General features: G+C 33.7%; 4 protein-coding genes across 4 annotated transcripts; 1 reads left to right on the forward strand and 3 right to left on the reverse strand.

The window, feature by feature from the left end:
• Window positions 1–21,049: 21,049 nt before the first annotated feature.
• LOC108327280 (uncharacterized) lies at window positions 21,050–22,385 on the reverse strand. The gene is made up of 3 exons (XM_017561001.1): window positions 21,945–22,385; window positions 21,458–21,622; window positions 21,050–21,139 (listed from the first exon to the last, which is right to left on the reverse strand). The coding sequence occupies exons 1-3, from the start codon at window positions 22,383–22,385 to the stop codon at window positions 21,050–21,052; spliced, it is 696 nt and encodes a 231-aa protein (XP_017416490.1).
• Window positions 22,386–25,462: 3,077 nt separating this feature from the next.
• LOC128195280 (uncharacterized) lies at window positions 25,463–25,953 on the forward strand. The gene is made up of 2 exons (XM_052872520.1): window positions 25,463–25,651; window positions 25,738–25,953. Exons 1-2 carry the CDS (start codon window positions 25,463–25,465, stop codon window positions 25,951–25,953), a joined length of 405 nt encoding a protein of 134 aa, XP_052728480.1.
• A 417-nt stretch (window positions 25,954–26,370) lies between these two features.
• Window positions 26,371–29,535, reverse strand: LOC128195281 (uncharacterized). Its single transcript, XM_052872521.1, has 4 exons — window positions 27,712–29,535; window positions 27,408–27,631; window positions 27,071–27,328; window positions 26,371–27,001 (listed from the first exon to the last, which is right to left on the reverse strand). The coding sequence occupies exons 1-4, from the start codon at window positions 29,533–29,535 to the stop codon at window positions 26,371–26,373; spliced, it is 2,937 nt and encodes a 978-aa protein (XP_052728481.1).
• A 4,459-nt stretch (window positions 29,536–33,994) lies between these two features.
• On the reverse strand, window positions 33,995–35,445 carry LOC108328497 (short-chain dehydrogenase reductase 2a). The gene is made up of 2 exons (XM_017562371.2): window positions 35,308–35,445; window positions 33,995–34,920 (listed from the first exon to the last, which is right to left on the reverse strand). Exons 1-2 carry the CDS (start codon window positions 35,385–35,387, stop codon window positions 34,101–34,103), a joined length of 900 nt encoding a protein of 299 aa, XP_017417860.1. The 5' UTR covers window positions 35,388–35,445; the 3' UTR covers window positions 33,995–34,100.
• Window positions 35,446–56,049: the final 20,604 nt, after the last annotated feature.

A 56,049-nucleotide genomic window follows, 5' to 3' on the forward strand; every position in this document is an offset into this window, starting at 1 on the left:
AAGTCTGTCTACGACCTCAGTTCAACCACAACCTGTGCCATAGGATGCACATGATTTTTTAAAAAAAAAACAAAAGGCTTTGACATCGGTTCTAGCTTGAATCGTTGCTATAGGCCCACGTTATTACCTCGGTTTAACCAAGGTAATAACCCCTCCCCCCTCCCTCTTTTTTTCTTTCTTACTACTTCGGGTGCAAGAGAACCGAAGCATAAACCTTGGACATATTACCTTGGTTGGACCCGAGACCAAAAGTCCCCCACCTTTTTACCTCGCCAGTATATGTCTCGATTCGAAAGCCGAAGCATATTGTCAAAAACAATCGTTGTCGTTTCCCTTCGCTACACTAGTGTATGGTAGTTTATGCACTTTTAGTGGTAATACTATTGGTCCATCCCAAGATACCACACAAGGTTAGTCCTTTAATAATGTTTTTGGCCAAGGTAAAGGCCCTAGACGAGCACCTCATGTTACTCTCACCACATGTCTCATCCCTTTCTACTTAAGAATGGATAATCATTAGAGTGTGAGGATAAACTCTAGTGCTTAGCTCTATACATTCATACACACAATACTTGGTAACCATCAATAAGAAGTTCCTCCTTGGAACTCATTTCTACAACTTTTCATTCATAGAGATAACATCATATAAACATCAAATACAAACACATGAAACTACTAAATCTCCATCAAAGGATCACAAACAACCCATCAAGAGATCAGAGACATACTCATCATCATCATATTCATTAACCATAATCATCCATATAAACATCTCAATTAATCACTTCATATCAATCATTATTATCATCACATACTCAAAGTATTTCAAGTATAAAATCATTTATAATATTCTAGAAATCACAACCACACAATAACATAATTTTCTTCATATTAGCTTGACACTCACACTAGGCAAGGAAAACATATTAGAAACCCTCACCAACAGCTCTGGAAGGATCCAAACCCACCAAAATAACCTAAAGAACGTCCTAAACTGATGTTCGGAACCTCAAATTTGAGGTTCACAACAACTTAGTTCCTATTAGACAACTCGTACCACCAAACGCTTACCACCAAACAACTCTTTACCAAACGACTCCTTCCCAAATGAATTCTTCCCAAACGACCTACCAGATAACTCCTTTCCAAACGACACATTTCCAGACGATTCCTTCCCAGATGACTTTTTCCCAAAAAAGTCATTCTCAGACAACTCTTTACCAGACAATCTACTAGGATTTAGTACAATAAGAGACCAACTAAACTCAAAATGGTCCCAAGATAGTTCATAAAACTACAGACTTTCCTTAAAACCCTTATCTTAGAATTTTACCTGTTATGATCCCATTTTATGCCAAAAATTCACTCTTCTTCTAATTCATTCCAAACTCAAGTTTTGTGAAAATACATCGGCTCATATTCACTAAATTTACATTCACAAATTCATCAATAAACAACTTTTCACATCAGCAAACCAATTACCCACCACCCTTTTCAAGCACACAACATACCAAATTTCACGATTTAATGAAAGTTCACAAATCAATCATCACATCAACATACACACATCAAATATTACATGCATACCAAATCCAAACCAAATAAAGTAGTTTCCCTTGCCTATTAGAAACTGAACCAACTCTAGAGAACCCTATTGTGCTCTCTTAGCTCAAAGGGACCAAAGAACACCTACAGACAACGAAAACATGATCAGGGTATACTAATAGAACCATTGATTAGTAAAGAACCTGAGAGAAGGCTTAGATGAGACATGCAAAGGAAATAAAGTCTATATATGCATTGAAAAATGTGAAACTAGAGAAAAAGAGTAGAAACTAATTTATTTTTTTTTAGAAACTGGTCGAGTAGACTTGAAGATCTCACGCGAGAATCACATTAATGATCTTTATCTTCAAACAGATGAACATGGTGCAACAACTCTTATATTCTGTTAGCTTTCGAAGATTTTATTATTCATAGTTATTTGTGAAGACGGATTCGTGGTTTTGTTTGTGTTAAGGTATTTAAAAAGAAAGAAACGAATACGTAGGATTGATAGTTAATTTCATCTTTGCTATCTAACATAGAGAATATATATTCATTCTAAAAAATCAATTTTATCCGATAAAACTATATCTCTTGATATTTATATTGAAAAATACATATGACATAATATGATGGATTCGATTCCAAATAAAGAAGGAATCCGTTCTAACTAAACTTAAAAATTCATTTATTAATTTTATTAATAATAATATAATAAAATAGTAATATTAATAATAATATATAATAATAATAATAATAACAAATAATAAAAAAAAAGTTATCCTTCTCTATTTTGTAAATTTTTTATTCAGATTATAGGTATAACTTAATTTTATTAAGAACATTTACTTCTTTATAAAAAATTGAATTGAAATTAGAATTACAAAAAAAAATTGAAATTTTTATTTAAATATATTATATTAATTATTTATTAAATATAATTTATTGAACTTGGTTTTTTTTTTAAATATGTTGTATTAATTATTTATTAATTTTTTTAATACAACTATTTCAAATAATTTTTGTCAAAATATATATTACTTTTAAATACCATTTTATATTATTTTTACTAGTAAGATATTTTGGTAATTTTTATTTTTTATTAATTAAAATAATTTTTTTATCTGTCAAATTCTACACTAACTTTCACCAATTTTATTTTCAAGTTCACTCTCGTTCATTTTCAAATCCTTTAAAAAAATAACACTTCAAAAAGAAAATAGAAAATTTATAAAAGTAGTTTCAAAATAGATTGTTTGTTTTATTGCAAAACTATTTATATTAAAAATATTTAATATTAAAATAGTTGAATCTCACTAATTTTAAATTATTACACTTTTAAAATATTATTTTCTAAATTTTCACACTTCACACTTATTTAAAGCTTTTTTTTTCTAATAGAAAAAATATTAAATGAGTGTAGATTGTGTCAACTTATTATTTTCAATAAATATTTCCCACTTAAAATAAAAATTTACTTTCATAATATTTCACACTTAAAATAGAGATATAACAATTTACTTTTATTACATGAAAGAAAAGTATAACTTTTCTTTATAAGTATAAGAAATGAAGAAATTTCCGCAGGAGTTTTTTTCTCTCCTGTGATCGCTGGATGTATTCATTAGATAACTCATAATAATATTTGTAAATTTAGGGCGAGAACAGATATTCTTAACCTCTCAATATCACGTTAAATATATAACTTTCATTTTCAAGGATAATTATGAAATGAAAAGTGATGTTATTACTTTTATTTTCTACTTTTTATTAGGCCTTAAAGTGTATCTTTATTTTATTTTATAATGTCTTATCTAAAGCCTTCTATTTAGCACGATGCCTTCGGTTACCTTTCTTTAGAATATCGACTAGAGTTGTTTCGTGCATGTTCCACCAATTTATTTGAATTTGTATTTTAAAGAATTATTTTTAAATGATTTTAGTTGAAATTAAAAAATAAAAATATTTACAAGTATCTATACATATTCGTAAATATGAAAATATACATACAAATATTCTTTTTATAAGTAACAAAATGAATTTTCTTAAAAGAAATAAGTAGTTAATAGATACTATCTATAGTTATTTTCATCCATCGTCATCTCTATCATATGGCTTATCATGAATATAAGCATCATGATATTATCAAATTTAGAAAAATTGAAAATTCATAAAAAAAGAAAAAAACTTTAAATGAGACAATATCACTAGTACTAGGTTTTTAAGTCTCTAATCTAAGTTTGTTAAAAAAAATCTTATTTGAAAAAAATAGGGTTAAATATGTTTTTAGTCCCTAAATTATTGACCGTTTCTGGTTTTCGTCCCTCTTTCAAAATAAGGTACAATTTGATCCTCATTCTTTTCAAAACTTTGGTTTTAGTCTTAAAAAACTAACACCGTTAAAAATGTGCTGACGTGGCTAATGGTAGACTGACACACTATTTTTTTTTCAAGTGTTTCTCACCATTTCTCTCCTTCTCTCTCTTCCTTCCATCTTCAGTCTAATCAATAAAGAGAGATCTATCGTACCTCAATGGCATCAACAGTGAGGAGCAAGACAATGATTTTCTCAGAAAATCGCTGGCGCTCCTCTGCATCACGAGCTACATGAGGTTGGTAAGAAAAGTTATTGAACTGGGCTCTGATTTCCTTCAATTTAGATTTTGCAACAGCCAGTTCTCTAAGGACCCGAAGAGCTTTTGACCTACGGATCAAGTAAGCTCTAAAGTTGATCTGGATCAACAAAGCAGCATCTTGAGGAGAGAAATCCTTCCTTTTGCCCCTATCATTTTGCACAGCTCCAAACCTCTTCGCAAATGCCTTCCTCAACAAGAAGTTGGATACAAAAAGAATAACTCAGTATACTGATAATCTTCCAAATTCTAAATATAATAGCATTTATGAGTATGAATGCACAATTCATAAAAAAGAAATCAAATATAAAGGTGAAAAGCAGCTAATATTCAGTCTGCTAGCTGATAAAAAAATTAACAAAGCATCTCCTATGCCAAAGCACAATTAGGATTATTGGGCACCCGCTAATAAGAAAAAAGCTCATTGTCAACAAGATATGAAGTTAATGTTTATGAACAAGAATTTAGCCATGACTCGGGCATTTTGGGTTTTACTTTCACCTGCATATCTTCAATCCCCCCTCCCCCTTTTTTTTTTTACCATTTTGGATAATAAAACAACAAAAGTAAAAACATTGAATAAAAATACAATTACATAAAAGAGAGAGGGAAATGGTGAGAAACACTTGAAAAAAAATAGTGTGTCAGTCTACCGTTAGCCACGTCAGCACATTTTTAACGGTGTTAGTTTTCGAGGACTAAAATCAATGTTTCCAAAAGAATGAAAACCAAATTGTACCTTATTTTGAAAGAGAAATGAAAACCAGAAACGGTTAAAATAGTTTAGGGACTAAAAACATATTTAACCAAAAAAAATATGCACAATTTTATAAATAAGAGACATTTTTTTTAAGTATGATAATATGATAACATTTTTTTAAGTTTGGTAATATAATAACAGATTTAAATTTATGTTTTAAGTCTGTTAATATCTGTTAAAATTTCTAACAGACTTAAATTTATAATAATTCTAAATAAAAACTTAAATTTACATCTTTTAAATTCTAAAATAATTCTAAAATAACATTTTTTTATTTTTCCAACCATTTACTAAGTTTTCATTAATTATAATATTATATAATTATACTAAGTTTACTAAGTTTTCATTAATTATAAAATACATCCTACAGCAAATCATATAAAAGTTTTGTTTTGAATAATTGAATGGATTAGATTAGAATAATAGAATATTGCTTTGTCTCCAATTATAACTTATGCTAACGCTGTAGCAACCTTTCAATTATATGATAGCGTGGTGAGGAAGCAGAGCACCAAATTCACCAGCTTGAATCTATAAATTCGTGTGTGATTATAAGATCAGTAAATCATGGATTTGAGTGATATATTTAGAGACATGCTTGACTTTTTAACTTATGTAAATTCTTAACTTTTTCATGAATGTATTTTATTTCATGCTTTTAACTAGTTATAACTTGAACACTTGTTCTTTGGAAATTTTATTGTCTTGTCAATTTTGTGGATCATTATTATTTTTTTCTTATAATAGACACTGAGATTTTATTTCATTTTCCTTTATTTTTTTTAATAGATGAAACATAACATATTGTTTATTTTAAGTGTTTAATGAATCATCACCAATATCAAAAAAGGTCATAACTGGAATAACATATCAAATGGACAAGTTATCTACTAATACCAAAGAAGGTCATCACCCGAATATCATATCAAATGGACAAGTTATCTACTAATACCAAATAAGGTCACAACATATTTAAATTTATTACCATTTTTTTTGTAAATGTACAAATATCTAAGTCTGTTGGTGAGCAACAGACTTAAATTTTAAGTCTGTTGGTGAGCAACAGACTTAAATTTTAAGTCTGTTGGTCAAAACAGACTTAAAATTTAAGTCTGTTAGTCAACAACAAACTTAAAATTTATCCGAATCTATGTTTGTCGTAAAACAAACTTAAAAAACCCGAAATAACAGACTTAAAAAGTCTCTTTTGTACTAGTGTATTGAAGGTAGATTAAGTATACTTTTTGTTGTTGATGGAGAAGGGGATTTTTAGAAATTGTAATAATTATCCATTTCTCAACACCAAATAAATATTGTGTCTTGATCTTAAACTTATTTGGCCTTTTCTGGTATAGGGAAAACTAATAAGTAAGATTCAAATAAATAATAAAGTCTTCTCGAGATCCTTGAATGAGTACATAAGTTTAAATAATTTATTTATTTTTAATTGTTTTAAAGAATAAATATAAATTGCGAAGAGTACTATATTGGTCATTATTTAGTAATATCCAATTAGTTTTAGAGTTGTGTTTTAATTGGTAAATATAAACTTGTTTGTTGTAAAGTGTAGATTATTAGTCACGATTTAGCGACACTCAATTAACTTTACAATTCTATTTTAATTAGTTGCTAAAAGAAAAAAAAAATATTTATTGTAGGATACTTTGAATATATTTATTAAATATTTTGAAAAACTTTTAGAAAGTGTAATTGTTGGGAGTGAAGTTGTTTAGGAGTCACCCATCCCATTAGGTTAACATCTAACACTCTAGGTAGGATGGAGGAGAAAAAAAAATCAAATTCTTTTACAAGAATACCAAATCTTATAAGTAATAATTTGAAAATTTTAAATATTGTTTTTTAAGATATTTGTGTGTATTTATTTAAATGGTATTTTTATTTATTCAAACTAAGAATATAAACGTTGCTTGATTCAATTTTTTCAATGATGATGATTATAAATTTAAAAGTGGATAAAACTATTAAACTAAACTTATATTAATTGATTGAGGTAAAGGTTCACCGAAGTTGGATTTCATGAACTTAGTGAATGCAATGACTCAAAGCAATATATGTTTCTAACATAATCAAAACACTCATACCATAAGGTCACTAGTTTTTATTTTTTAGAGGCAAGTTTTAAACTTCAATGTGAAAATATTAATCTCTTAGTTATTTTTATACAAGATTTTCATTAGGAATATATTTATAAAATGATCAAGAGATTACAATCTATGCCTCTAGGATCAAACCTTTAAGTTGTCCAATCTTTATTATAAGTTCAAAAGCATTTTCAATGGTTGAAGACCACAAAATAGTATAAATAACTAATGTGTAAATGAAACACAAAGAAAGAACCCAATAATCAAAAAATAAATTTATATTACAAAGAGAAAACTACATCAAATTGAGATACATTACATCTAATCTAATGAATAAGGGAGTTAGCTACTTCTACACATTAAGAGCACAAAAAATGGGAAAAGAGAGTGGTGAGAATAAAGATGAAGTAATTTTGGAGCTTTCCTTGCCCCTGTATTCATCATTGGGCTTTGGTTAAATTTCCTCTCTAAAGCTTTCCATTTTTCATTCAAAACTCAATTTTTAAATATCCAGCAAAAAGTAGTTTTTCTTTGATGAGCCTGACTTCTCACTAGGTAAGATGTTGTTTTTCATTTCAAAATCAACTTTCTTAACTCATTAAGAAGCACAATTTGTTCATTGGGCGAATCCCAGATTTTTTTCATTGGACGAAAATAAGACTCGTTAAACGAGCTTGGATTGAGTCATGTTGGTTGAGAGAGTTGTTGGATGAGTGAAAGAGTCTTCGAAAGGCCTCTTTAAACTTTCTTCAAACTTTCACTTATCAACAAAAAGGTAATTACTTTTAGCTATACCAATATGAAAACAACATTCTCGATATACCCACGAGAACAACCATAAACATAAGTTTTAACTAAATCACAACATATTCTCAATATATTCCAAAATCAATTTATGAGCAAACACAACTTGCTCTCAAAATCATGAAATCAATGTATCATATTTGTCAAACCAGTCAAACCACACTTATTATCATCAAAACAGGAATTAAAAATAGAAAAAAAAAAAGAAATGCAAACTCTTTTTTTTGGGTAAGCAAGCCCGCTTCTCAAATTTCTCTGCTCCTTGTGTCTTTTTCCTTATCATCATCACCAATACCTAACACACAAAAGATACTCCAGCAAACAAGTTAGCCCAATTTTTTTATATAAACAAGGAACATAAACATCAAAATTGAAAAGCAAAAACATAAAAATAACACAAAGAAAGAAAAAATGCATAACATAAACACAAGTGTCACCATCCAATTTCGTCTGGGTAAGCCAATAATAAAAAAACTAATATAAAAAATAAGGAATAATAATAAAATAAATGGTGGGTAAAAAAAAGAAAAGAAAAAAATATAAATTAAATATAATAAATTTCCTTAAAAATATATAATAAACAAAACAAATTTTTGAATTTTCAAACTTTAATTTAGACAAAAGAGAAAATACGATAACAAATAATAAAAAAAAATGAGCCCAGTTTCTTTTTAATCATTTTCTTAGTCCAAGAGTTTTATACATATCTTCATTCCCTCTTTGCTCTTCATACCCCTCATAGGACACGTCACTAAAAAATATTTTTGAGATCTTGGTTTCTAGATAAATGTATGTTTTTAATATGATAATAATTTGAATCAATATTATGCCAATAATTAGAAACAATATTCCTAGTGATAATTAGAATTAATATCTTTATATTATACTATAATTTGCTATGTCAACTTCTTTAAAAAAAAGAAAGATATGATCCTAAAAATAGGCAAAATTTCTGACAATAATCAATGTCTCAAATGTTATTTTATTTGATTGATTTTGAAATATCTTGCCATCAAGACCAATTCTTTTCCTATATTGTTCATTGTCAATTAATTCACAATTAAAACAAGATTACCATAATATTACAATATGTGTTCATAAAAAAAAAGAAACGATAGAAAAATAGAGAGAGGCACACAAAAATAATAAGGACATAGAGAAACATAGAAAAAGGGAAAGAAAGTATAAAGGGCAATAAATTCTTACATAAAAGGGGTTCTACCAACAACAATTACTAAGGAAGATATTGTTGGAGTACCGAAAATTTAGGGAGCTGTAAAGCTTGGAAGGTATGTTAGTTCCATTTTTTTTTCTTTTGATGTGGGCATTATATGTTATGTCTTAATATTTGTATGTGTTTCTCTTTTATACTTAACTTTGACATTTTCTTCTAGGGACATTACTTTTACTATTCACAAAGTTTTAAATCATAGAAAGAAAATATTCCCTCATTTCTTTAGTATTGGTTTGATCCCTAACATCGCATGATATCTATTTTCAAATTTCTTTTAAGAAAACTTAAATAAATAATTCTAAAAGAAATTATTTTCTCATTACATATATTTATGTTCTGAATTTTTTCTGGGTCTGAACCCCCTCCTGTACCCTTTTTTTAATATTTGCACCATTTCTTGTTTTAAGAGTTTATGCCGGCTTTCTACACTTCTGTTTTTGCACTCTTTATTATCTCATGTGTTTATCCTTTTTATAAAATTAATAAATTATAAAATAAAAGATAAAGATGTTTTCATATTCATAAAGATATGAGCATTTGTGTGGTCTTTCGCATCGTTCTAGTACTTAATAACTTTTTATTCTCTAAATAATTAAATATGACTTTGAAGGTATAACCACTTGTGTGATCATCCGCATCGTCCTAGTGCTTAATCATTTTTTTTCTAAATAATTAAATATGACTTTGAAGGTATAAGCACTCATGTGATTATCTACATCATCCTAATGCTTAATAAATTTTTTTTAAATAATTAAATATTATTTTAAAAGTTTAAGTACTCATGTGATCGTTCGCATCAGCCTAGTACTTGTTACTTTCCTTTTTCTCCACCATTCCTAAAATACCAAAAAAGTACAAAATCTTCAAAACCAAAAATGTCAACATTGTCAAACAAATGTTCTTCACGAGAACCACGTTATCCCTATTTTTCATCATTAATGGAGATACATAGGAGCAAGGTCAACCCTTGTCGGGTTCACTTTCCAAAAATCCAAAACAATTCATAATAATCTTTGAACAAATTTTCAAACAGTTTTTCCAAATAAAGAACTATGTAACCCTGATTTCTCATTCTAAATGAGATTACGTAGGAACAAAGTCAATCCTTATTGGACTCATAAAATAACAAAACATTTTATTTGTTTATAACATGTCTTATTTTATGATTTTGTACAATTTTTTTGGAATACTCTATGGTGGCGACTTCAAAACCTCTTCTTCAACTCGTTCTTTAAGAATTCGTCATCCCATCGCGATTTTGATTATGACAACAACCAAACTTAAGCACACCAACCAAAATATAATTTCAATATGCAGAATGATTATGAATACTATTTTTCCTATTCTCTAAGGTACAAACACTCAGATTCCTCTTGTTATGCCTATCTAAGCTTGACACACCTTACCTAATCCATTAGCCTAAGCATGCATTAAAACTTGCATTAAGAACCAAAATAGTGAGAGCCAAATGCACAATCCCATTCTTGGTGACTGGTGCTATTTGGTTTGATTTTGTTAGGTAGGTTGTTGAAATCTCATTCCTAGGACATCAAACAACTAGATCGTATTCTAAGGCGTACCCCGAGACAAGTATTAAGCACAAACTAAATCAATAAAAAACATAAACAATTATAAACATATTGCATACAAGAAAGCAAAAGAAAAGAAAACACATAACATAGTCTAAAAGGTCACAAATGTTCAAATTTCCTTGTGTTTGAACACAAGTTCCCCGACAACGGCGCAAAAACTTATTGACTGCAAAACCAATAACAAGTGTATTGGTCCCAGCGTAGCAAGTGATAAATATCATTTTCTCCCAACAAATTTGTGCAACACTCGATAACTCTTGCACTTTAATTCAATTAGACCACAAAGTTCATAAAAATACAAGAAACTCTTTTTGGTATTTTCATCAAACAGTTGGTGTGCAAGAAAATGTAACATAGATTATTTAGAATTTGTTGAGAGTAGAGTTAAACCACTTCATTGTCATGCATTAATAATCATCTCAATTCCATATTCATGTCAAAATCAACTCACAAAGGATACTCAAATTATATCCCTAGTGACTTTAAACCCATGATAACTTAACAAGTTCCAATCCTTTGAATCCTTAACAAGCAATCATGCATTAAGTTCAAGAGTCTTAAGATTAATAATAAATCATGTTCTATCTATAAATACAAGCTCCATTAGGTATTTAATTTCAGTTCTAGGTTCAAGTCATATTTTCCAATATATCAAGAACCACAAATCAAGTAGGGAACCAATCCACATCAAGCATTAAGCATGTAAATTGAATACTAACATGAATTGGAAAATCATATATTATTAATAACACAAAATTACACAAAAAGTTACATGTTTTACAACTAATCTCAACAAATAGGAACGACCCTCCATGGTGAAGAACGTAGGGCTCTACAAATTAAAGAGATAAGAAAGAAATGGAAACCAAAGAGGAGATGCAAGCCCGCTCCCAAGGTTCTTGGCAGCTACTCCATGCCCCAGTTGTGTCTCCCCTTCACATCAACACCTTCAATTTGTGGTTCATCTTCCTCTTCAACCCCAAAAATGGGGAAACTGCCATGGATGAAAGAGGAAACCCATGGAGGAGAGGGAGAGCTTTCCAACTCTCCAAATAGCCTCTAAGTGTCTCTCCCAAGTATACTCGATGATTCTATTGATGTAAGAATGAGGACTAATGAAAACCCTCACGAAAACATGATTAAATATCTCCTTTCACGTATCAAGACTGACAAACTTGCCCAACAGTTTCATTCTCACCTAGTGAGGCCAACAAATTAAAGCTCTCTAACTTGTAACTCGTTGGGCGAGCCATTGTTTTGCCTAACAACTTCAATACTACAGGTTTGAGCTATCATTGTCACCCAACGAGAAGCAAACTCACCCAGCCACTCAGCTTGACACTCAGTGGTGACTTTTTAGTCGTTTGGGGGCAGTCCATGGTAGTATAACCCTACATGTGAGTTTTTTCTTCATGTTTGGAGCCTTGGGTGCGATTCTAGAGCCCTAAAGTGATTATTTATCTAAAAATAATTCTTTCTTGTTCAATTATGCTTTATTCTGTTTGAGTTTGTTTTCCTCCACCAAAGTTGTTTTCTATTTCCTTATTTCACACACTCAAAGAGATATTAGAGGTAAAACAAGCATGTAATAACTAAAATACAAGAAAACATAAAAACACACTAAACTTTGAAACAAAACAAGGTAAAAGTTATTAAGGAATTGATTTATTCATGAAAGTATACACACAAAAAAACCCGTAAAGTCAATGGTTATTAGCATGTCGAAATGGGCATAAAATTGTAAGTCAACCTAACATTTTGAATTTGAATTGCGTTAGATTGAAAATGTTATAATTTTTTCTAATTTTAAATAAGATTTTAAGATATCCGAGTTAGGTTGGAGATAGGTAGAATATTAACTCACTACTAACAATCCTTTATAATTGTTTAAATAATTTTTATTATTATATTTATTTATTAATTTTAATTATGTAGACTTTGATAATTTTTTGAGGTATAATATTATTTAATGGAATTTGTATGTTTTGGATGCTGAATTGTTTATTTATCTAATTATGTAAGTCAATACTTTGAAATTTACTTATTATATTTGTCATAATTATGGTTAATATTAAGTAAAATAGATAAATATTTTTGTTATACAAGTCAAGTCAATATACTTAAATTATATTGCAATAACTATATGAAACAAGTGGAAAGAGCAAAATTTGTTTAAATGAGTCAACCCACATAATCTAAGATTCATAGTGGGTTTGAGTTACAAATTTTTCATCTCACCAAAAGTTCAGTAAAGTTGAATTGATTTATGTTTTAGCTTAACCTATGGTGAGTCAATTTGTAGTGAGTCGTGTTAGCTTACTTTAACATTTTATTCTCTAAACATTAACAACAATTATGAATAGTAAGTAAAAATCAAAGTATCAATCAATACAATTGAGCAAACAAATAAATTAAACACAAGACCATTTAAATGCTATTAAAAAAACTTTCTAGAATTTAAAATATCAAATGATAAACAATTCTTAGTAGTAAGTTATAGGTCATTACACGTTAAACGTTTAACATAAAGAGAGTTATAGGTCAACATTAAAAAAAACTATATTTTTTTTTAATCTAACCTTATTTGAATCCATGATAAGTTGAGTTTATATATGAGTTTGAACAATTTTAATACTCTTATATTTATGATAACCGCACTCACTTATATAAGTTGAATCATTTATAAAACAGTTGTAAAAAATTAATCCATGTAAAACTCATTTATCCACCTATTTCAAATTACCATTATAAACCAATCAATTTAGTGAATAACAATAAAAACAATCGAGTAACTAAACTTTTCTTTTTTGGTAACTTGACTTTGTTTATAAAGATTAAAATGTCATTATAAATACATACAAAAGTACGAGAAACTCCTTATTCTCATATCTTACCAGCTTAAGTTGAAAAATCTTTCATCAATGAATCTTCGTTTGAAACCTAAAATTACTACCAAAATTCCCAGAGTCCAAGTCTAACAAAAAGCTATTTCTGCCACATATTTTCTTTTTAATCTCCCATAGAAAAATAATAGTCTAAATAATTTTGCAATTGTTAAAATTTAGAAAACAAATATTTTTCTCTCAAAATTAAAAAATATATATAATTTTAGTTTCGAAATACTACATTTTAAAAATGAAAGAAAATCTTAAATCTTAAATCGTAAACATTAATTCTTAAAAAACTATTTTAGTTTCTCAAATTTAATGTTTATAAACTTTTTTTTTAATTTTAAAGAACTAAAATACTTTTGAAAATTGGAATGACTAAAACAAAGATTAAAACAATTTTTTGGAATTAAAATTGTAACTAAAATTTTGTTTATTTAGTTTTTGGTGTAGAACCGCTAGATTTTTATTTTATGTTTTAATGAGTTTTATTATCCTTTGGTTCTGAAGCTTTTACTTTGTCTTTTATTTACTTTTTAAGTTTGACTCTGTCAAAGCTTGCAGAAATATTGTAAGAAAATTAGTTTGGTTCAAACATTTGATCACATGTTTCCATAATATTGGGCTTTATCACAGTCTTGCCCACATAATACTTTTTATGGTCTTTTTTTGCAAGTACTATATTTTTACAGCTATCAAATTTCTCCTGACATCCCATCATTTCAGATTTCACTTTCCGGAACATATTAAAATAAATTCGATTTTTATTTTTTTCAGAAGATAATCACTTGTCTCTTGTTCCGGAATAAAATATTAAGAAACTTTTGAACGGTGAAATTGTGAAGACGGATTAGAGAGAATACTATTATTTGTTTGAACGAATTTGTGGAAAGGGAAGAGAAAAGATTTAGGAGATGCATGGAATATGGTATCCATTTATGGAAGATTTATTTGAAAGAGAGGATGTAAAGGAAAGGAAATTAATGGATTTAAGATAATTTATGAATAATATGTGTGTTGTTTTTTTTAAAGAGAGAGATTTAGAAATGGTTAAGAATAAATTTGAAAGTAAAATTTATAAAAGATTGTGAGGAATTTGATTGATGTAACACATTAAAAAGATGTTTTAATGGGTAAAAAATAAAGATTATCAAATTACTTTAATGGTAAAAGTAATATAAAATTATATTTATTAGTAATATATTTTTTGGTAAACATTATTTGAAAAAATAAAGTAGATTATTATTATAATAAATAAAATTTCTTAATGTATTTATTATAAAAAAAATGTTCAATACTTTTGTGCAACAAAGAAAACTAAATTGTAATATATGAATATCTCATAGCAATAATTGGTTGAAGCAAAAACAAAGGCATGAAATGAAAAACGTAGTTTTGCATGTGATAGGTAAACTAAAGGTAGTTTTCTCAAATGACTAAAGTCACTCACAAATCTCTTCATAAAATATGAGATGGGATGAATGACGTATTTCACATTTATGCGCTCTCCATCGCCTTCAATTTAGTGTAAATGAACACAAAATATCATAACAAATTCATGTTCTCAATCTTGTGTAAACAATGAATCATTTAAAACAAACACAGCATGAGAGAAAGATTTGCATTGATATTTTGTGAAAACCAATATTATCTCTTAGCTATCATTCAAAACGAGACAAAAAAAGAGCATGCAACGTGGTTGAAATGGTGTCGAGGTTGATTGGTGTGTTAAACTCAGAAGATTGAGCCAAAAAACTGTCTCTGCTCTTGCTAGAGAATTTTCATATAAATACAAATGATTACATTCTGTCAAGCTGATTTTCAGCCCACTAAATAAGCTAAACTTCCATATATACATTTACTACAGCTAATTATCCTAATTAAGAGAATAACCGTTACAAACAAATATATAATTGCATATCTTTTGTCATTTATTCTGTTGACATCCCCCCTCAAACTAATGTTGGTGAATCTACAAGCATCAATTTGCTAAGTAGAAAATTGTGACGCTGGCGTGGTAACGATTTAGTGAAAATGTCAGCTATTTGAACATATGTTGAGACATGTGGTAGATTGATGACTCTACAATCATACGCTTCTTGGATAGAGTGACAATCGACCTCGATGTGTTTCGTCCGTTCATGGTAAACTGGATTTGCTGCAATCTGTATGACATTGGTGTTATCAGCATGCAGTGGAGTGGGTTGTGCTTGAGACAAACCAAGCTTTGTAAGAAGACCACGTAGCCATATTATTTCAGAACAAGTAGCAGACATTGCGCGATATTCTGCTTTAGTGGATGACTTTGAGACTGAATCTTGTTTCTTACATTTCCATGAAATAGGAGCATTCCCTAGGAACATACACCAGCCAGTAGTTGATCTCCTAGTGTCTGGACAACCAGCCTAATCAGCATCACTATAAGCTTGGAGTTGAAGAGATGAATTACCAGGAAAGAATAAACCACAACTTGAGGTGCCAAGGAGATATTTAATGATACGCTGCACTACTGAAAAAGGGAAGTGTTGTGGAGATTGCATGAACTTACTAATAGTGTGTACAGTAAAAGAAATATCAGGGCTACCAACTAGTTTTCGATATTAAGTGGGATCGTCAAGAAGCTCTCCTTCATGTCGTCTATATTTAACATTAACTTCCATTGGAGTGTCAACAGGGGTAGCATTGGTGAGTCCCGCTAGTTGGACCAAATCTTGAATATATTTATGCTGATTTACGAAAATGCCTTCAGGATGGTAATGCACCTCTAAACCCAAGAAATAATTGAGATAGCCTAGCTCTTTCATGTGAAAATTTGAATGCAGCATTTGTTTGATTCTAGAAATAACATCTTGATCAGAACTAGTGACCACAATGTCATCCACATAAACAAGAAGTACGACGATGCCTTTAGGAGTTCGTTGAAGGAAAAGTGATGGATCATACTAACTTTGATTGAAAGAAAAACCAAGAAGAGTGGAGCGAAACTTTTCAAACCATACTCTTGGGGCCTGCTTCAATCCATATAAAGAGCGTTTCAATTTGCAAACAGTATTCGGGGAGAGGGTCGACATACCACCAAGAAGTGTGATGTAAACTTCCTCCTTAAGGTCACCGTGGAGGAATGCATTTTTGACATTCATTTGATGTAATGGCCAAGATTTGGATGCAGCAAGAGTAAGGATAGTGCACACAGTGGTCATCTTGGCAATTGAAGCAAAAGTCTCGTCACAGTCTAGGCCATATTCTTGCTTATTTACAAGCACAACTAGTCGTGCCTTATAACGGTCTATGGAGCCATCCGAACGCAGCTTTATAGAGAACACAAACTTGCTACCTAAAGGTTTAACTGATGGGGGACATGGCACTATATCCCATGTCTGATTTTCTTCCTAGGCGAGAAGTTCACTTTTAATAGCTTTTTGCCAACATTCATTCTTCATTGCCTGTTTATAAGAAGAAGGAATAGGAATAAATGATAATGTTGCTGTCATGGAACATATATACCTTTCTGGAGGCTTACCAATGCGTGAACTGCGTTGTAAAGGAGCTGGTTCTAGTTCTAGAGCTTGTACTGGATCAGCATCCAAGGAATTATCTTGAAGGAGCCCATGGGATTGTGCTAGGTGATGTTGAGTGGTAGTATTTCGCCTTTGATAGGTTAATAAAGGTCTAGATGATGATTGACCTATAAAAGAGTTAGAAAACAATGGCAAAACAGAAATTGGAGAAGAGAACGAGTCATGATGGTTTGCAAAAAAATATACACTTTCTAGAAAAATGACATTTCGAGAGACCCAAATCCGATGAAGGTTAGGATCATAACATAGAAATTGTCAACACTCAATTTTGTCCGGGTTTGTAAAAAAAAATTTTGTGTTTTTATTGTTTCTTTTATTATTTTTCTTTTATTTTACCTTTTTTGTTTTATTCTATTTTGTTATATTTAGATCTTTGCTTTTAATTCAATTTCTATTTTATTTCTTATTTTTAATTTGTTTTAATAGAGTTAATTAATCAAAATAATTAAAAAATTGAAAAATAAAATTAAAACTGAAAATAATAAAAAAAAATAAAAAAAAATTGAAAAAAAAATAGAAAACGTGGAAAAGGGCACGTATGGAAGGTGTGTATGAGGGGAGGGGACAAGGTGGTTAAGGAGAATTTTTCCAAGATTTTTGGAAAAAGGGGGACCAGGTAGTTAGAAGGGGATTTTGCCAAGATTTTGGGGAGGAGAATTTTGTTGGATCAGAGAGAGAAAAAAAGGAAAAAGGGTGCACACGAGAAACCATCATCTGGGATCATCACCCAGAATCATCATCGGCACTGGCACCGGCAAGAGGAGGTCACCGGATACACAGCTAGCAGTAACAGCAGCCATCGCAGCAGGTAGGTCTTTTGTTCACCTGTATGTTCAAATTCATCATGTATGCTTACTGCATAAGCTCCATGCACCCCTGTCTCGCCAGCCCATGCACCATTGTCACAGAATCATCTATCCCACTCATGCTCATATGCACACTACACACTCCTCGTTTCCAATACCAAATGGACAAGATTCAACCAACATTAAACCCATCAGTAAACATTAAAAAATTAGGGGAGGCAGAGAGGGAAAAATGGTGTTGTAGGGGGGCATTAGGCCTTCGAGAAAATCCTCGAATGGGGAGGAAGAGGGTGGCTGATTGTTTCGTGGTTGGCGGTTTGGAAGTAGTAGTCTGCTGTGTGGTGGTGGCAGTGGCGTCGCTAAGGTCGCCTTGGTAGGTGATGGTGACCGTGTGGGTGGTCGAGGAGGTGGACGAGTATAGGCACGGGGGGGGGGAACATTATCGTGACAGTGGTCGTGTTCGTCGTGGAGGTTTTAGCAATGGTGAAGTTGATGTTGATGGATGATGATAGCACGAGCGGATCGGAGATGAAGACGGAGGAAAACCATCCCTGGGAATCTCTGGTTTTCGAAGAGAGAGAAGTGGAGACGGTGGTGTCTTGGCTGACGGTGGTTCTGGTGGTGCGAGGGGTAGCCGGAGAGGCCAAGGCGCGTTTTGTTTGAGGTGACGGTGGCCGGCTATGGCAGAGGTGGTGATCAGTTGTGGTGCTGAACAAGAGACCTTGAATCTCTAGAGAAGGTGCGAACTGGCGTGAAGGAGTGGGAATGAGGATGAATCTCTGAACCCCTAGGAAATTCTAGGTTAGAAAGCATTGGACTGGGCCAGGCCCAGAAATGAGCGTACGTCCGGGAGCCTTGGGCCTTTTTTTGGAACGCTCGTTATATAGCGTCCGTTCGCCATCTCCCCAACACGATCGCTCGTTATCAAAATGAACGAGCGCTCGTTAAACTTAAGCCTTTTAGACCGTTCGCTCATCCTTCTCACTAACGAACGTTCGTTATCCAAACGAATGAGCGCTCGTTAGCTAAAGGAATGAGCGTTCGTTAACCTTAAGCCTTTACGTCCGTTCGCCATTCAATAACGAACGTTCGTCCTTAAGCTTCCATTGTTGAACGTTCGTTCGTCATTTCAATAACGAGCGTTCGTCACTCAGCCTCAATTTCTCAACGTCCGTTCGTCATCTCTTCAACGAGCGTTCGTTATTCAGCCTTCGTTCCCAACGTCCGTCCGTTATATCTCTCGACGAACGCTCGTCATTCAGCTCACATTTCTAAACGTCCGTCCGTTATATCCCCCAACGGACGTTCGTCCTCTCCCCAACGAACGCTCGCTATCCTTAATATTGTCCCCAACGGACGTTCGTCCTCTCCCCAACGAACGCTCGCTATCCTTAATATTGTCCCCAACGTCCGTTCAGTCTCTCCAATTTCTTTTGTTTATTTATTTTTCTTTATTGTCTTATTTTATTTTGTTCTATTTATTTATTTTTTTGTCCTAAAATATATATTTAATAATACAATATTGATAGTTTAAATAAAAAGAATTTACAAGAAAAGTTTAAAGGTTTAAGCGCACGTGTGACCGCTCGCGTAGGCCTTGTGCTGAAAATCTTTTCCTTTTCTTTTACAAAAAGTTAAAAATCAAATAAAAATATTTTGAAAAGGTTTAAGCACACGTGCGATCGCTCGCGTAGGCCTTGTGTTGAAAATCTTTTCCTTTTCTTTTACAAAAAGTTAAAAATCAAATAAAAATATTTTGAAAAGGTTTAAGCACACGTGCGATCGCTCGCGTAGGCCTTGTGCTGAAAATCTTTTCCTTTTCTTTTACAAAAAGTTAAAAATCAAATAAAAATATTTTGAAAAGGTTTAAGCACACGTGCGATCGCTCGCGTAGGCCTTGTGCTGAAAATCTTTTCCTTTTCTTTTACAAAAAGTTAAAAATCAAATAAAAATATTTTGAAAAGGTTTAAGCACACGTGCGACCGCTCGCGTAGGCCTTGTGCTGAAAATCTTTTCCTTTTCTTTTACAAAAAGTTAAAAATCAAATAAAAATATTTTGAAAAGGTTTAAGCACACGTGCGACCGCTCGCGTAGGCCTTGTGCTGAAAATCTTTTCCTTTTCTTTTACAAAAAGTTAAAAATCAAATAAAAATATTTTGGAAAGGTTTAAGCACACGTGCGACCGCTCGCGTAGGCCTTGTGCTGAAAATCTTTTCCTTTTCTTTTACAAAAGTTAAAAATCAAATAAAAATATTTTGAAAAGGTTTAAGCACACGTGCGACCGCTCGCGTAGGCCTTGTGCTAAAAAACCTTTTCCTTCTTTATTAAAAATACTAAAATATTCCCAAACTACAAGTAATCTCTCAGAAAGAACTACGTAACCCTGATTTCTCATTTTGAATGAGAATACGTAGGAGCAAGGTCAATCCTTGTCGGGCCCAAAAAAACTAAAAAAATATATTTTGTTTATTTAGAATTTTATTTTAGGGAATAGTTAAACATTTTGAAAACCACATCATATTCGTGCATTTGGTTAAAGATACTGCCTTCGGGCAGGCGTTGTAGGGTGCTAATACCTTCCCTACACGTAACCGACTCCCGAACCCAGAATCTGGTTTTCGTGGACCGTGTCTTATTATTTTATGGTTTTTCCGTAGTTTTCCAGAATAAACTATGGTGGCGACTCCAAAATCTCTTTTCGAAACCCGCTTCTTTTTTGGATTGTCGTCCCGTCGCGATTTCGGTTGCGACAGAAATCCCTTTTGATGAGGAGAATAGCCAAGAAAAGCACATTCAACAGATTGTGCAGTGAACTTGGTGCATTCTTGTGGAGGAAAATGGACATAACATGCACAACCGAAGATACGAAGAGTTGAGTAATCGGGTGGGTGCCAAATAATCGAGTGAAAGGGCATTCATTACTTATGGAAGGAGATGACAATCTATTTATAAGATGAATTGTAGTGGAAAGGGCTTCACACCAAAATCGTGATGGCACATGCGACTCCAGCAAAAGAGTTCGGACAACATCTAGCAAATGACGATTTTTCCGTTCAGCTACCCCGTTTTGTTGGGGGGTTGATGGGCATGATCTTTGAGATAAAATGTCATTGGATTGCAAGAATTCCTGAAATAAGTGTGATGTATATTCCCCCATTATCAGAGCGAAGAATCTTGATTTTGGATGAGAATTGGGCCTGAACATAAGCATAAAAGAATTTGAAAGTGGAAAAGACTTCATGTTTTGAGCACAGAAAATAGACCCAAGTGAAACGACTATAATCATCAATAAAAGTTACAAAATATTTGTAATGAGCATGAGACGTAACTGGTGCCACCCCCAAAACATCTCTGTGGATGATATCAAATGGTTGTGTTTCATGCGACTGATGTGTTGGAAAAGGTAGAATTTTACTTTTGCCAAGCTTACAAGGAATGCAATCAAAATTAAGATTATTAAGAGATGGGGTGTGTTTATTTCCAAGAAAACTATATTTGAGCATGTCATGGAGTACATTTGAGTTGGGATGCCCAAGGCGCTTATGCCACACTTGGTAATCAACAATAGCAGAATTACAAGAGACTAAAGGCAAAGAAAGACTTGGAGACAGCGAGAAATTTATGGGAAAAAGATGTCCAACTTTAGGCCCCTTCACAATTATCTTCCCCGAGTGTTGATCCTGCACAAGACAACCAGACTGTGAGAATTGAACTCGACAATCATTGTCGACTAATTGACCAACAAAAATGAGATTACTATTGAGACCAGGAACAACAAAGACATTTGTTAGAAATGAAGAAATATCACCAGTTTCTGTTATAGGCAATTGATTTCCACCAGCAGTATGTATCTTGAGATTCCCCAAATATTTTTTTTATATTAGTAAGGAATCGAGTATTGTTGGTCATGTGGTTGAAAGCCCTAGAATCAAAGTACCATGGTGAAGAGGAGTTACCTCAGAATCCCAAAGCAGAAAAAGCTTAAATGATCATTTGTTGAACCATTTCAGGGGTCAAAGTTGAAACATCAGTAGTAGCATTTTGATGGACAGGTGTTGAATTGGCATAACTGTTCGGAATAGAAGAATCAGTTGTGGTTGTAAAAGTTGTTGCAGGTCGTCGTGGTGGCCTTATTGGGCATTCCTTAATAATATGACCATCCTTTTTGCAGTACTTGTAGAATTTTTTTGGATAAGTTGAAGCATAGTGGCCAAATCGCTTGCAACTAAAACATTGAATAGTACTCATGTCATGGCGGCGTGACTTCCCTTGTGCCACGTATGCTACTAGAACAGTAGATAATCTTTGTTCTTCAATGATGGACTGTGTAAGAAGACGTTGTACTTCACGTAACAAATCATTGAGACATGCATCTAACGATGGGACAGGATCTCTATGCATGAAATTGGGCCGGATACCTTCAAAGTCAGATCGCAATTTCATAAGAAATTGGTCACGTTTAGTAATATCATGGATTGTTTGTACGGAACTTAGACCTTTAGAAGGCAAGTTTGCATAAACTATATCAGTTTATTCAGCCCAAAGATTCATGAATTGAGAGTAAAAATCAGAGATGGAGAGACTATCCTGTTTAAATATAGCGATGTTGTGCTCAAGCTGGAATCGGCAAGCTGCATTATTTTGACTATAAATTTTCTTTAGGTAAGACCACATTGTGGTTGCAGTCTTGTAAGGGCGAAGATTCAGGACAATGTTCGAATCAACGGAATCAAGGATCCAAGCCATGACTTGAGCATCTTTGACTGCCCATTTGGCATGAGCAACCGTCTCTTGGTCTTTGTTAGGGGCAGGAGTGTTGCCATCAACATGACCCCACAAGTCTTTTCCGGTGACAAAGATCTGGAATTAGAATGCCCAAGTTGAGTAGTTTTTTTCATTAAGGCGAACATATAAGACATCATATTTTTCGGAAGCCATCGAGCTAGGGAAATAGGAAACGAGAAAAAAAAATAACCAAGAAGAATCGTGAACATGGATCATGAATCTAGGACAAGGCTGAAAAAAACACAAACTAGGTTTTGGGATCATAACTTAGACTGATACCATGTTAAACTCAGAGAAGATTGAGCCAAAAAACTATCTCTACTCTTGCTAGAGAATTTTCATATAAATACAAATGATTACAATCTGTCAAGCTGATTTTCAGCCCACTAAATAAGCTAAATTGTCATATATACATTTACTACAACTAATTATCCTAATTAAGAGAATAATCGTTACAAATAAATATATAATTGCATATCTTTTTCCATTCATTTTGTTGACATGGTGTGTGTGTGTGTGTATTACCAATGAGAAGCGTTGGTGTGTTGAAGACAATCATTTTGATGATGTTACAAAGTGAAGAATATGAAGACCCTTGTTGCATTAAAAGCATTCTCGTATGTTGGTCCGCGAGGAAAGGGAACAAGAGCCCAGATGCAAATCGAACGGCGTATAACAGTTGAAGATCGAATGATCTCTAACAAACAATGACCGAACGCGATTAAAAACCGAACGGCTACAATCAGAACAAGGTCGAACACTGTTCATGGCCGAACACAGCTAAAAGACCGAACGACATATAAAAGTTGAAAGTTGAACAACGTACAGTAGTTAAAGGGTGATCACTGTTCAAAACCGAATGGTCATCATCAGTTGAAGACCAAACGGTCGTATCAAAAAGGTTGAACGGCATATAGCAGATTAATAGGTGGAAGCTGAACACAAATAAAAGACAAGTTGAAGGCTGAACAAAACTAAAAGACCGAACGGTCACTAATAGGTTGAAGTCGAACACAGGCTAAACACGTGCCGAAAAGTTAATGACCAAATGGTGTCGAACACAGTTACGGTGGAAATGAAGTGTTGGAAGGTATACGAGAATTAAGCCGAGCGGTGGAAAGCTGTATGAGAGAAGAAGGTAACCGAACGGTATAAGGTTGTGAGTGATCGAACCGAACGATGGAAGGCAGTAAGGAATCAAGTCGAGCGGTGGAGAGCTGTGAGACCAAGCAAGGAATGACCAAGACCGAGCAGTTAGCATCGAACGCTGGAAAGCTGAGGAACCGAGCCGAACGACAGAAGGTGATAAGGGGTTGAATCGAATGGCACAAGGTTGTGACGAATCAAAACCGAGTGACAGAAGGTGAAGAACTCGAGCCGACCGGTTGACGAGTTAAATATCCTAACTGGTCCATGTCTCGCATATAATCGATTATTACTTACAATAATCGATTATCACTGGCAGTTGGAATGCGTCTTTTCATTTTCAGACTAGTAGGTTATAAATCTCTTTGTCAGAACCTTCAAAAGACAACTTTGCGAATTTGAGAATACAGTGAAATCTGAGGAAGTTCTCAAGTGCTAGTTCTTGCTCTTGTCAAGTATTGTGAATAGGAGAAGCTCACACTTTGTGTATCAAAGGTCGGAGCGGTTCTCTTCAAGTTGGCAGAGTTGTTGCTTATGGTTCGTTTGTCGAAGGAAGGTTCTTGCTGCATTCTTCCGTTCGTTTGTCGAACGAAAGGTGTTATCGTTTCTTAATCTTTATTTGAAATCTTGTAATCTGTACAAACAATATTTTAGTGGAAAAGTTAATCACTAATTATAGTGATTAACGACTAGACGTAGAATCTTTTGATTTGAACCAGGATAAAAATCAGTTGTGATTTTTTCTACTCCTTACACTCTTATATTTTCTGTTCATCAACTGTTTGATAAAAAGTTTATAAGAAAATTAAATGAACCATTTTTTAAATTGACCGAACAAGCTCTTTGCTTTTAACAATCCGTATCGTACTCTATTTTAATATTTCCGTTGCGCAAAATTGGTACCGGTTGTTCCAATAGTGTGAAGGAACATGGTGCAATCATGGATGAGGATTGAAGTAGTGAATGTTGAAGAAGTTGAACTTTGAACCAATGGAGCTCGAGGCTGAATACGAAGACTCAAACCGTATTCGATTCCAAAGGACGGGGAATTGATTCCACCTTATGTAAAAAATCATGAAGAAGTCGTATTTGGTTATGAGCATGACGTATTTGGTTACACCGCAGGCGTATTTGGTTCCAACACAGGTGTAACCGATTCCAAGCTTCATTGTTCATTCCAATGGAGTTGTTGTAGTTTTTGTTTTGGTGTTTACTCAAATGTAAATATTTTTTATTTTAAAAAAAATTATTCTTTTCTCCTTATAATAATTTTTAGGCTTAATACCTCTTTTTGTCCCTCTTTAGAAGGGAATTGTTCAATGTCGTCCTACCTTTTTCAAAAAGTTCAATATGGTCCCACGTTGTGAAAAAAGTGTCCAATTTAATCCTTTTTGGTCACGGCGTTAAATATTTAACGATCCTGCTGACAGAGTGGACTGATGTGTGCAACGTGGCTTTTTACCTTGGTAACGTGGCAGTGACAGTGTTTGTCATTAACTGAGAACATGGCAGTGGGCAGTGCAGTGATTAAAATTGTGAGCGTTAGGGTTTGGTTTGGGTAATTCCAAATCGCGATTTGAGGATTGAGAATGGGTTCCCAAGGGTGTTCTTCGTTTTCGAAAAGTTGGGCCAAAGGATCTTCTGGTTCGTCCCATGGTCGTGCTTGTAGGGGAGGTGGGTTAATCCCTACTTGTTACTGTGGTGATATTGCAGTAATGAAAGTGGCCAAAACTACGAAGAATGCTGGGAGAAATTTTTGGGGTTGTCCTCATTACAAGGTTTGAAGTATACCCTTCTCAGTTAATGTTTTGTTTAGTTGATTTGATGGATTTGTTCATACATTCCCTAACATGGTGAATAACAGGGTGGATCTTCAATTGGGAACTGCTGTAACTTTTTCAAGTGGTGTTGTGAAGACAACGTGGATGAAAAAGATTGCACAATTCTGAAGAGAATAAGTGAGCTGGAAAATGCAGTGAAGGATTTGCAGAAAATCAAGAAATTGATGAAGTTGTTAGTTGTAGCTTTGTGTGTGTGTATTGTGGTTGACCTTGTAATTTTGAAGTTGTGGTTAGGTTGATTTAGTTAGATCGTGAATTTGGGTGTTTGTAGTAAGTTGGCTTAATACCTGTTATGTATTTCGATGCTTGAAAAAAGTACGTTGACAATGCGAAGGTGTTTTGGTTGGTGTAACATCAGTTATGCAATGCAATGTAGAAAATGTTCGAATCAGTCCCCCATTTGGTTTAAAAATGTTGGAACAGGTCAACCCAATAATGCATATGACTGAGGACTAATGGCACATATTACAAATCTAAATACAAGCTTTGACCAAAACATGATGAAAGCACTTTGATTCATTAAATAAAGGCAGTACAAGTTTGTCACCAAAGTACATGATATTGAATACATATAACCTCCAATTCATCTAAAAAGACAATACATGTTTGTTACCAAAATAAAGACAGTACAGTACATAATAAACCAATTCATCTATCTATCTATCTTTTCTTCTGACTCTGAATTTTGGTGGACGGGATGATTGGGAAGTTGGAGGTGGCTGGGTTGGTTGTGTTGTTTCTGGTGACTGGGTTGTTTGTGTTCGCTGGGTTGGTTTTGGTGGCTGGGTTGCTTCTGGTGGGTGGTTTGCTTCTGCTGGTGGGTGGTTTGCTTCTGCTGGTTGGGGCCGTAAAGGGCATTTATTCCTGTTGTGCTTTGTCTGACGACAAATGGTACACTTTTTCCTATGCCCTCCAACACGCATTTGAGTGTCGTCCTTAGTTAACTCCCATGCCTCCAACTTGCGTTTTTTCTTTGGCCTCTCAGGCATCTTCCTTATCAGTGGTGGTAGAACATCATTGAAATTTGTGGTTTGCCATAGTTGGGGACCATTGAGTGGAAAAATTATGGACGCATACACCTCTTCATATGTGGATCTTCTGAAGCAAGTGGGTATAAAATTTTCTGGATGAACATTACAGTAATTCATTGCTGCAATTGCATGACAGCATGGGATGCCACTGATCATCCACTTTCTGCAGCTACACTCTTTAGTGTCCAGATCCACTGTGAACTTGTTCCCAACACATGAAGTGTGCCTAACCTCAAAAATCTTTCGTGCAGCCCAGCTGAAAGAAATAAAGCACATCAATGAACGTAAATAACAAAATGTATATAAATTATGGTGATAAGATTACCTTGGCAGCCAAAATCTAGACAAATTACATTCTTTCTGAAGCCTCTTCTTTATCTTTGGGCATATTGTGAAGTCCATAGATGCCACCTTGCTTCTGTTTGTGGCCCACCTTTTCATGAGATACACTCTGATATCCTCCATCATTGTGATAATTGGTTTTCCTCTTGCATGAATGAGGACATTGTTGAAAGCTTCAGTGATGTTGTTATCAAGGGTATCACACATTGGTTGAGCTGTGAAGCGAGACCTTGACCAAAACCTGTTGAAAAAAAAATAATTCTCAAATGGGTTACAATGCATCTGTGACAGTAACGTGTATATAATGGCTAATGGGTTACCTTGGGGGAATGGCTATGAGGTATTTATATGCTTCAACATTGACTTCTTTAATTTTCAGCATTTCTCTCTCCCAAGCCTGGGGATATGTGGTGGTTGCAGCACTCCACATCAGATTTTTTAATACCTGCCCACCAAACCTTTTGCTAAAGTTTGCATAGAGGTGCCTTACACAATATCTTTGTTTTGCCCGAGGCAAAAGCTCTTGGATAGCTAAGACTAACCCCTGCACAATTAAATTTAGTAATAAAACCATATCCTATACAAAATCATTAACTAAAAATGAAAATAAGCTGCACATTATACCTTCTGCTGGTCTGACATCCATGTGCACCCTCCACATACTTGACTGCCCCCGAGGTCTTCAATTAACAATTGCAAAAACAATGTCCAGCTGTCTTTGTTCTCCACTTCTACTACTGCATAGGTAAGGGGTACCATTTGGTCGTTTGGGTCCCTACCAACAACAGTCAGCAGCTCCCCCTTGTAAACACCTTTCAAAAAACATTCGTCTAAACATATAATGGGCCTACAACTTATGAAACTATCTTTACAAGCTTTGAGACAAACATACATTCTTTGAAAGATTGAGTCACCATTATGAGAGTCAACTTTAATTTGCACTGTTGACCCTGGATTACACCTCAACAGCTCATGTCCATAGTCGTACACCCTTTTATATTGTTCTATGAAATCTCCTTCAACCTGTGTTGTGGCAATTAACTTTGCCCTTCTTGCCTTGGATATTGAAACATTTGTATTCCATTTTCTTAATGCTTTAGAACGAATATCATTCACCTTTAAACTAGGATTCTGAACTATAGATCTATCTATTTCCTTACTTAACCACTTAGCATTCATCAGTTTAATATTAAGTTGTCTACTACAACTATGAGTATCAATTATCTTCCTCAATTGCCAAATTTTTCGTGACGGCAAATAACCACAATAAACTAGCCATGGGCACTTACCTTGGCCACCCATGCATGTCACCCTCACCCTACGATTATCATTTTTGATAAATTTTAGATCCCTCCCAGCATGAACAGCATACCTTCTAATAGCATCCTTAAACTCTTCCCTGTCAGTAAAAATAGTGCCCACTTCCCACTTGTAATCTGCCATGGACTTCTGCTTTGCATACTTTGAGAAAGAACCTACATCTATTGTATCATCATTGTCATCCTCCTCACTTGCACTATTTTCAGGAGTTAAAAGCTTATCAGACTCCCAATCATCATCTGACAAACCCCTACATTGTGGGGTTTCTTTTTCACTGTCTTCATCATCCACGTATTCATCACCACTCAGATCATCCATTCCTGCTGCATCATCACTGTTCACTTCCACTTCTTCTTCACTTTCGACCTCAATTTCAGCCTCAGTATCCACTTCTAATGCTTCTTCACTTACATCCTCAACTTCATCCTCATTCTCAACCTCCACTGTAACCTCATCATCTTCTGCATCCTCATGCTGAACATCCTCATTATACACTGAATCCTCCTTCTCAACCTCCAATGCATCGTCATGCTCAACATCCAACCAAACCTCATTGTCAACATCCAATAAATCGTTATTGTGAACCTCCAATCCTTCACTTACATTCTCAACATCCCGTGCATCCTCATTCTCAACATCCACTGCATACTCATTCTCAACATCCACTGCATACTCATTCTCAACCTCCACTGCACCCTCCACTATGTCTTCCATTCCTTCTTCACCACCCTCAACATGTGCTTCTCCTCCTACGCCACTATCCTCACCACTCTCTGCATGCCCTTCACATAGCAAATGAATCTCATTCTCATCATTTTCTAAGATAGTTGCTTCGTCCACCCCATGCACAACATACAGGTTCACTTCCCCTAAATACTTAGCCACATTAATCATGTTCATAGCTCCTTTATCATTCTCAACCTTATGTAGAACATGTTGGACACTGTAATATAATTCTTCTACTTGCATGTATCCCATATGGTTAAGTGAACCTAATACTCCAAAATAACACCATTTATCGGGGTCTACGTCCCAATTAACTATCTCTCCGCCTATATAATTAAAGGGGACTTCTTTGATCAAGGTCCCACCATGGTGGACCACTACCCGAAACATGTCATCAGACATCCCTACCCGAACCCTGCAAATGCAAACGGGGAACCACTAATTTCAATTAAAATAAGACCTATGGGACCACTATCATGCATATAAAGAAGACAACTTTTCACAGAAAACAATTTCACCCATAGTTAAATCCCCCTCAAACGCGACAACAATGAAAACATTTTTGAAAAACCTCTAACCTGATTTGATTTGCGGAATTGGATTTCCTCTGCAAATTTCACCTTCAAGATCACCCAATTTGGATTTGAAGGTCCTCCAAAATGCTTATCCCCAAATCGCGATTTGGAATTACCCAAACCAAACCCTAACGCTCACAATTTTAATCACTGCACTGCCCACTGCCACGTTCTCAGTAACTGTCACTGCCACGTTACCAAGGTAAAAAGCCACGTTGCACACATCAGTCCACGCTGTCAGCAGGATCGTTAAATATTTAACGCCGTGACCAAAAAGGATTAAATTGGACACTTTTTTCACAACGTGGGACCATATTGAACTTTTTAAAAAAGGTAGGACGACATTGAACAATTCCCTTCTAAAGAGGGACAAAAAGAGGTATTAAGTCTAATTTTTACAATTATATATATTATTAACAATTATTGTTTATATTGCTTTTACTATTAAATACATTTTGATAATCTTCAATTTCTACCAATTAAACCGTTTTTTTATCTGTCACATCAGTTAAATCTTACACTATTTTTTACCAATTTCACTCTCACTCACCTCCAAATCCGTTAAAAACAAAATAAGGTTTAAATCCTCTAATGCTTCTCATATTTGTTGAGGAATCTCAAGTTAGTCCTTTTGTTTAAAACTATCTAATTGGTCCTAAATTTTGTAAATTCGTAACAATTAAGCACTTTCCATTAAGTGGTCAGAAACCGCGTGAAGAGTTGCTGACGTGTTGCACAATAAACATGTTGATCTGAATGTTTTTATTATGTGGAATTAAGATTTATATTATGATGATGTAATAGTTTTTGACATGACATTATTTAATTGGTTAATGTGGGTAGCAAAATAAATTAGGGATTTTATGTAGTTCAGATTAGGGATTTCAACTACATAGAGTTTACAGAAAGAGGGATTTCGAAAGAGAATTAGAGATTTTGAACATAAGACAAACACCGTGAAAGAGATTTAAATGCGAATCGGATAAAAGACGAAGATAATCAGTTGAGGCTTTGCCGATTATGTGGAGACCACAAAGCCCTCCTCTGTTTCTCTTCCCATCAGGATTTCTCATTGTGATGTTGTTTTGCATGTTAGTATTCACTTTCTTATTTTCTTTTTTTTTTCACGAAAAAGAGTTGTGATCTAGAGGTAAAGTTACTTTAAAATTCAATGAAAGACCTTAATGCAAATCTCAGGTTACAATTAAAGAAGATGCAAGAATCTAATGTTGAATTGGTTCTTGTTGTGTAGGAGCTGGATGAAATGTTGGAACAGAAAAAAATTCATATGTGTAACCATTCCTATGCAAACAATCCTGATAAAATTTTAGTAGAGAAAAAGATAAACCTCTCTAAATGCGAATCGGATGATGATGATGAAGAACAGAAAGCATTGGAGGATCTGGTTAAGGAACACGCCAAAGCCAAGGAGACATACTAATTGGAGAAGAAAATAGTATACCTCTATGGTGAAATAGAGATGTACAGTAGAGACAAAGATGAGTTAGATGAGGCAGGAAAACCATGGAGATGTCATGCTTACTTGAGTAAGTAGAAGATAAGGAAAATTTAAAAATTGATTTGGAAATTATGGAGAAATCAGCAGAGGAATTTGAGACACTTTTACATAAAGGAACTGTGGAAAGAAATGAATTGTTGGCTACAATTAAATTGTTGAAGAGGGAGACAGAAGAGTCACTTAATGAGCTAAACATAATCATCCACCACAAGGATGAAAAAGAAACTGAGGTCAAAGTCTTGCAGTCAGAGTTAGGGGTTGTCAAAGCTTAGTACAATGACCTAAAACACATCAGCCACTGAAATTATCAAGAATGGCATGTCCTAAAAAAAAATTACAGCTCAACAGTTCTTGAAGTTGTTTCTAACCACTTAACGGAAAGAACTTAATTGTTACGAATTTACAAAATTTAGGACTCAATTGAGAGTGTTTTAAATAAGAGGACCGACTTGAGATTTCTCAATAAATATGAGGACTATCTGATGGTTTAAACCAAACCAAAAAATAACAATCAACTTACTCTCAAATTCATTTACTCTTTCTTCCAAATCCATTATTTATTTAATGTGAACATAATCTAAGCGTTTGTGAAAAAAAAAATTGAATTTTCCTCTTATTCATGAATTAGAGTCTATAACACCCAAATTTAAGGTGAATTACAAAAAATTAGAAAATATGAATTAAAATAAAAATCAAACTTAAAAAAAATATTTTTTTTATGGATAACAACAATGCAAAAGTTGAAAAATTTGAGTTAAGTGGTCTCTTTTGCCTACGTATCCAATACGCTTATATTTGTCAGTTGATACACACGTTATGTGTGTTAGCGTTTTCCTCAAATTTCCAATATTTTGAATACAGCAACCAGAAAGCATGATTAAGTGTTAATAATTTTGTATACATATTAACCCAGCAATATTATCTCACTAATTACCACTAAATAAACTTTAACCAGATTTAAATTTCATTAAAATTTCATAAAATTTGAGTAAGCTGGACGTATATATATACTTAACAATATCTTGTTGAAAGAAAAAATGCAGAAAAATCAGCAAAGAGATATGGTTGGTGGTTGCTACAAATCATAAACATAAAAGAAATAAATACATTGCATCATTTTAAGAAATTTATTGTTGGATTGATTGCACATTAAAGACAATAAAGCCTTTTTACAAGCAGGTTGTGTTGTAGAACACTTATTTTGCATGTAAAGTCTTCTCAAGCTACCTAATTCCACTAATCATCTCACATAATACCTATTAATTTAGAAGTTGTGCAATCAATACACTAGCTTCCCAACAATATTATGCTAATCCCACAAAATGTGAATAATTTGTTCAAGTTGTAAGTGGGTTTTGTCCCCTCTTCTTGTACAATATTTAACAATTTGATAGCGAAGCACTCAAAAGTTGGAATCATATTTAAAAATTATTCATTGGGACCCAAAACCTCAACTTCAGTTTAAATAAGATTTAGAAGGTAAATAAACAACTATGACACATACAAAAACTAATATTTTTCATTTCTACAACATACGTCAAAAACCTTTGTGAAAAAAAAATATACTAAAGTTTGAATAAACTCTAAAGTATTTGTTGTAATTGGGATTTATATATGGAAAACCATTATGTTAATATTGAAATATTATTAATAAAAGATTATTTGGTGCCTCATAAAATGCATCGATGTTGAATATTTCAGACATTTCCCAGTCTTCAAGACCTTGATGATTTTGAAATCTGTGTTATAACTTAGAAATCACGATTGAATATAAAGTAGTTAGTGTAGGAACATTAGGGTCCAAACCAAAACAAGATACGAGTCATGATTATCTTGAACAAGATATTGAGCTTCAGAATTTTTAAAACCCCACAATCCCCTGCTTTCTTCGCTGTCGTATCTCATTTTCTAATAACAAGTTGTGTTTGATTCCCACACTATGGGATTCTTAAGGTCAACCAAATACAGTGCCCTTAGACAAAGGGCTACGTGACCCTCACACAAACCTCTATTTGGATCTTCTCCAATATTTAAAATGCCAAAAATAATGTTAGTGTATGATTGTTCATCAGAATACTCTGCATTTTCATCAACTTGGTTGTAGTTTCTGAACTACATATTGGGTGATTCAACATAAACTAATCAAGCTCATAAATCATACATCTTACTATAATCACCCCTCCAATCTCATGAGAAAGCAAGTGTAGTGGGTGCCACCTAATTAATATTATTGCTCCCTCTTTAATGCTTGATTACTTTTGTTACAAGATCATTGCACCCTAGTATATATAATTTTGTTTAACTTTGATAAAATTTATTAAGTTTTGGTTGAGTAATACATATTGATGAAAATTTACAAATTTATTATTTCAAGGAGTCGAAGGTAGTATTAATTTTTTATTTTGTGTTAAACTCATATTTCATTAATGTTATGTATCATGTAATAGTTAGTGTTGTATCTTCTCTATAATCATCTTTCATGAAAGATACATCATCAAATAATAATTTTTGTAATCATTTAATATAATTGTATGTTTATGTATGCAGAACTTAAACTCAAACTACTAATTACTGAGTGAATCTTCAAGAACCCCACATACTAGGAAAAAACAATATCGCACCCAAAATTAGTGATATTTTGGTATATTCAAAAGGCTTCATTTACAATCAAAATAACATATATTCAACCATAGTAGACCGAGTTGAGAAAAAATCCTTGACTTAATCAGTGTTCAGAATAACTGCAAGTGTGCATACTGAAGAATTATTGATTGAGAATCATTGTACAAGCTTGACACATTTGCATGATCCTACACCGGCAGCTACCAACTATGAAGAAAAACAAGGAACATGAATAAACGAAGAAATTGAAGTTACAATCCAATACAATTTCTTGAGGAAGTGACTCCACCATCCACAACAAGATTGTGGCCACTGACATACTTAGATTCATCACTGGCAAGATAAAGTGCAGCCTCAGCTATGTCCACTGCCCTCAAAGTTGTTCCTCTCAAGTTGGCAAGACTTCTAACAAACTCCTCCATCTTCTCCACCTCCTCTGGGAAGGGCACCCCAAAATTGATGTCCTCTTCCTCTTCACAAGACCTCCATGCATTCACCAGCATGGAAGTAGCCACTCCAAATGGTGAAATGCAATTCACTCTTATCCCATACTTCCCCAACTCACAAGAAGTGTTCTTTGTAAGACCAACTATGGCATGCTTTGAGGCTGTGTAAGCATGTGGTCCCAGGCCCCCCATGACCCCTGCAACACTGCAAGTTGAGATTATGCACCCTACTCCTCTTGGAATCATCACCCTTGCAGCATGCTTCATTCCCAGAGCCACTCCCTTCACATTCACACACATCACTCTGTTAAACTCATCAGGATCAAAGTTCACAATGCTCTTGTTCTTGGACTGGTTCCCTAGCACCCCAGCATTGTTGAACATGATGTCAAGGTGTCCATAGCGAGAAACTGTGAAACTCACCAAGTTCTCAACCTCTTTCTCCAAGCTAACATCGCAGTGGACATAGGTGGCTGATGGAGACAGTGTCTCTGCAAGCATGGCTCCAGCTGCATCCTCAACATCAGCAATCACCACCTTTGCACCATGCTTCACAAAAACTCTCACAGTTGCTTCACCTATCCCCCTAGCACCCCCAGTTACAATAGCAATTTTGCCTTCCAACCTGAAGTATAATATCAAACATTTAACAGGCAAAAAATAACAATAACTTGCAAGGTTCTTGATTTTTATGTTGATAATATCTAGCATGACTAAAGAAATGCACTGTCAGAAATTCAACCCACACCTCAGATCATACAACTTTTATTGACAGATATTACTTCTTTAAATAGATTTGAATAACAAAAATAACATTAATTCAATGTTACAAAAGCATTAGACCGTGCTAAAGATAATGTATAGTTTCTCCTTAGAAGTTCAACGAGCTGAAGAGGATTGAAGATTGCAAACTAGCGAATGATGGGTGGAAGAGACTTTTCATTTACCAAAAAAAATGATTTGGAAAGTGTAAAGCTATAGAGAGAAACCATTGAAGCACAAAGTTGAATACCTCTTAGAAGAAGGACAAAGGGTGGTTTCTGAAACCTGTGGAGTAACTGGTTGAAGGGGTTTCTCAGACATGACAATCATGGTTGAGAGTTGAGAATGGAAAGAGAGCAAAGGTCAGAGAAAAACAGAGGTAGCAGAGGGTTTTGCAAAATGATTGGTGTTTCAAGTGCAAACCGATATATATATAGAGAGAGATAAACACGTGTACATACAAATCTACTACTATATTTTTAAGGAATATTATAGTAAAGAGAACTATTCCATCATCATGTAGGGTGATATTTGACAAAAATAAATTTTATTTAATTAACAAATTAAAAGTAAAGTATAAAAGAAAAATAGATAAATGTGAGGAAAGTGTTATTATTGCAGGCAATCATTTTTATTTCCAAAAATACAAAGATATTTATTCTTTTTAGAGTCTTAAAATTTGGGAGTGTAAGTTTACTAAACAATATTTAGGACTATATTTTTTAACCCACCAATCAAGAAAATATTTATTCTCTTTCTCGTTTTCCAGGAATAAATAAAAAATTACTTAAAACCAACTCTTCACCGAATATATATTAATAAAAAAGTTATATAAAATTTATTGTATATAAATATATATTTGTTGGATTACCATCAAATCTTACTATTAACTTGGATCAATTAATTTTAAAATAATATAATATTGTCGGTCAGAACTATGTATCCAGCAATTAATATCATAGCTTAAGAAACGTAAGTAGTTAAGAACCTGTATTAAATAAATGTTAACATGAATCACATTAGTTTGGTGATGTTGACTTTAAGTTATGAGTTTAAGTTATCTAATTATTCAACTTTGACTCGATTTAATTTAATTAAATTAAATTAATTTTCATTTATAATTTGATTAAATTTAATTTATCTCAAATTAACTTACTTTTATATAAATTATTACCTTGAAACTAGCTATTATATTATATTATTAATAAATTACGTTTTGAATTAGTTTAAATAAATTTATTAGGACTTCAAACTTAAAATTAATTTTTGTAATAATTATATTTTTTAATTAGGTTAATAATTAAAAATTATTATTTCATAACAAGAATGATAATTATTTTTCAAAACTTAACCTTGATTTAACTTAATTCAATCCATTCCAAAGTGAATTGTCTTGTGTAGAGTTTAATATAAGAAGTGAAAAAAATTGTTAGTCGATGAAAATATATTTTGTAAGTCTCATATTATTTTTGGATATGTCTTAGAATAGATTATACAAATTATATAATGGATTTAAGATACACAGTATTTCTTGTTTTCAAGTTTGTTTGATTTTTTTTTATATTTTTGTAATAAAGTGGTGTGATGTATAGTTAAATTTTTGTTTTAGACAGCGTAAATATTTGGGATCAAAAGTCAAAGGATTAAAAGTACTTTTTTGTGTTATACAAATTTGACCATGATGTTATGTTTTTTGTTATTTTTAGACAATTATTGAATTTGTTTTGTATAATTTTGTGTTTATTTATTTTTCTGCTAGTAGAATGATATTAGAAATAAAAACGGTGTGATATTTGTCAACAAAACTCAACTTAATCACATATTTCTTTTAATAAATCGAATAATAAATTTGTCTAAATTCTAGTTAACTCAATTCAACATTGAATATGTTTTAGTAAATTAACTAATAAAGTTACCTAAATCCTAACCAAGACAATCGACAAACACTCGTGCATGTCCTTCAATAACGGTTGTAAAATTAGAAATAAAGCAATTTTGATAAAATGAAATAATTGTGTATCGTGGAAAATCTGGTGAATCCAAAATAAAATAAAATAAATAATGGAAATACATCATAAACCATTAATGGAATAAAAATAATAAAATTAAACACGGTATAAAAAATTATTATTTGAAGATTTTAAATTAAAAATTATATCAATTTTTAAGTTAAAGTTTCATATTGACTAAAAATATATAAATAGATAGAAACTTTACCTTACAAACTCTGTTGGGTGTAGAGGATCTCCAAAAAAACATTCCTTCACACTTTATTCCAAGTTCACTTTAGATATTTTTGAACGTTTTTAATCAAAATCTCTCCTTGTGTATGCTCCAATCTGTCTAGGTGTATTTATCAAAGGCACTGACGCTCAAGTCAGTGGTTGGTCTGATTGGAGTTATAGTAAAATCGCAATAAATACAATTACCTACCTCCTTTCTTTTGACCTCTATTTATAAGTTTCGATATGGGTCTGAGACTAGTGAAACCCTCGTCAGAGTCCAATCATGACTCATTGCCTAGTAAGGTTTCAATATGGGTCTTAAATTAGTGAATTTCTAATCACGGTCCAATCATGGTTAATTACCTAATAAGTAATGCTTACTAGTAATTCTTCATTAGAAGTGATGTTTAAGGATAGTTATTTTTCGGAAGTCGTCTGTTCAGTCTCCCCTTTTACATAACGTGTAGACATCAACTTATTTAACCGGTCGTTTCTTCTTAGTGGCTTCATCCGATTGACCCCACTATATATTCATATGACCATTCAGAACATAAACTAATTTGATGTGATTGAATTAGATGGATAAATATATGAAAAACCCTCCTTTTATGAAAAATTTCATATAAAAGTAGTGCATCTTGGAAAATATGGTGAGTCCAAAAGGAAAAGGAGAGGGTCCATATAAACCATTAATGGGAGTTACATTGTAAAATGTTTCCCATTCGCTGCCACTGTATTGCGCTTCTGGTCCCAACCGTGTCTTCATATAGAAAGGCAAACACGATAACGAAAGGAAGTAGAAATATATAGAATGAAGTCGGCAGATTGGCTTTGTTATTTGGTAGTGCATTATCTTCATGCCATAATTAAGATCCCAACTTTGCACTAAGCACGTCAAACTACTCCTTATTCTCTCATTTAAAATGCTTTTTGCTTTAATTTGTAAGGATTCTAAGACCAAAACTTGAGGGGAAGAGGAATAAAGAAGAAACATTGTGGTCAAGCACGAGTGCAAGAACATAAAACACGACGAAGGTAAAGACATCGTATGACGACCACTTTTAAGTGCAAAAATACATTTTTATAAAGTGTCGTGTTTCATGTGGTCTCACCACCATCTTTCCATCACTCTTGTTTTTCAAAATCTCCTTCATTTAAAACTCTTCCAGGACCACGGGCCTGTAATTATTACATTTACTTTTCCTACATTGTCCAAAGAAAAAACAATTTGTTCATTTTTGTCGACTAAATTTTAAGCTGTAATTTTAAAGGAAAAATACCGGGCCTAGCAAATGCATGGGCTTTACGGAGGTATTTTCAGATGGGCTTAGGTTTAAAACCGGACAACGAAGACACCATTTTCGGCATTTCTTTCTGTACCTCCCGCCTTTTTCTCCTGGATCCCTATAAGTACTAAAATTCTCGCTTTACCCTCAAATTGTGTAATCCATATGAGAAAAAGCTTTCTTCCTGTACACCATCACATAAATATAAACTTCTGGAAATTTTGATCCGAGGGTGAGTGGTTGTTCTGGAAAGACATTTCCGAAAAATTATTTCCAGAATGGGTCTCGTGTTTTCAAAAAAGTAAAATCCGAAAATTCAAATATCGATGGAGTGCAAGAAGAAATTATATAGGGTGCAGAAAGAAAAACCCTTGACATGATCGTAGGCCCGAATCCTTTGAAGAAAAGTCCAGATCAATAAAAAAAAATATTTGTGCTAGATGTGTGAAAGGGAAAAAACAAACCATAATAAAAGATGAAAAAACAACCCTTTTGGGATTTCGTTTTCGACAATTAATTTCGTGAATGCATTTTTCAGTACATGAGTTTCTAGAATATGTTGTAGTTTTCTCATTTGCACTGATTACTAGAAGTAATTTTGTGGTTTGAAGAAGCTAATGAAGAGTGAACTCAAAGAAATAATTGAGTGTTGCCAGAACAGTGACCAAGATAAACTAAGTTTTTAGTGTTTACTTTAAATATCAAACTCATCATCTTGTTTTCTTGCTACCAAATTTAAACCAACTCAGTCTGCTTTTGGGTTTTGACCTCTTACTTCAGCCATGCCTGATGTAAACTGTTTCATACAATGTTTTTCCTATGTAGTAACATGTTACTTGGTTCTACATATACTTCACCAACTTAAAGCTGTAACATTTTATGATTTTAGAGTTGAAAAACTGGGACCATGATGTGAATGTAACACATAACAAGAGTGGTTCATTTGGTGGGTCCAAAAATGTGCCAAATGAGTCTTAGGAAGGTGAAAAGACGACATTGAAGGTCACCAACCAGGGATTTGTGGGACAGAAGAAGCAGTTACTATATATTAGATGTATGTGAGTCAAAGAAGAAACTAACCAAAACAATAGAGTTAGCTTAACAAGAAATAAAGGTGCCAACTGAATCCCCCCACATATTAATTAATCAACCAACATCTTCATATCTTCATGATGTGTTTGTGCATTCATCTAAAACGTTGGTTGAAGTTCATCTTCATCTTAAAATTGAAAAGAGTTCCACAATTGCTTACCCCCACTTCCCAAACCTTTCAAGCAAAGTTTACATCATTGTATATATGCACTTCCATTTCAATACATACAATATACATGCTTATATTTTCCACTATTCCCATTAAAGGCAGAAAATGAAAAAGAGTTCAAATTTTCTTGGAACGTTTTTAAACTTTCAATTCATTGCAAATCACTCTTTTTCATTGGACTATTCTATATACAAGTAAAGTCATACTTTAAGTTACAACTTTATATATTTAAGCTATAGATCAATTCTCACTCATCAATATCTCAAAGGACTTGTACATACTTCCATAATATTTAACATAAATGTAAATATGATATTTCACGTTAAATATTATTTGTTAAGTTTGTTAGAAATTTAAATTTGACTCAAAGTTCCATTTAGTAGAAATAAAAAGGTATAACACTTTGTAAAGAAATATACATAAATTTATTATTTTATATTGAAAGTACCGTTGATCTCTTATATAAATTAGATTTCATTTATAGTTAAAAAATAAACTTTAATTCTAAGTTAATATCAAAAAATTAGTTTGTAAGATGAGATTTATACTTATACATATACTTTAAATTGATTTTATCTTTAATCAATATGAGACTTCTATCACACATCCTTTACATCGAGATAGATATATTTTGTATATAAGACTAAATATTAATGAGTGATACCATAATAATAATAGTCAAGATGAAAACTTTATATTTAACTCAATTATATAAAGTTGATTTATCAGATAAAGTTTGTAACTAAATATATTAATTTTATCTCTAATTAATATAAAATTTCAACATTTTTATTATATTTATCCGTTAACACATGTAATCATTTATGTTATGTGTTACAGCAAAATGTTGTGAGTGAGGAAAGCATGCAATAAAGAGAGGAGTGCAACATCTTGTTGCTTCTGTTGAGCTTAATTTTATTACATATTAAAAATGGGACACCTTTCTCTCTCTATCTCTCTCTCTCTCCAGTGATTAAGGCTTCTCCTAACGTATTATTAAAAGACCCACTATTTTGATGGAGTAGTACTCCAAAAGCATTCAATTGAAAATTGGATCATGTCACGTCTTTTTAAGCATTAAACTTAATAAAATCATAGTTTATAGCTTTTACAAATGGTTTTAAACTGCATAAGCTTTAATAATGTCATGGGAGAGTTTGTGGGGGGAAAGTAGCAAAAAGGGAGTTCCACAGTTCAAAAGCACTTTCTCAAATGCTAACTTACAGAATTAGAACGTTTCCTTAAAAGTCCTATTAGATATGCTTCAATATGCTAACTGTTGATAGAACATAAGAAAGAAACAAATTAATAATCAAAGAGTTTAGTGACAATCTTAGGAGAAAAATTATTTTTTGTTAACCTAGGTTTTTCCCAATCAAGTGTTAAAGATTAATTTCTTTTGGAATATTGAGATTTATTTTTAAAACTTTATCTTTTCTTACGCATGTCTTTTTATACAACCTTGAAAAATTAAATTTTTACACTCATAATTTTTTTAGAAAGAATACGTATGCACTATTCTTATGTTTTTTGTGTGTGTGTTTTTTTTCTCTCACTATTTATAGTTGAATAAACTATTTTGTATTTTTGGTTTTTCATTTATTTCATAAGAGAAACTAAGTAAAAAAATCTTGAAAATTAAGGAACTTATTTATATAGAAAAAAAATAGAACTAAATATTTATTATTCAATGTAACTGGTTATATTTTTCATCACAAAATAAGAGCTTTTAGAATCAAAATAATAAACTATTTTACAACATAATTAATTATTTATGAAATTTCTAAAACAATATAATTAATTAATCTGAATGGATCATTTCACCAATTTTATAAATTATCATTTATCCATTGAATATAAATTATTTAACTCGTAACTTAATCCATTAATATATTCTTAAAATAAAACTTGAGATTTCTTTAATCATAAATTTAATTTGGATTTGAGTCTAAGTTAATTTCTAACTTTCTTTACTCCTTAGTAACTTTAAACCTATTCTATCTTTATGCTTGTAGCACACACATTCCTTCATCGAAGTATATCCAACTACCACATCTTAGAGTCCAGGTCTAAAGTATTAGGAATATTTATATAATTTCATATATTCAGCAATCATCAATTACATTCATAATTTTCTTTATATTTTCGTATAATATCTCCAGGAGAAACTTTTTACCTAGTTTAATTGAGATAAGATGATATTATTTTTAATTTGTTTTCTAATTTTTAAGTATTTATACTTTTATAGTTCTTAATCCAAATTAGCCAAAAATTAATTGAAATGAGATGTAATTATATTTAATTTGTTTTCTAATTTTCAAGTAATTGTAGTTAATAACAAACCATTTTGTAGTTTGAGAAAAAAAAAAGCAAATTGTGTAATTTTTTAAATTATGTAAATGCAATTGCTTAGAACTAAGTATAAATTTGAATATCTTGAATAGGAATAAGATAATTTTTATTCCTTATATATCTGGGTAAGTGAACTTTGTTAACACAATAAAGTTTTATATGTGATTTTAATATATAATAATTAAGTTATTATGAATTTCGTGCATCATTGGCATCTATTTGTTATTTCTGTACATGAAAGTTATGCTTTGTGGTTCTGGTTATTACACAAGTCTCCTCCCAAGCATCTGAGACAAGCAGTTGATTGGTAAGAACCTCAATATTTGGACTTTCATTGTTATATAAATGAATGCTAAAATCTTTCTTTTATATATAGTTCTATTTCAGCAAGTATGATGTTGGGAGATCAATTGTTAACAGTAGAAAGCTTGCATGGATTTCTCTCAAGGTTTGACATATGCTAAAGTCATACTTTCTTATAGTTGTTTTGTTTTAATGATTTTCACTAACTATTTACAACTTTGATGATATATTGTAGTGTAACAGACAGAATGGGTCATATGAGTGTAGATACTATGTAATGTATTTGATAGCGTCCTCCTCGAGCTAGGTTGGGCCAAAGCACGAAGATGAAGCTATGGAGGTGGAATTTGTGCGGAAGCTGTAAGATCCTTGAAAAATATTTGTAAGTTAAATACTAGATAAAAAAAAAATGAATAGTAAATTGTGAATAGTAAAAGGTGAATAGTAAAAAGTGAATAGTAAAAAAAAAAAAAAAAAAAATAAAAATATTTTTGGAAAGGATAAGTGTTCCACGTAGCTTTGAGATCAGAATTTAGCCAATTGCAAATAAAAAATTATTTTTGTAATAGTAAAATGAATAAAAAAATGAATAGTTAAAATGAATAGTAAAAATGAATAGTAAATTTTTTTTTGCTATAAATAGCCAAGGGGAGGAGGCTGAAAATTTACACCAAAGAACTTAGAAAATTTTTGAGAGAAGAGAGTTGGAAGAATTTCAATTTTTGCAAAGGGGATATTCTGGAAGTTTTCAGAGGACGAGGGGATTAAGTCTGTAATAGAGGTAAGGGGAGTTAAATTTTGTTTGGTATTATTTTGAGTCTTGTATATGTTGCTTTTGTTGATTTTATATCTTGAATATGGAGTATTTTGTTTCTGTATGATCTTAAATTTTAAATGAGAGTATGCTTTGTGTTGATATCCAAGTGTGATAGTTGTAAAATGTAATGTTGATTATGTTATGCCACTTGTATGTTATTAGTTGTTTATTTTTTTGTATTTTGGAAGGATTAGAAATTGTCTAACCGGCTCTGCCAGATTCAATTTCTTGTTTCCCCAAACATTCTATTGTTTTCCTTATTTAATTTTATTGTATTTTTGGAAGGATTAGAAGTTGTCTAACCGGCTCTGCCAGATTCAACTTCTTGTTTCCCCAAACTATTTATTGCTTTACTTATTTATTTTATTGCATTTTTGGAAGGATTAGAAGTTGTCTAACCGGCTCTGCCAGATTCAACTTCTTATTTCCCCAGACATGTATTGTTCTTGTTATTTAATTATATTGTATTTTGGGATGGAGTAGAAGTTGTCTAACCGGCTCTGCCAGATTCAACTTCTTGTTTCCCATGAATTTTTACATTAAGATTATTCTTATGATTGTCAAATATTGTATTCTTCTATGACCATTTATAGTAATATCTTATTATGGGTAATTGTTTATAATTATCTTGTATGAATTCTATCATGAATGAGTTTCTTGGCTGAAATTGATCTTGTTGGAAGGTCTGGAGTAAGGATTCTGTAATAACTTGTATATGAGTATTAAATAGATGTAGTGATACTATTTGAGGTTGTTGTAAGAGGAAGTAAAAATATTAAAATTAGGCATTTTAGATTTAGAGCATAAGCAAACAAGGTAGATAATTTAAATAAATAAATTGTTAATTATTGAAAGCCTCCCTTTGTTGGTAGGATAGAGGAACCTTAAAAACCTGAGTTGGCACATCCCTGATCATAGAGCAGCCCTGGCCTGGTCCAGTCAGTTGTGACTAGTCATATGTGTTGGCGTCGAAGGTGAGTTTGATGCGTTCAGACATCTGGGTCCTCTCCGGTGACCAATTGGGGTAAAGAAAGATCTCTAATAGGATGGAATTAAAATAAAATAAGTTAATTGGAGATGCATAAAGTTATCATGGTAAAAACCCTTCATATATATTTTATTTATCGTTACATTGAGTTCAGACTTTAATACGTAGTGACTAAGATATGATGAAATGTTTTGGCTGATCTATGAATCTTTAATTGGTGAAAATATGTTGAGTTATACTCGTTATGGTCAAAAATGAGTTTATAATATGAAGTATGATAACTGGCGATATGTTTAATTTATTGACACCAAAATAGGTTATTGTCAAATTATGATTAGAGAATGAACATGATTGAGTTATGTGGAGAAGAGGATTGAATTGTTGATTTGATGAAATGTTGGAGTGGATAATAGAATATGAAATGTTGATGTGATGAAATGTTGGAGTGGATATAAGAAATTATTGCTTATGAAATGATGTTTCCTACGGGAAGTAGTATGTTCGGTTATACCATGAGAGCTTGGTATGAACAAAGTAACACCTGAGATTAATGAAAGCAGGCAGCAAGTGGTCTGACCATAAGGCTTTGACATAAATATGTGGTTCATAAGTTTTATAGAAGCAGGCAGAGAGCGGTCTGACCATAAGGCTTCAGAGAGTAAGACATAGTATACAGGTGAGGCTTAAGGAAGCAGGCAGAGAGCGGTCTGACCATAAGGCTTCGTGAGTAAGCATAGTATAAATTGTAAGGTTTATGAAATTGAGGAAGATGATTTTGATAATGATGAATTAATGACATCGGGGTAATAATATTTGAGTAATTGTAGAAATAAATGATTAAACTATGCTTATTACAAGTTTAATGATTGATTTGATATGGTTGGCTTACCCTTATTTGTTTACGCTATGATCATATAACTCATGTTATATGTGATTAGATAATGTTGCAGATGTGGTTGAAAAAGCTTAGAGATGAGAGAGATGCGGGGAAAACCTTTCATGGATTTTTGTAAAAAGAATAAATTTGTATTGGGAAGATTATGTTGTGTGAAATTTAAAAGTTGAAATGTCAACGGTGAATACTATATTGTTTAAAGTTTGTAAGTTTGGTATTGTACTTTGGAGTAATTGAAATAAAGTTTGATTGTTTCTATGAGATATCGAATTAATTTAGTCTCAACTATCAGTAATACCCTTTAAAATATTTGGGTGTTACATTATGGTATCAGAGCAATGGTTTTCGAAAGTATTTTGGGACTATGGGGAGTGAAATTATTATTCTTAGTAAAACTATTAATTGTTATGATGAAAACGACTATTGGAGGAAATTGATATCATATGCTAAATTGTATTGTTATCTTTTTGAAGAAATCATTTAAACTCGACAAAGATGCAGCAACAACAAGTTGATCAAGTACCTCAAAATCATTCTAGCTTGAATGACTTCTTAAGGCATGATCCAACTAAATTTAATGGGGAGGCTACTCCGGATGAGGCTGACTCTTGGCTAAGGCAGAACGAGAAGATTTTTCGGGTAATAACTTGCTCAGAAGAACAAAAATTAACTTATGCATCATTTCTTTTGGTGGGGGAGGCTGAATATTGGTGGGAAAGTATGCAACAGTTGATGACGGTTCGTGGTGAGGCTGTGAATTGGGAGAACTTTAAGATAAGGTTCTTGGAAAAATATTTTCCAAACAGTGCAAAATTTGCAAGGGAGGCGGAGTTCCTGACCTTACAACAAAGGAGGTTATCAGTACAAGAGTACGTAGTAAAATTTAATTATCTCTCGAGGTTTTATACTCAGAATATCACAGAAGAATGGAGATGTCGAAAATTCGAGGGAGGACTAAGGCATGAACTGAAGAAGGTACTTATGCCATTGGAAATACAAGAGTTTCCAGCATTGGTAGAGAAAGCCAGAATGATAGAATTATTGGAGTTTGATCCAAGTAGAGTTTCCAGAGTTGCCAAGGGAGAATCTTCAATGAAATTCAACAAAAAACCTTATGAAAAACCACAATTATCATATCGAGGAACAGTGAAGTGTTTTGAGTGTGGAGGGGCACATTTCAGACGTGACTGCCCTAAACTTATTGGGGAAAAAGTTGAAGGGAAGAGATGTTTCATCTGCAATGATCCGGGACACTTTGCTAATGTTTGTCCAAAGAAAAAGAAGGTGGGAGAACCACAACAACAAGATTCTGCTGAAGTAAAGCCCCGGGCAACAGGGAGAGTATTCGCAATGTCTGCAGAAGAGGCTACTAAGCCAGGTACATTAATCTTACACACCTGTATGTTGTTAGGAGAATGCGTATATGTTTTGTTTGACTCTGGAGCCACACACTCCTTTATATCCCTAGCATGTTTAGAAAGACTCGGATTACCGATGCTTGATCTAGGGTGTGAATTAGTAGTTTCTACACCAGCATCGGGACCAGTTACGACCAGTTCAGTCTGTGTCGGATGCCCGATCCAAATTGCAGGACGCAAGTTCAAAGTGAACTTGATCTGCTTACCCCTTCAAAATCTAGACATTATTTTGGGAATGGATTGGTTGACTACCAATCACGTTCTTATTGACTGTGGGAAACAAAAGATAGAGTTTCTAAATTTGAACGATTTAGAACTAAGCTCCACTCGAGTCGTTGCGAAGGATATCAAAGATGGAGCTACCTGCTTTGTGGTGTTAGCTCAGGAGAAAAGAGAGAATACTGAAGAACAAATCATCGGAATACCTGTGGTAGAAGAATATGTTGATGTTTTTCCAGAAGAAGTACCAGGTTTACCACCTAGTCGAGAGATCGATTTCACAATAGATCTAATGCCTGGAGCTGGCCCAGTTTCTATGGCTCCATACAGAATGGCTCCTGCCGAACTAGTAGAGTTGAAAAAGCAAATCGAAGATCTGCTGGAGAAGAAGTTTATCCGTCCAAGTGTGTCTCCATGGGGAGCTCCTGTATTGCTGGTGAAGAAGAAGGATGGAAGTTCAAGGTTGTGCGTGGATTATCGACAGCTGAACAAGGTTACAATAAAGAACAAATATCCTTTGCCAAGAATCGATGATCTATTAGATCAGTTGAGAGGAGCAGAGGTGTTTTCAAAAATTGATCTCAGATCTGGGTACCATCAGATTCTGGTCAAGACGGAAGATGTGCAAAAGACGGCTTTCAGATCTCGCTACGGACATTTTGAGTACGTGGTAATGCCGTTTGGCGTGACGAATGCTCCAGCGATTTTTATGGACTACATGAACAGAATATTTCGGTCATGTTTAGATAAGTTCGTGGTAGTATTTATAGACGATATTCTTATCTATTCAGAGAATAAGGAAAAGCATGCAGAACACTTGAGGGTGGCGTTGGAAATTTTAAGAAAACATCAACTGTATGGGAAACTGTCAAAGTGTGAGTTCTGGATAGAGAAAGTACAATTTTTGGGTCATGTGATTTCTGCTCAAGGAATCTCAGTGGATCCAGCAAAGGTGGAAGCTGTGCTAAAGTGGGAGCGGCCGAAAACTGTAACTGAAGTACGAAGTTTTGTAGGATTAGCCGGTTATTACCGACGTTTTGTTGAAGGGTTTTCCAAGATTGTAGGTCCTCTAACTCAGTTAACTCGTAAGGATCAACCATTTCTGTGGACTGACAAGTGCGAAGCCAGTTTTGAGGATATGAAGCAACGACTAACGTCAGCACCAGTATTAATCATTCCAGACTCTAGCAAATCGTTTGAGGTGTACTGCGATGCGTCGTATCAAGGATTGGGGTGCGTCCTAATGCAAGGAAGGAGACCTGTAGCTTATGCATCTAGGCAGCTAAAGGCGCATGAGAAGAACTACCCAACGCATGACATAGAACTTGCAGCAGTAGTATTTGCATTAAAGACATGGAGACATTACCTCTATGGGGCAAGTTTCCAAGTTTTTAGTGACCATAAGAGTCTAAAGTATTTGTTCGATCAAAAGGAGCTGAACATGCGACAAAGAAGATGGATGGAATATATGAAGGACTATGATTTCGAGCTTTTATATCACCCAGGAAAAGCCAATGTGGTGGCAGATGCATTGAGTAGGAGACAAGCTCAGATAACAACAATGATGGTGAAGGAATTAGAACTGTTAGAAAAGTTACGTGATATGAACTTGGGGTTGCAGTTAACCCCAGATTATATATGGTGTGGTCATTTAGTAATCACTAGTGACTTCTTAGAACAAGTGAAGGTTGAGCAGTCGATGGATCAAGAGTTGCAGCAAAAGATCAGGTTGTTGGACACCGATCAGGTTAAGGACTTCGTTCTAAGTAAAGATGGCATCCTTCGATTTAAGAACAGAGTGTGTATACCTGCAAAGAGTGAATTAAAACATTTAATTTTAGACGAAGGCCATAAAAGTCGTCTTAGCATACATCCAGGTATGACTAAGATGTATAAAGACCTGAAAGAGTCATTTTGGTGGAATGGAATGAAGAGGGATGTGGCCGAGTTTGTAGCAGCCTGCTTGGTGTGTCAGAAGGCAAAAGTGGAGCATCAAAAACCGGGAGGGATGTTACGACAGTTAGACATTCCTCAATGGAAGTGGGACAGTATCTCGATGGACTTTGTAACACATTTACCAAAATCATCAAAAGGTCACGATTCTATCTGGGTTATCGTTGATAGACTAACCAAGAGCGCTCACTTTTTGCCCATTAATCAACGTATGTCTCTAGAAAAGCTGACGGAGTTATACATCAGGGAAGTAGTGAAGTTGCATGGAATACCTACAAGCATTGTGTCAGACAGAGATCCAAGGTTTACTTCAAGGTTTTGGCAGACGCTACAGAAGGCTCTGGGAACGCAGTTGAGGATGAGTTCGGCTTATCACCCTCAGACTGATGGTCAAACAGAAAGGACTATTCAGTCTTTGGAGGATTTGCTAAGAACTTGTGTATTAGATCATCTTGGAAGTTGGAATGAGATACTACCATTAGTAGAATTTACTTACAACAACAGTTATCATTCCAGTATTGGTATGCCACCATATGAAGCTTTATATGGAAGAAGATGTAGAACCCCGTTGTGTTGGTTTCAAGATGGGGAAGCACTAACAGTGGGACCCGAGCTATTACAGCGAACCACAGAAAAAATAAAATTAATCCAAGATCGGATGAAAGCAACTCAAAGTAGACAAAAGTCATATGCCGACAAAAGAAGAAGACCGTTAGAATTTGAAGAAGGAGATCATGTATTCTTACGAGTAACACCAACTACAGGAGTCGGGAGAGCTATCAAGATGAGGAAACTGACACCAAAATTTCTCGGACCGTATCAGATTCTCAAAAAGATTGGGCCAGTGGCTTATGAGGTAGCATTACCACCTGAATTGGCAAATTTGCATAACGTTTTTCATGTATCCCAACTGAGGAAGTATATTCCAGATCCAAAGCATGTGTTAGAAGTTGATGAAATTCAGGTCAAGGAAAATTTAACAATGGAAGTTGGACCAGTGCGTATACTAGATGTTCAAATGAAAAAGCTAAGAGGGAAAGATATTCGCACAGTAAAAGTACTTTGGAATGAAGACACACAGGAAATGACTTGGGAATTGGAAGAATTTATGATAAAGGAATATCCATATCTCTTTTGTAAGTAATCTTTTGTTAGATAGTCTTTGTTTAAATAAATAAATTTTCGAGGGCGAAAATAATTGTTGTTGGGGAGATTGTAAGATCCTTGAAAAATATTTGTAAGTTAAATACTAGATAAAAAAAAAATGAATAGTAAATTGTGAATAGTAAAAGGTGAATAGTAAAAAGTGAATAGTAAAAAAAAGAAAAAAAAATAAAAATATTTTTGGAAAGGATAAGTGTTCCACGTAGCTTTGAGATCAGAATTTAGCCAATTGCAAATAAAAAATTATTTTTGTAATAGTAAAATGAATAAAAAAATGAATAGTTAAAATGAATAGTAAAAATGAATAGTAAATTTTTTTTTGCTATAAATAGCCAAGGGGAGGAGGCTGAAAATTTACACCAAAGAACTTAGAAAATTTTTGAGAGAAGAGAGTTGGAAGAATTTCAATTTTTGCAAAGGGGATATTCTGGAAGTTTTCAGAGGACGAGGGGATTAAGTCTGTAATAGAGGTAAGGGGAGTTAAATTTTGTTTGGTATTATTTTGAGTCTTGTATATGTTGCTTTTGTTGATTTTATATCTTGAATATGGAGTATTTTGTTTCTGTATGATCTTAAATTTTAAATGAGAGTATGCTTTGTGTTGATATCCAAGTGTGATAGTTGTAAAATGTAATGTTGATTATGTTATGCCACTTGTATGTTATTAGTTGTTTATTTTTTTGTATTTTGGAAGGATTAGAAATTGTCTAACCGGCTCTGCCAGATTCAATTTCTTGTTTCCCCAAACATTCTATTGTTTTCCTTATTTAATTTTATTGTATTTTTGGAAGGATTAGAAGTTGTCTAACCGGCTCTGCCAGATTCAACTTCTTGTTTCCCCAAACTATTTATTGCTTTACTTATTTATTTTATTGCATTTTTGGAAGGATTAGAAGTTGTCTAACCGGCTCTGCCAGATTCAACTTCTTATTTCCCCAGACATGTATTGTTCTTGTTATTTAATTATATTGTATTTTGGGATGGAGTAGAAGTTGTCTAACCGGCTCTGCCAGATTCAACTTCTTGTTTCCCATGAATTTTTACATTAAGATTATTCTTATGATTGTCAAATATTGTATTCTTCTATGACCATTTATAGTAATATCTTATTATGGGTAATTGTTTATAATTATCTTGTATGAATTCTATCATGAATGAGTTTCTTGGCTGAAATTGATCTTGTTGGAAGGTCTGGAGTAAGGATTCTGTAATAACTTGTATATGAGTATTAAATAGATGTAGTGATACTATTTGAGGTTGTTGTAAGAGGAAGTAAAAATATTAAAATTAGGCATTTTAGATTTAGAGCATAAGCAAACAAGGTAGATAATTTAAATAAATAAATTGTTAATTATTGAAAGCCTCCCTTTGTTGGTAGGATAGAGGAACCTTAAAAACCTGAGTTGGCACATCCCTGATCATAGAGCAGCCCTGGCCTGGTCCAGTCAGTTGTGACTAGTCATATGTGTTGGCGTCGAAGGTGAGTTTGATGCGTTCAGACATCTGGGTCCTCTCCGGTGACCAATTGGGGTAAAGAAAGATCTCTAATAGGATGGAATTAAAATAAAATAAGTTAATTGGAGATGCATAAAGTTATCATGGTAAAAACCCTTCATATATATTTTATTTATCGTTACATTGAGTTCAGACTTTAATACGTAGTGACTAAGATATGATGAAATGTTTTGGCTGATCTATGAATCTTTAATTGGTGAAAATATGTTGAGTTATACTCGTTATGGTCAAAAATGAGTTTATAATATGAAGTATGATAACTGGCGATATGTTTAATTTATTGACACCAAAATAGGTTATTGTCAAATTATGATTAGAGAATGAACATGATTGAGTTATGTGGAGAAGAGGATTGAATTGTTGATTTGATGAAATGTTGGAGTGGATAATAGAATATGAAATGTTGATGTGATGAAATGTTGGAGTGGATATAAGAAATTATTGCTTATGAAATGATGTTTCCTACGGGAAGTAGTATGTTCGGTTATACCATGAGAGCTTGGTATGAACAAAGTAACACCTGAGATTAATGAAAGCAGGCAGCAAGTGGTCTGACCATAAGGCTTTGACATAAATATGTGGTTCATAAGTTTTATAGAAGCAGGCAGAGAGCGGTCTGACCATAAGGCTTCAGAGAGTAAGACATAGTATACAGGTGAGGCTTAAGGAAGCAGGCAGAGAGCGGTCTGACCATAAGGCTTCGTGAGTAAGCATAGTATAAATTGTAAGGTTTATGAAATTGAGGAAGATGATTTTGATAATGATGAATTAATGACATCGGGGTAATAATATTTGAGTAATTGTAGAAATAAATGATTAAACTATGCTTATTACAAGTTTAATGATTGATTTGATATGGTTGGCTTACCCTTATTTGTTTACGCTATGATCATATAACTCATGTTATATGTGATTAGATAATGTTGCAGATGTGGTTGAAAAAGCTTAGAGATGAGAGAGATGCGGGGAAAACCTTTCATGGATTTTTGTAAAAAGAATAAATTTGTATTGGGAAGATTATGTTGTGTGAAATTTAAAAGTTGAAATGTCAACGGTGAATACTATATTGTTTAAAGTTTGTAAGTTTGGTATTGTACTTTGGAGTAATTGAAATAAAGTTTGATTGTTTCTATGAGATATCGAATTAATTTAGTCTCAACTATCAGTAATACCCTTTAAAATATTTGGGTGTTACAGAAGCGATGAATATGGTGGTGGGCTCACAATTTTGGTGAGTATTTGTGGTAGGATGGAGGTGTTTGATGGATCTCCGGAGAGGTTGGGCCAACTCTAGAGAAGGGTGGTTAGAGGGACCTCATGGGATGCTCTAGCCTTGACTTGAGACAAGATATGTTTGCACACATTTTGGCATAATAACATTCAAATTCATCAAGTGCTTTTACAAGGAAGGAGACCCTTCTATTTATAGAGAAAGGTGTCTCCAAAGTAGACAAGAAACCCTAAAAACTATCCACTCTTAAAGAGACATGTGGCAATCCTCTTTTACAAAGTTTCTCCACTCTTAGAGTGCCATGTGACAATCCACTTTTGTAAAGTCTTCTCCACTCATGTGGTAATCCACTTTTGCAAAGTTGCTCCACTCTTAAAGTGCCATGTGACAATCCACTTTTGCAAAAGCTTTCCACTCTTAGAGTGACATGTGGCAATCCACTTTAGGAAGAGTTTCTCCACTTGGAAAGTGACACATGGCCACTTCTTTTTTAAGAAGTGTCTTCACTAAGAGCTTGCCATGTGGCCATCATGTCCCATGGTGGGACACACTCTTTTAAGCTAATATTACAAACCATACAATACTTGGCCCATTATACAAGGCCTAAAAATATACCCTATACTACTTGACCCTTAATACAAGGTCTAGAAATACTTCATGATAGCCCAAGTAAATAAGAGTTTAGCTCCTTCTTTTGGAAATGATTTTAATCCTTCTTGAATTTGTTTGGCCATGCTTCTTGTGATTGGACCCTTAGCTAGGAGTTTGTCATCATCCCCTCCCTCTTGAGAAGGATTTGTCTTCAAATCTTGAGGCTCTTCATCTTCATCTTGCTCCAAATCTCCTACAAAAGGGGTTAGATCACAAACATTGAAAGTAGCACTTACATCATACTCACAAGGCAACTCTAGCCTATATGCATTATTGTTAATCCTTTGAACTACTCTAAAAGGTCCTGTCAACACTCAATTTCGTCCGGATTGACTAAATAATTTGTTTTATCGTTTTATCCTCATAAACGAGGGTCACCCCACACTCCTTGGCCTCACATCACATCACCATCCACCCTCTCCCACCACTGGAACACCTGAACAAGCCTCAGACAGGGGCAGAAGTGCCTAAAAGTCAGTTTTTTTGCCAATGGTGACCTGTGTTCACCTGACTGAGTACCTGTGTTGGACTTTCTGTACAAATTTGCAATTTCTCTCGGGTAATCGTTTACAGGGGTGCTGTAAACGATTACCAGTGCTGCGTGAATGTTGTGTCAACTTGTGTGTCTTCGTTTGAGTTCAATTCTTATCCGTTTTGCATGCAATTTTTTTTCATAGTTTCGTCTAGATGTCTATTTTCACGTATAGTTTTCACTTTGTTCAAGTTCATTGTGTACTGTTCCCAGTATTTATTTTACTCTCCTATGTCAGTCCAGTGTTTGCTGTTTAAGTGACTTCTAATCTGTTTGCATTGTTTGCTTACTGTTTGATACTTGTGGTGGCTGGAATTGATCATTGGACGGTGTTAAGACCTCCCAACACTCTTAAGCAAGTGGTACTTCACGGTCCAGCATAGAAGCTTGGAGAGCTCTCGGTCCTCCATGCATCCAGCAAGCTACGTCACCAGTAACAGCTGAGAAGGAAATTCCTGTCCAGCAGGAATCATCACCAAAGACAAGAAGTGGTGTAGCAGCTACCATGTCCGGGAAGCAGTTCACGTTCAAAGGAGAAGAGTGTCACGGTTGGAGAAATGGCAGCAGAGAAGTTTCATTCTAGCTTAGAGAATGAAGAAGGAAGTTCGAAAGGGAGCATGGAGCAGTGGTGTATGCGCATGAGCAGCAGCATCATCATGTGCATGAGATCACTAGCTGTCATGGTATGCTGTAGCACACGTCCAAGAAAAGTCAAGTAACATCCAGCTCATCATTCAACAAGTAAAAAGAGCAAATGGAGAGAAAGAGTCACGGCCAATGGGAGTTCGCATGTCCAGAAGCTTCATATTAATATTGAAGAAGGGCCCAACATAATTTGTTATTATTTGTTGGAGGGATTAAATTATTTGGTTTGAAGAGAATGCAGCACTCTTCTGTTTTAAATTCAAGAAGTGGTGCACGACGTGTGAAGAGAGCTCACCATTGTCTTCTCCTTTTGCAAGTGGAAGCACATAAGACAAAAGGAGGGACCACCAAGGATAGCACCTCACGGTTTTTCCAAATGCACATTTGAATGGGAATTAATTTTCCTTAACCAACATCCAGCCTTCACACTTTCATACATTCTAGCTACACCACTCTTCACACTTCACGTTCCAGCTGCACAATGCTTCATCCAGCAGAGGAGAGCACCACGGTGATTGTTGATGAAGAAAGGAGAGCATGCAGCAGCAGAGAAAAAAATAAAAGAAGAAGAAGTCAGCAGCTGCCACAACCAAGCACTCACGGTCCAGCAAAGAGGTGTAGCCACCACCAACACAAAACTCAAATCCAATAGCTTGGAAAAGAAACACGCTGGCAGCAGGGGCCCATGGAAATTAAGTGGAGTACTGATTTTAATTGGTGATTGAATGGGATAAGAGAACTCACGGTCTTGGTTCAGCAGCTAAGGAAGCTAGTGGAGGTGAGTCATTGTCTTGAGTGTTCCATTACCTTAAGTGCTCCATGCACTAATCCTGAGGGCTCCATCCACTTAAGAAACAATCATCATTCTGCAAACAGAGTGGAGAGTCCATATATAGCAAATGGAAGTGCACACCAAGGATTTTTATTTTTTTACACATTTTGCTGGTTCGGAGTTTGGAGGGTAGCTGGAGAGAGTTTGGAGTTGGAAAACCATGAGCTAGACACAACAAAATTCTGAGTTTTTGAGAGGAGGAAACCGTAAGCTTGGTGGAGGCCGTGAGCTTTTGAGAGAAGCAGACAGAGATGGAAGGTGTGAACGTGAGTAGTGAATGGACGTGAGCTCCATGGGAAGTTGAAGGAAGGAACAAACCGCTACTGCTGGAATGGAAGATGGCTTGAAGATCTTGTTCTCTTCTCATATGGTTTTGTACAACCTTTTCATTTAAAGTTTTTATTCATCTCTGTTATATTCAGCTGTGTATTTTATGAACTGTAACTTATATTATGTTGTGCTAATTGTTATTGTAATTTGAAGTCTTGTAATTTCATTTTGAAGTACTTCATTTCTTTTTCATTTGTGCTATAAAGGCCACGCCTGATTTCGAAATTATGCTGCATCTACTCCAGAGGTCCAAAAATTATGTGTGAGTATTCAAATGAAATCCCTTTGAGTCTAGAATCTAACCCAAAAAGTTTCATTGCAATTAGAGTTCTGTGGAAAAAGATATGAGCCAAACAGTAAACCAAGGTCAGTGCC

This window comes from Vigna angularis, chromosome 2 (genome assembly GCF_016808095.1).
Source record: "Vigna angularis cultivar LongXiaoDou No.4 chromosome 2, ASM1680809v1, whole genome shotgun sequence".
NCBI lineage: Eukaryota > Viridiplantae > Streptophyta > Magnoliopsida > Fabales > Fabaceae > Vigna > Vigna angularis.

What these genes read in the sequence shown, in the direction of transcription:
- LOC108327280 (XM_017561001.1), bottom strand. Translation starts at nt 22,385, where the DNA reads ATGAAATTGCGATCTGACTTTGAAGGTATCCGGCCCAATTTCATGCAT. An exon ending in CAACTTTGACCCCTGAAATG is followed by an intron (nt 21,623 to 21,944) that starts GTTCAACAAATG and finishes TGTCTTGTGCAG; the next exon opens with GATCAACACTCGGGGAAGAT. An exon ending in TTGGGCATCCCAACTCAAAT is followed by an intron (nt 21,140 to 21,457) that starts GTACTCCATGAC and finishes GCTTATGTTCAG; the next exon opens with GCCCAATTCTCATCCAAAAT.
- LOC128195281 (XM_052872521.1), bottom strand. Translation starts at nt 29,535, where the DNA reads ATGTCTGATGACATGTTTCGGGTAGTGGTCCACCATGGTGGGACCTTG. An exon ending in GGATGTCAGACCAGCAGAAG is followed by an intron (nt 27,632 to 27,711) that starts GTATAATGTGCA and finishes TTAATTGTGCAG; the next exon opens with GGGTTAGTCTTAGCTATCCA. An exon ending in TCTAGATTTTGGCTGCCAAG is followed by an intron (nt 27,002 to 27,070) that starts GTAATCTTATCA and finishes TATTTCTTTCAG; the next exon opens with CTGGGCTGCACGAAAGATTT.
- LOC128195280 (XM_052872520.1), top strand. Translation starts at nt 25,463, where the DNA reads ATGGGTTCCCAAGGGTGTTCTTCGTTTTCGAAAAGTTGGGCCAAAGGA. An exon ending in GGGGTTGTCCTCATTACAAG is followed by an intron (nt 25,652 to 25,737) that starts GTTTGAAGTATA and finishes GGTGAATAACAG; the next exon opens with GGTGGATCTTCAATTGGGAA.
- LOC108328497 (XM_017562371.2), bottom strand. Translation starts at nt 35,387, where the DNA reads ATGATTGTCATGTCTGAGAAACCCCTTCAACCAGTTACTCCACAGGTT. An exon ending in CTTTGTCCTTCTTCTAAGAG is followed by an intron (nt 34,921 to 35,307) that starts GTATTCAACTTT and finishes ATTATACTTCAG; the next exon opens with GTTGGAAGGCAAAATTGCTA.